Source organism: Arachis ipaensis, chromosome B9 (assembly GCF_059453495.1).
Source record: "Arachis ipaensis isolate K30076 ecotype BB chromosome B9, ASM5945349v1, whole genome shotgun sequence".
In the NCBI taxonomy this organism is placed as follows: Eukaryota; Viridiplantae; Streptophyta; class Magnoliopsida; order Fabales; family Fabaceae; genus Arachis; species Arachis ipaensis.
Window position 1 is genome coordinate 54,264,190 of NC_142444.1, and position 72,089 is coordinate 54,336,278.

The window sequence follows — 72,089 nt, forward strand, 5'->3', positions numbered from 1 at the left end:
TGTTGTGGTCAATGAACCAAGATAGGATACCTTGACTCTTAATCCTTGCCTTGAGTAGCCTTTAGGTTTAATAATTTCTTAGTTGTTAGTTTTTTGGTCTTATTTATCAAACCCAAAACTAAAAAATATACAAACCCATAACCAATAATATGCACACTTCCCTGCAATTCCTTGAGAGACGACCCAAGGTTTAAATACTCTCGGGTTTTTATCGGTTTGCTTAAGTGACAACCTTTTTAAACTTTGATGTGAGGATTAATTGTTGGTTTGGACTATGCTTGCAACGAAATTCCTTTGAGAAATTCTAGACCGTCATTCATCCTTTATCACCCCTCGTGCGTACGCATAAGCATTTTTGCTCATTCTGTCCTGTGCATCGCCACCATTGCATGCGTGGGCTCATATACCAGAAATTCTGGTTTTCTGCATAATCTCAAATTCAGTTTAAAACACCAATTTTTTATCATTCATAACTTCCTCTAAAAAAATTCAATTTTCTATCATTCTTAAACCATTTTAAAGCTCTTTTCATTAGCTTTAATTTAAGATAAATTTTATACAAATACAAGTTTCGAGTACCAAGTTATGGTGCACTGAAGTTGGTCAAAATTCTGTTTTTACCAATTTCATCAAATAGCCAATTTTTTCCCAAAACTCAATTCAATTCATTTTCAACCCATTCCAAAACCACTTTTATGCATCTCAACACTCATTCATCATCTTATATCCATTCAACACCTAATCAAGCAAGCTTTAACATAATCATTCCAATTTTACAAGTTTTCTATCAATAATCAAGTTAACAATCCACTCATATAACCAAATCTTTCCTTTTGAAATAAAAAATCCTTTTTCAATTTATTGCCAACACTCAATCATATTCAATTCCTTCATCGCCCTTTCATGCATTACTTATCAATCCAAATAATTATCCAAATCAAACACCTTTCACATATTAAATACCAAATTAAATATCACCATCACAATCACAAATCACATCAAATTTACTTATTCCATTCCATCAAACTTATCCAAACTTACCATATAGGGGATATCTCACCCTATCTCGGCCTCTGACCCAATTTTCATATCAATTGCCAATATAGGCAATCATACCATCCAAGTCTATTATACACATCAAATTTTTATTCATACCATTATATAGCACTCATCAAACAACTAATTCATATAATCACACTAAATCACAATCCATCATCAACATACATCATTCAACGCTATCTGAGGGCAATTAACCTAGTTTTCAAATAGTATTACATAGTGCCTATCTGAAATTAAGACACGTACTTTCATTGACAACGGTCTCAACCTCAAAAAAATTCTTCTTGGTAATACTAACCTCCACCAAATTGTCACCACATCAATTCTCAACTCAACTCCACACCAAAACAACGCCAAAGCCAATTCCACAAGCCAAGATAATCTACATAATCTAATCACAACAATAATTCAACATTCATACTAGAGCTTGACTTAAAATAATAGATAATGAAGGATTTGAGTTTTCTTACCATATCTCATACAACCTTGGGCGGAAACTCCATCAAAACTCAAGCTTAAACCTTCCCTAAACATTGAAAAACTGAAATTTCTCAATAACTCAACCAAAAAATATGAATTGAAAGGGAACAGAGAACTTGGTAAGAAAATTTGAAATTCCTTAGCACAATACTCAGATAGAATTGTAAAGAGATTTGAGACAAACGTGTAGCCGCAAACGACTCGTCAATCGGAGCTATGGAGCAAAAGTTATGGACAAATGAAGTTGGTGATAAATAGTGTTAGGGTTCCTCTCCTCCTCTTCTCCTTCTATCCACCCCTCTCTGTCTCAAATAGGGAATTTGGTGCTGAATTGGGTTAAGTGTGAGTTTATATATGTGTGGGCTTGGATCCGGTAAAGCCCAGTTCAATTGTTTTAGCCGGTTGACCCAATTTTGGGCCAAAATCTTTAAGATTAGTATTTCAATTTGTATTCTAAATATTTTATTTTTTTTTCAAATTATAAATTTTAAATTCTTAAGCTCATTTGCTCGTAATTAAGTTATTAATTAATTATTTATTATTTTTTTAGATTTTACATGTTAAATGAGATATGATTAGTGTGGGGATGGGGGTTTCGTCTTGCCTACAGTGAGGACGGTGGGTGATCCCAGTCACAATTTAATGATAATGATTGTGATCATGATAGATGTGATTATGAGGAACAATGAATATGACTATGGTCATGGGTAATTGTGATTATGATTTAGATATGATTATTGATTGGCAAGGACGTGGGTTTGTCTCGCTTGCGTCACTAATAAGACACCTACTTCTAGCAAGGATGGTGATTTTGTCCTGCTTGCTTAGTGTTACGGTGGAAATGTGGAGATGGTGGTTTTGTCTCACCCACATTCTCTCTGATCGTAAGGGTGGCCGAGCACTTTCTCGGATAGCACTGCCTCTAGTGAGAAGGTGGAACGGAAGTTTCACGCGACTTTATATTGTATTTTGTAGACTTCTTGAAAGTTCTAATGTTTTTCTCCTGGAGATACACGACAGAAAGAGTATGTCCAGGTTAGCTACCGAATGTGTCAGGTCTGGCAATGTAACCGACATGTAAACTTACAGCCAATATAGGATAGGCATGCAATATAAGCATTTGTTTTATTTGTTTGGGTGTCCATAATTGTTCGGTTTGCATATTTATTTAACTATTTGTTACTTGTGCTACTTGAGCTATTTGTGCCTTATTGTGATTGAAGTTGGATATTTTTCTTGTGTTTGTTTCCCCTAAATGGATGAGATGAGATGATACTTGAAATTGGTGATTTGAATTATGGCAAAATTTGATGGATTTGGTTAATTTTAAGATTTAGCATGGTCAATTAATGAGGAATGCATTATAGAGGTATTGGTTTAATGTTGATATGTAAATTATTTGCTTTGGAGTTGTTAGCTTGTAACCTTAAGTGAGTTATGACACTATGAACTTAGTTAATAAATTGACAAGTAAGAAGGTTAACTAAATTGTGATTAAAAAAAATTATAGTACACAGTAGAGATTTCTTTCAAATGATTTAGTCAAAATTCTAGGCTTTGAAATCCTCTCGAGTCGGAGATAAGGAATGCCTAAAGGATTTATGTTTTCTTAAATAGTCGTTATTTGGATTCGTTACCCTATTGGGAACTTTCGCATTACCACCCGTTGCTCTTTATTTCTCTTTTTTAGATCTTAGTAGACTTCTATGATAACCAAGTCGATTTGGTGAGTTCCTACTATTACGAAGTAACTAGTTTAATCTTGGTGGTCTCCTCTCATTACCTATGAAGTCACCATGTGTATTTGTGGTTTGAGAAACAAGAGATTTTGTGTATTTATGATCTATTTGAAAATTTCTTTAGAGTCTTGTATACGTACTAATATGTATTATATAATTTGTATTAATAAGATTCAAAATTCTTATTTAAAATCTTTTCATTCATCTACTCATGCCAAATCTATTCTACTCTAGTACAATGTATATGTATATAAAAAAATAGCTCACGAGATCCTACTTACATATCGTCAATATTATTGATATATTAAATTAAGAGTTATAGGTTAAAGGTCACCATAATATTCTAGCTACTAGCCGATTATGACTTAGGCATAATGGATTCATTAATTAAGGCATTATATAGGGCATTGTATGAATTTGTGGCATAACATTCGAAATTATTCATTTTAATTCTTTTACTTATTTACTTCTTTATATTTAGTATTTAGTGTAATATATATGTTGTCACTGATTCACTCAAATTATTTAACTTTTGTTCTTTAAAAACATATATAAAAAATTCATGATAGTAATTTACATCTATTATAAAACTCGTGTATAATCTCTAAACTCATGTACAAACCAAACCAATTCATCCCAATCAAGCACTCAAACTATAATTCTAGTTATATTATCATTGTGCTACTATAATTCTAGTGATATTGAGTAGAGAAAACTTATTACTTAAATTACTCTAAAGATATAATTGTGTAGTTAATAGAACTATTCTATTTGGGATACCTTCAATTGAGATTGTAATATTCATTTTACAATTTGTTGTAGAGACTTTTTTTCATGCCGAATAACTTATATATTTTTAGGTTAGATGCTATATTCTTTGTTGATCATTCATGTTTTGTTTTCTTTGTCTAGGATATGCTTACCAATTATGTCGACTTTTATGACATAACGAATGATTTATGAAATTTTCTATTGGTAAAGATGAAAATGAGGTATAAGAAGATGAGTTATTGTTAATGGAGGTTGACCGTGATGATGAATTATATTTGGTTTTCAATTACCACTCTACCTTTACTCTTTTAATCTAATTCTAAAAATTCTAACCCTAATTGACACAAACACATCTTCACATCTCTAACCTAACCGTCACTCACCTTCTCCTAATCCTAACACCTACGACACAAAGAAGAACGAAAGGAAAAAGAGAGAAACAGAGTTGCAAAGAAAAGGAAAATACAAGAGGGAAGAGGAAGAGAAGAAGAGGGGGTAGGAAGGAGAGGACGATGCTGGTTAGGATTCGAGTGAGAGAGAGAGAGAGAGGGAGGCATTGAGAGATGCGATGAACAAAGGGAGGAGCCGTTGCTTTCGTCGCCACCCGTGGAGCTACCAGAAACCTTTGCCAGCTCGCCTTAGTTCTACCCTGTTCACATCGGTTCTGTTCCTATCGGTGAGGATCATCGAAGCTGCTATGATTCCATCCTATTGTTCCTCTTAGATTACAATAAGTATTCTTGTTCCGAAACCCTCACCACTAGTGTTCTATTATAGTTTGTTAAGAATTTTGCAATGTTGATGTCGTAGGGTTGAGTTACTATAATTGCATATTGTGATTGTTGCTGTCGCTGTTACGGGGAGTCATTGAAACTGCTAGTACTGCCACTGTTGTGATTAAAATTGGAAAATTTGTGTTGATTCAATCGCGTAGTTGAGTCACGTCGAGGTAGGGGCTTTTTCTTAAATCCATTTTACTTCAAGAAATTGTTATAAATCAATATCGATGTTAAAAATATATTTTTAGTGATTATGCGAGTCTTATGGATTAAATTGGACTATACTGGATAAATGTGATTGATTAAATGCTCAAATAGATTATGGCTGCTTTGTGAGATTAATTGATGAAGTTGGTTCGTTTGTGGTTATGAACTATGATTGATTTTCTGATTGTTTAAAAATGATTGGTTGTTGGAATTCTTGATTATGTTGATTTTTTTTGTGTTGGCGTTGTTGTGGTAGTGGTTTAATGAAAGTTTGATGAAAATTCTGATTTCTTTTGATTAATGATGTGGGACTAGTTGTTAAATGAAATTGTAATAAATTGAGTATCAAGAATTCTGTGTTTTGAAAAATTATTGATGGAGGAATTAGTGAATTGTTGAAATTTATAGAACCCTTGAAAGGTGAAAAAGTTTGAGTTTTAGGGGAGGTTTTGCCATAAATTTTATAAGAGTTTGAGCAAAATTGAATAATGAGAAATTATTGTTATTTGCGTAAAGGCTCTTGTCATGAAGTTCAATTCAATAAATTCTAACTAGAAATTATGTTTTAGAGTATTTTAGCGAATTTAAAGTAATTGTTTAAGAATAAATGATTATGTTTCAATTAAGATTCTGATTAGGGAAGTAAAATTATTTTTGAGTCTTTTTGGTGAAAAGAATTTGGAGATTTTTAAATGGTGTAGAAAAATCTGCACTATGGTAGATTTTTTCCAACTTTGGAGGGCTATAATTTGGCACCCGAAATTTGAAAATTTATGAAATTTATTATGAAATTGGGGATGTCTAGTTTTATACCGTTGAAGAACGGAGTCAAAATGAATTTTATACTAAAAGTTATAATTTTTTGAGAAATTGTGGTTAAAATTGAATTTTGCAGATTCTGCAGCAAGGGTAGTAGAACCAGATTCTGCGCGTAGGCACCTATCCTGCTTACGCATCATTCACGAACCCTTAAAGAACCGAGTCAGGTTTCGCGAGTACGCACAAAGCCTGCATACACACTAATGTGCAGGTTTTTCCAGAAATGCCGATTTTGAACTGTTAAACTTTTTCGGCGAGCTTGTAGCTCTTTGTAACCGCTATATGGATTGATAACCATTTTAAAGACTTTAAATATGTCTGGAGTGGGTATAATGAGTTTTATTGAATCTTTCCCCGATAAAAACTTGTTAAATAAGATATCAATATTTTGAGGATGGTGGTTTGTCCCGCGCCCACCTTGAGTACGGTAGTTTTATCCTGCGCACGGCTTGAGAATAATTAATCTTGTGATAAATATGATTATATAGAATTGTGATTACGGTTGAAATATGAGTATTGTGTTGGAAAGGATGTAGGGAAGGTGGTAGGGTACTCTCCCTCGATTTTATTTTCCCATATTCTCTTATTGATGTGGGAAAGGTAGTAGGACACACTTCCTCGATTTATTCTCCCACATTTTCTCTTGATTGTGTATGTTGGATGTCAAAAAGGTGGTAGGACACTCTCCCTCGATATTTTTTTCCCACATTCTCTCTCTGGTTGCAAGGTGAAAAGACACTCTCCTTCGTTTTATATGACTCGGCCTCACAAGAAAAGGTGGTAGGGCACTCTTTCTCGATGTGTTCTCCCTGGTGATACTTCTAGGAAAAGGTGGTAGGCACACTCCGTCGATGTATTCCTCTTGGGCATGCGTAATAGAGAGACCATGTTCGGGTTAGCTATCAAATGTGTTGGATTTTGGCAATAACCAATACGTGAGCTCACGGCCAGTAGGACATGCATCAAACTACATTTTTTGTATATTGCTTGAGATTATTTGTTTGTTTGTCTATTTGTTGCTACTTATGTAATAGAAATATGCATCATTGTTGTTTGATTACTGGTGTTTGTGATTATTAGTTCGGGTCTATAGTAAAGTGTTGTAGTTTTAAGAGATTGACTGGATGGTAAATTTTGAAAAAAAGTAGGAAGTGAGTAATGTGCCCTATGATAAAAATTAAGAAAAGTAAGCGACAGTAGAATTAAATTAGTTAATTATAAGAAATGAATAGTTTAGAGAATAAATTCATAAGACAAGCAATGATCACTATCATAAAATAAACTTTCTTTTATATATCTTTCTATGACAATTTTGAAGCCCCTCTACTGAGACCTTCTGGTTAGGATCTCACCCCCAATATTTTTCTAGAAACGGACAAGGAAGCCTATAAAGAGTTTGATGAGCATTTGGACATGCCTTACTTTATTTTTCTGACTAAAATTGTATTTAGTTATTGTTTTCCCTCGCTTTTATTATTGTCATAATTTTTTTGTACAAAGGGATAGGATTTATAATTTTGTAATATATATTTGTATATTACTTGTATAACTTATTCTTGTAAATGTAAAAAGTGTTGTGATGATTTGTATGTATGTATGTATGGACGTATAAGAGACAAAAAATATTATCGGTTTTTCAAAGAAAAGTCAAGAAGGATTTCAAGTAAAGGCTTCTACTTATTACAATTATATATACAAGTCCTCATAATATCCTCGTTATCGGAGTAGTGCAGGCGGAAGCGTGACATTCTAGTGATGAAGGTGTTACAATATGAAACCATAAATTGTTCTTTCTACTTGAAAGTTTCAGCGATTAATCTAAAGGTGGAGGAGAAGTGGAGAAAGGAGCTGAAGGTAGATCAATTAGGATGGAGAGTAGATGATCAAAGAGAAAATTCAATTCCTAACCAACGAAAAAGAGAAGCAGAATTTTAACAAACCAACCAGAAACCTACACCCGTAAGCTTAATAAAGAGTTTCTCTTAACTCTCATTTACTGAAATAACCTGCACTTTAAATTACCATAATAGAAAAGATCTAAATCCACAACACACAAAATCAACCATTCCAAACAAACACACACCCATCCTAACTATAACAACCACATACAACCAACAACATACATCACCATATAAACCTAACATATCTATGACAACATCAACCTAAAACTTTACATGTATCCAACAACATGCAATTATACCCATACCCAACACACACTTTCTTAACACACACCTATTATCATCAAATAACCCAATCCATTATGACCAAAATATTAAACCTTGCAATTAATGGTCCTGAAGTAAGAAGTAAGAAGCAATACGGGAGAGGAAGGAAGGTTGAAATTAGGGGAGCTGAAAAATATTCAGATTGGTGATAAGGAGAGAAAAGTTATAAGGAGTAGTAAAAAACAGAAAATAAAACACTTAACAAGGAAGACGGAGACAAGGGGACCATAAGTGATAGTATTGGAACTAAAAGAAGCATAGGATAGAACGGAGAGGAAGTAGATGTAGAAGGAGAATAATTGTTAATGTAGAGCAATGCTGAACGGCCTTTGGGTGCTATCCCACAAGAGACACTCTAAAACCCATGAAGATGCTCACGTGGAACTGCCAGAGTTTGGAAAAATTCCTGGTAGTTCATAACATCAAAGGGATTAAGAGTTCTCATTTCTCCGAGGTGGTGTTTCTATGCGAGACTAAACACCAAACCTCGTTTGTTGAGAGACAAGCAAGGAGTTGTGGCTATCCGGAAACCTTTTGTGTTAATCCAAATGATAATGCAGGAGGATTAGCACTATTTTGGAAGGAAGGAGTGCAGCTGAAAGTCAAGCATAATGCTGAGTTTTCATGCCTTCACTATTGAGGATCCGGAAAAGAAAATCAATTCGAAAGTGATGGGAGTGCACCTTCACAACATTGATAATACTTGTGTGACACAATATGCTGGCTTATAAGAGGTAATTGGACAGATGAATGATTGATATTTGGTTGTAGGAGATTTTAATGCAATTATGGCAGGATATGAGAAGGAAGGAGGTTGAGAGAAGTTAGTCCAATCGATGCAAAATTTTTATGATTTTGTCAATAGAGGAAGGCTGGTGGATGTGGGATTGGCTTTGGTGCCAAAACCCATGGACTTTCATAAAGAGGCAAATGTGCCATTCTTTTCTCGAACAGAAATGCGTTGTATAGAAAAGATTCACTTCCCCAAAATCCTTGGATGTCAGGGCTGATTTTGTCCGAGAGTTGATGAAAGTTGCCTTCAACACGTGTAGCAACACATATTTTGGAACTTAATTTCATACTTGTTAGTGCTTTATGAATCATGAGTTATGAAGTGGACAGAATGTGAAATTGATTTCATCTTTTTTTGTTTTTTATTGGAGTATGTCTTGTACATTACAGGGAAATATCAATGGAGTCCAAATGGACTTGATTATATATTTGTGTTGCAAGCTCTTCGAATCACACATAGTTTAGACTTTTAATGAAAATAGTGGGATGTATATGGGCTACTAAGTTCCCACCTCTGTAGACATGTGAGATGTGGTAATTTCTAAACTTAAGTAACACAGCTTTGGTATTTGAAAATAGCATTTCAAAACTATCACCGTGAACTTCAAAATTTAGAAAAGCCGGTACAATCTTTATGTTATCTGTTTCTAATACCATATCGAGAAAATACTTTTGCCTTGCAAATTGCGGCCCCAAATATGTTGATCTTTGGACACAACTCCCAGACTTTTTCATGCAAATTGTTCTAGAAACTGGACATCATACCTATCGGGCAATGGAATGAAGCTCTGATATTATGCCAGCCATTTCTTATATAATAACTGATTAACGTTGTCGCAACACAACTACTGACACAAACTTTGGAGAAGTACTTTTTTAGCATTACTACAACCAAGTATCATACTACATAATTCCACATTTGTTCTCGGATCAGACTAAATACAAATAATAAGTATATCATTAGTAACCATAACTTTCCACGACATAGGCACACCCCTTATAATTGTGCATAGTTGAGCCCATATGGGTCTAGTTCTTGCACTTAAGTGAATTCAACTTAAGAAATATACCACATCGATCAGTAAGATCTGCTTACTTTTCAATAAGGTGTTGCACCAAAAATTCCCACTAAGGCATGAATCCTAGAAACGTGATTGGAAGATCCACTCTACGTTTCCTCTTCTGCCCAATGCTGCCAACCTGCTAGTCTCCGGTAAAATACATTCATGTTACTAAATATTCTAATCCCAAATAGAGGCAACGAAAGGTGAAAATATATCAAGAGCATAGACCAACTAAATAACCAACTACATCATATATGCAAGGATCTTACTTGGAAATTTGCCTGGCAACACTCGGGATTAGAGAGTAGTTCCGAAAATGCCTTGCTCGAAGAGGGTTTATTTGGGCAGCAAGACCGATGATGACCAAGTACACCACAAGAACTACATTTTCTCTTCTTTGGTCCTTTGTTGCCAGGACAATCATTATCTCTCCCAGTGCCTTTTGTGCACACAGGGGCCGGATCTTTAGCCCCACAACGAGCCCGATTGATGCCTTCATTATTCGACTCTTGACCGACAAACATGCCATTCTTGACCTCTAGCATAATTGTATCCCATGCCATATTTTTAGTGAAAAGTTTTATTGTAGTCTTCATCCATAAGATATGCCACCTTTGCTAAATGCTTACATTGGTCTACAAAGGTACCAACCATGCTGCGATATTAAGAAGCATCATCGCATGTATCATTCACTTGTTTATCTTTAAAAAGATTTTTCTTTACCCATTTGCACCACCTCCTCAGGACAAGACTCTGCTGTAAGGAAATATCCATACCAACCAAAATCATAATTATATGTATGCATGGGAGCCCATATGACTCCATCCTCTGGTAGCTACATCCGAAAGTCCCTTCGCTTGGCATATGTAACACTTGACAAGTGGCCTCCGGCCTACGATACTTCTATATGACATAGCAACAACTCGTGTCACAATCTTGTCGCTCTACAATTTAAAATTTTATGGCCTGCTTAAGAGACTCCCGAAATCCATAGAAAATGTCACGGGTATATACAGTTGCCGTCGATATCTCAAGCTTTGGGAACTGTGTTTGAAGCACAAAGGTTCCATAACAAGACTAAAAGTCAAGTTCCTCTTCCTTGTGTCTAAGAAAATCAATACATCATTGAAAATTGGTAAGAAATCCAATATTCTGTATATACTCTTAACAAAGCACCCAACTTAGCATGCAATGACTCGCATAGAGAGGTTAACCTTATGCCTGCGAAAAATTTGCCCCATATGTATGCCGTGACTCAAGACAACTTCTTTCAGTAGAGATCCATTACCCATTCCACCTCTCGTACACCACACTCATCAACCATTGCCTTTCACTGCATTTCTAATTGATTGACTTCGACATCAGCCAGCATGAATTGCTTGAGTAGTTGAGTGAACCGCGGCTGAGATATGTGCCATGGCATTCCTAAGTAGATGCCATGCGCAATGTCCGTGATGCGCATTTGGAAACACGTGCATGATAGCGATCTGCATAGAAGGGTCTCCATCTGTTATAACTACCTTAAGACCTTTTCCCTCGTGCATTCAAGGAACCTGTTCAATCTTTGCCATTAAAATTGAATGCTTATCTTTTAATGGTGAAGATTGAAATACAATTTAAAACATCAGAAGATCCAGATCCTTTAGCATCTTCCTAACATATAAAAAGCATAATTTCTTAAAGAAGAGACAATACTATCTTCTCTTTAAGAATTTGGCTTTGATCCACTAATACAAAACATGAGTGTTATCTCTTGTATGTATCATGGAGTATATCACCAAGAATTTTTTTTTCAAACATTAATAAAAAATAAAAAATAAAAGATAAATTAATTTAAATTTTGATACCAGAGCATAATCGCAGATGTAAGAGAGAGATGGACAGATCCCCAGAGATTCTCAAAGGCCTTTATCGAGAATCCACTCCATGCATTCGCGTTTGTGCCGCTCAAGATGTATTTCGCCACCACTGTGAACCACCACGACCCGTTTAGTGCCACCGCCGCCCTGACCATCCCCCACCCCAGCCACGGCAAATAACAGCTTCTCATGTGCTTCATTGTATACCTAAGGCTTTGTACCATCCTCGATTTCAAGCTTCCAATGATCCCCCAAAGTTAGATTTTTTCATAGGAACCTCAAAGTACGGATCCTATATTAGATTTTTATGCAAAAAATGATATGTAAAATATCACAAAACTTAAACCCATGTTTTGATATGGTGAAATAGCATAAGCGGGAGGTAGGAGAACCTGGAAGGAATGACGAACATTACATGATGGATTCACATGTGGTCCAGCTCAACTTTGTTTTGAAGTGGATGGTACGTTTTGTGGAGGTGAAATCTGATGAGACTTAAGAGTAAAGAGGAGAGACGAAATGAATTTGAAATGGTGGAGATATCTTGTCGTAGAATAGCCTCTTCTTCTGTTACAAGTAGCAAATCTCTCTCATAGAAGATGATCTTTGCGATGATGAAGATTCGTGAAGCTTAGTTTTCTTTTCTTTTGTTGCGTTTTAATGTTCAGTCACCTAATAGGGATGACAATACCACCCGAACCCGCGGATACCCACCCCTCCCCTACCCACACCGGGGTGGGTAATTACCTGCCCCGGTTTTTAGCAGGGCGGGTTCTTGGGAGGGGCGGAGCAAGGTCGGGTTTAGGTAATACCAGCCCCTACCCGCCCCGCTATATATATAAAATATATAATTTTAATATATAATATGTATAATATATGTAAAATAATTAGTAAATGATTAATAATATTGTATCATATTTAAATTTTTACTTTAATTTATATTATGTATGTGATGATGGTTATATAAATTTTAAAATTTAATTTTATTTATTGAATTTTAATAATTATAGGGGCGGGTAGGGGCGGGTAAGGGCGGGGCGGGTACCTGCAGGGACGGGTTAGGGTTCAACGTTTTACTACCGACGGGTAGAAGTGGGGCGGATTTTATGCGAGTTGTTGTACGACGAGGCGGGGTCGGGTAGAGCAAAAATCCGCCCCTATCCACCTCGTTGCCACCCCTAGAAAAGAGAGAAAATTTAATTTTAAAAATGGATTTGTGCAGAAAAATTTCTATTTTGGCGCACCGGAAGAAACACTGTTCTTTGACTGCCACGCGGTGGGCTAAATTGGAGAGAACACTCTTCTTTGCCTTGTATACCAAACTGCATAACTCGGTACATATATACTGAGTTTATATTATTTCTGTAGTGAGAATTTTTTTTTTGTGCCGTGGGCAATTGCTGCCATCGGTGACATCATACATAAATAGGGGCTGGCTTATACCGACGGCCCATTTCCAAGCCCAAAGGCCCATCCTCCCCCATGACGGAGCACGTGCGACTCACACCGGATCTATGACCGTGTCTGTCTGAGTCTGAGCCTCTCAGGCTCAAGATCTACGAGAGCTGCCGCTTCCTCTCATCCCTCTCCCTCTTTGTCTCTCTCTGTTGAGCTTCACAGTTTAACGATCACCGTTTCCGACTCCTCACACTTTTGCGGAAGCGAGAGCTTCCGAGATGGCTTTCATGGCGGTCTTGGAATCCGACCTTCGCGCCCTCTCCGCTGAAGCCCGCCGTCGCTATCCGGCTGTTAAAGACGGCGCCGAGCACGCAATTCTCAAGGTCACTCTTCCATGCTCTATATTTTTCAATCTAATGCTCATTTGCATTCTGAATTGCATTTTTTCTGCAACGTGCGAGATTCTGCCGCATTTTTTCCCGCTTTTAAATTTTCTTGTTCAAGTTGGAAGGTTTTGTACCAGTGCTTGTGGTGATTGTAGGAAGTAGAAGTGTTGTGAGTTTCGATTTCCACTTCCTGGCTTGAAGATCGTTGCGATTGTGCTAATGCAGTTTGATTGGGTTGATAATCGAAGTTTGTGCCTTAATTTAGAGTATTTATCAGAAAATTAGGAATGCATGATTTTCTTTTAGAGAAATTTGGAATGATGTTTCAGATTCTTTCGGAACACACTTTGTTTCTTCTGTTAGGTGTTGAAGTGTGATGCCAGGTAGCTGCTATTTGATGCCGGCTAGAATGATGGCAGTTATAAAATGTTTACATTTTCTTGTTATTACTTGCAGCTTCGTTCATTGTCAAGTCCTAGTGAGATTGCGCATAATGAGGACATATTACGGATATTTTTGATGGCGTGTGAAGTCCGAACAGTGAAGCTTAGTGTTATTGGACTTTCTTGTCTGCAGAAACTGATATCTCATGATGCTGTTTTGCCATCAGCTCTGAGAGAGATTTTAGCTACACTGAAAAATGTAAGTTCTCATAACTAGTTTTATCATATAATGGTAGAAGACTTCACTGGGATATTAATTTTTGCTTTGCCATTTGGCCATATTGGTTGTGCCATAATGTTTATTTTGTGGCCTAGCTTTATATTTGATTATAGAGACTTCTGCATCTTATTACTTTGAAATGAATGGAATGAAATAATTTGGGTCTGTGCAAGAGCTGAGCATGATGGTTCTGTTACATTCTAGTGATAAGGCTAAATAAAGCATTGATAACTTGCTAATCTTTCTCTTTATTTCCTTTGTTACCTGGCTCCTGCAGCATGCTGAGATGGCAGATGAGGGCGTTCAGCTCAAGACCCTTCAAACAATATCAATAATATTTCAGTCACGTTTACATCCTGAGAATGAGGTAAGCTTAAGCCACATCAACTATAAGTGTTTACCATTTATTAACTATATTATAGCTGGAAGTTGGCTGGTACGATGACTGTACCCTCAAATTTAATGTACCGATCTAGATTGATAATACTAATGGTACTAATAGATCTAGATAATGACCATGATGCGAAATGGACTGTGTCATACTGTTGACACATTCAGAGAGGAAGGATGATTTCCTTACTATAGGGATTGAACCTTATGCATGTTAGTAAGAAAATGATGTTATGGATCAGTATAAGGTGTTTAGTTGTGTTACATTAGATAATTGAATAGGACAATATTTACTATCTATTACCCTAAAATTAGTATTACATATTTAAATTGTAATGCTAATATAAAACTTTTATCATCAACAACAACAAATTGGTACATTATTAAGTAATTAAGATGTTAAGATATTCAACTATAAGTAGAAATTTTTGGCTTTTAGCAGATATTTTAGTAATACATGTCAGCATATGGCTCCCTTTTTGTGGAGTGTTGTACCATTATAGTAGGATAAGATTAGGTGTTTGGCTCTATTCTATATATTGCACATGATCCTTTTAGAGAAATTTCCCTCTTTGATATGTTGCAAGGTGGGAAAGCTCTACTTCATTGATTTTGTTTATTTATTCCTTGTTATTTTTTTATTTTGTAAAGAAATTCTGTTGATTTCTTATGTTATGTCATACTTCTCTTCATCTAAATAAAGTTCTTTTACAAAATACAAATTTAAACCCATACATAAATATAAAATCAGAAATATATTTGAACAACCACAATGACCAAGCTTTATTGTTATTTCACTTACCTGGGGTTGAGTACATGGATTAATTATGCTATATTGTGCTAGAAAACTGCATATATATATATATATAGCATATGCGATGTGCTAAATTGTTTTTGGCATTGATTACAGAGAAGTGGAGAATTAGACATCCTCCCAACTAAAAGTAAAACTGTTATGTACCAAACTAATTAGAAATTAGGGACCTAACTGAAATTGAGTGAACTATGGGCTAGGGTGGGTTTTGTAACTATCCTGCCACCTGGCACAGTTAGTGAGGGAAGCATGAGGGAGGGTCAGGAAGCGAGTGTAATTGCTAACTGAATTGGGTAAGGGAGTAGAAGAGGGGTATTAGTAGTAACAGTGGGGGGATAGGAGGTAGGAATTAGAGTGAGAGAATAGAACAGGGCCAGGAGGGAGGCTGGCTTCCAAACCTCAGCCATCACTATCGTACTGTTCCTTGTGAGTTTCTGCATTTTCCTATTTAATAATACTACAGTAGGAGTGTAATCATCTTGATTCATTTCCTTTTCCTTCTATACTGTTTCTGTTTGTGGGAATTTCCTTTTCTCCGGTACCAGTTGTTACAGTATGAAAGTAGCATAACCACTAGAAATAAATTTCCATGGGGTAGAGTGAGTAGCACGTGAAGCAAGATTTGCATCCCATCCATTTCTGTTCAAGCCATACTTGCTTTTAATAACCTTATGCCAAAGAGAATGTGGTTCTAAGGGAAAGCACCATAGCCATTTTGTTGCGAAACTAATGTTTTTTGATATCAGATTACCAAGACTCAATCCTCCTTGTTTTTGGCTAGACAACAAGTCTCCCGACTCACCAAATGATCCCGTGTTGAGTCGAAATAACCAGACCAAAGGAAATCCCTCATTATTTTCTCAATGGTTTTACCCACAGCCCACTCCCTTTGGTATGTGAAACAAAGATAGGAAATAAAGAGGGATACTTGATAAGCGAGGCTGAATAAGAGTGATCCTTTCTCCTGGAGAAAAGAATTGCTCCTTTCCAAACTTGAAAACGCTTGGAAATCTTCTTCCCAACAAGATCTCGAAAAAGGTTGAAGTGGGATTTTGTTAGGGACTTGGGTATTATGGGGTGCTCAAAGTCCCACATCGGGTAGTATGGGATGCTTAATGTTGTATATAAGGAAAGTGGTTTTTCCCCCTTATCAGCTAGCTTTTATATGTGGTTTCCCACTTTCCTTAGATAAGTAACAATGGTATCAGAGCCTTGGTTGTCGGCACCATGGAAAGGGCTACCTATTTGCTGGATTAAGGTGAATACTGAATACTGATAGCCGGTAGCAAAGTGGCTGCCGCTGGGTTAGTGTCGATAGAGTGAAGCCGCCGTGGATGTCGTCTCTCCAGGGGCGGTGTATTGTTAGGGATTTGGGTATTATGGGGTGCTTAAAGTCCGACATCGGGTAGTATGGGATGCTTGATGTTGTATATAAGGAGAGTGGTTCTTCCCCCTTATTTAGCTAGCTTTTAAGGTGTGGTTTCCCACTTTCCTTACATACTTAACAGATTCCCACCTAAAGGAACACCTAGATAAACCGGGGCCATTCCATATTATGACATTCAGCTAGAGATACTATGTCTAAGAGATCAGTTGGGTCAATATTAATCTCTGCTAAACCTTTTTAGAGAGAATAAAATAGAAATTACCTTTATTTAAATGATTGAAAACATATTTTTAAAGCCTTCGATTATTGGTATTGTTATTGTTTGGGAACAAATTTGTAAACTAAGCTATTAAATATATTATACTTAAATTATTTTCAGGATACCATGTCCCAAGCTCTTGGTATCTGTCTCAGGCTTCTTGAAAACACTCGATCTTCAGATAGTGTGCGAAAGTAAGTACAAACTACTTTTCTTATCATTTTTGTCATGAATCGTTTCTCTCAAAAGCTTAAATTGTTGGAGAGAGCACATAAGTGCTTTGGTATCTAATAATGCTGAAAATTCAGGAAGTTTTTCTCCCTGACTACTTTTTGTCCATATTAATATATTTTTTTATCAGTCCCTCATGAGTGCTTATGTTATATTTTCGCAGTACTGCGGCAGCTACCTTTAGGCAAGCGGTGGCCTTGATTTTTGATCGAGTAGTTTTGGCAGAGTCGCTTCCTGCTGGCAAATTTGGTTTTGGAGGTCAGCTATCTAGGACAAGTTCAGTTACCGGTGATGTTAACCGTGGCATCAATCTATCCGAGTATGTTGCACCCTGTGCTAATATAATTCCAGACCATTGTTTTAATTTTCCCAGATGAATATGGGTGTGCAAGTGCAACTTTGATTTGAGACTTGGTTGTTGGTTTGTCTCAAGTTGATTACTTTACTCTCAAGATTTGAACTTATACTGTTATACCATGTTCACTACACTGTGCAGCTCATTAGACTGTGAATCAATATCTGGAGGGCCGCCATCAATGAGGGGGACTTTAACTGAAACTGGAAGACTTGGTCTGCGCTTGCTAGAAGACCTGACGTCTCTTGCCGCAGGTGGATCTGTATGTGCTTATAGAACCTCTGTTTTCTCTGTAATAATAGATCCACCTTCTAGAAATTTTATTTTATGACAATCTAGGAATCCTTTTAGATTATAGTTTTTATATATGTAATGCATTTTTATCCTAATTTTAATTGATGACATTTTTTTACTAAATGAAATCAATCTCTCTTCTGTTTATCAGGCAGCGTGGTTACGCGTTAACATTCTTCCAAGGACATTTGCACTTGATATTATAGAGTACGAAGTCTTTTGCAACTTCTGTTTTATGTGGTTTAACTTCTTCTTTGCAATGAGATATTGATTGAGATACCTGGATTTGGCTATCTTTTCATTCACTCTCTTAAATTTAAGTGAACATTGATCAATTTTTAAAATTTTTTTACATAAGGAAAATGTTGGAAGATAACTGATTACTAATTTGGCGCATCTTTATTTATTCTATTTTATCTTTCTTGTATATTGTGATACAATTGAAGTGCTCGTGTTTTCAAGTCAGTAAAGCAAAAGCTGGAAACAAGATAATAACTTGTAACATGAAAATAATTAGTTGTAGCACATAAGTTCATCCTGTAATTTATAAATATTTTATTTTCCTCATTGATCTAATCATTCTTTTTAATTAATTCTGATTTTATTCATATGTTGTGCTTGTATGGAGTATAGGTTGGTTGATAATGCACCAACTTTGGAAATTTAGGATGAATGAATAAATTGAGAATAAACAGATGGCAATGGTTAAATAATTCTTTTTTGGTAGCAAAAGAAACCTCATTACAACATAATTTACAAAAGAAAATAATTCATACATAAGATATAGCTACAGTATAAAAAGCTTAGCTAGGTAACGTTGCATGCCAATCCCTTTGAACAGCTAAAGGAATCCTTTAAGTAGACCATGTTCTGAGCACCAAGGGAAGCCAGAAATTACTGCTATATTAAATGAATTCAATAGTCGAAAAGGAATCATTAAAGATCCTGGCATTCCTTTTGAACCATATCCGGCAGACCTACAAAAACCATGGAGTGGCATAGAATCTTTGCATTTTTATATGAGCCAAAACCTCTGAATTTAGTGAGAAGAAACTGATTTAGGTCCATAGGGCAAACCCATGATTCTATCAAGATACCAAAATCCTAATCCACAGAGATCCTGTGTACTATGAGAAAAAAAGCCCCTAATTTGGAATCCAAACCACCCATTGTTAGGGGACAGAACATGGGGTCTAATCCAATTAAGAATTGCAATCCAAACAAAACCTTAATGAATGGAGGGAAATTTAGCTTCCAAATAAGTTTGTCCAACGTAAAATTTTCAATGATAGGCAAGGTTAAGAATTGAAAAAGAAGATTTACTATTAAAATACTAAAGGAGTCATGAGTCTGAATCTTAGTGTTTAGGTCATTGCATAGTTGAAGATGATTAAGTAAAGTAAGAACTCTAGCTCATTAGCCACTTTATCATTCAAATTTTGAACAAATTGAAAGTGAAAAACTTCAAATGTCATCCAGAGATAATAAGTGACACAGAGTTGTATGTAAGATAGGTGAGTGAGGCATTACCAACCCAAATATTTTCTGAAAATTTATTGTGAGAACCATCACTCATAGGGAAGGGGAGAGAAGAGGAGGTAACAGGTGAGTTGAATTTTACAGAAAAGCACGTTTATTAAAATAGAAGAAAAGAGCACAAAAGAAGTGTGAGGCATTTTTAGTCAGAAATACGAAATTTAACAACTAAATCTTTATGTGGATAAATCATGCAATAAAGCATCACAATCCATATGAGAGTTAGATAAAGAAACACCATTGATCAGATCATGAGCAAGCAAAGGCATGACGAATAAGTAATTTTTCCCTAAATAAGGTCAACAATTGAAAAACAGAAAAAAAAATCACTGCATATTATAGCATTTCTTGCAAAATAAAGATACCAGAACATGGCATGAAATGATAAAAGGTAAAAGCCAGTAAGCTACCTTTGCCTCCTTACAAGAGCTTAAAACCCTCAATTTAGTGGTTTCTTTTTCCCGCGTTTGGGGGGGGGGGGGGGGATGTAAATTTATAGCATGTGTAATTTGTTTTATAAATTGACAAATCTCGAGATTAGGTGAGTGAAATGCTTTTATTGGCACAAATTGAGTGCACACTTGCGAATCTCATTATAGGCAGAAAGTTGATTAGCTTCACTTTTTTCTCTTTCTGAATCAAAATTACCCTAAGTATCAAATATTATATATTATACAAACAATTCACAATGAAAAGCACTACTTTTAAAATTTTTTCCTTCGTAAAATCGAAACAAAGCACTACTTTTAAGTTAAACTACTTTAAGTTAATACGCTAATGTATCGGTTGAATATTTATTGTTTTTCCATTTTTATATATGCCTCATGACTCTTCATTTCTCATGGAATTTCTTTGCTTATAACGCTAACGTCTATGATGAAATTGGTGCTGCTTGAATTCATTACTCATTAGTTTCTGACTTTTCAAAATCTGATAATGTCTTTTTTAGTTAGATATACATCCGCTTGTTTCCACATACATTATTTATTGAGCTATTGAGAATTTGACTTACATATTCTATAAACTAGGTTATCCCTGTTCTTTAGAACTGTCTTGCTTGGATTGTTGAATTCCGTTTATTCAATACAAAAATGCCGAGTCTGCATTGTGAATAAATATTCATTATGACACTTATGTCATGTTTTCCAGGTTCATATTGTCCAATTATGTTGCTGTTTTCAGAATCTTACTACCCTATGAGCAGGTGTCCATGTTTAATTGCAATTCTTAACGTTCTTTCAGGTCTTTAATGTAATCATATTAAACAAATTTTTCATTCTTTTATGTCTATATTTCTTCTGAAATTTTCTCAGGCTTTAAGAAGGCAGATATGTTCACTCCTGATGACTTCCCTTCGTACCAATGCAGAGGTAATTTATGCTTTTAAACAAGATGACTATGTTTCACTATTAACATTCTTTATTACATAGAGTTTATACTTTACATACAATATAGGGTTTGCTTTGTCATAATTCCTTAATTTGTTGACAGCTGGAAGGAGAAGCCGGTGAACCTATTTTTCGCCGTTTGGTCTTGCGTTCAGTTGCTCATATTATTAGGCTTTATAGTTCTTCCCTCATCACTGAATGTGAGGTAAGTTTTCTTTTCCTTTTTCCATGTAACCATTCTTTAATGTCAAGTAAACTTCTGGAACAGTCACTACAGCCTTCTACGATGTTAAGATGATAAACTGAACTTAGGATAACATTAATTACTTAGAGGTGAAGGAGAACTAAAAAAAATTGTAACTTGACAATCTTGTTTTTAATGGGTTCCGTTTACGATGTTAAGATTTTAAACTGAATTTAGGATAACATTTGTTACTTAGAGGTGAAGGAGAAGTAAAAAAACATTTTTGTAACTTGACAATCTTGTTTTTAATGGGTTCCTTATCGTCCTTACTTTTTGTAATTTCTTCTCTTTACCTCAATAAAATTCTTTCTTGTTTCTTACTTGAAATTTTTTAAGGTGAAGAAGGGAAAAGAGAAGAGGGGGTGCAGGGTTCATAAAATGGGTTTAAATGAGGATGAGAACTAAGTGTGGAAGGGGAAACAAAATTTTGGTTGGGACTGGGGGGATAAAGGGCCAAAGAATAGCTCTTACCTTGAGACATTGTAGTCTATTTGCAACTCTCCATTAAAGAGAGCTCTTCATGAACGTTTTAGGCTGAATCCACTAATCGGTCAGGACAGCAACCTATTGCATAAGCGGCCACTTTAAATTTTTATTTTATCTTTTTCATTTATCCTCACACACTAAAGAGGCAATACATATGATAGCCCTGGAATAATTTCATTTCCAGAAAGCCTTTCCTTCTCACTGTCCTAACTCTATTTTTAAAGATAGTCTACTGCATGTGGTCTATAAAAGTTCTGATCTGCATTTTCTGGGGCTTGAGACCTCCAGGCCTTGGCATTATAATATGGGACTGTATGTTATTGTTTCACCGATGTCAGGCCCTGAAAGTAGAACAAGCTTCTGGTTGTAAGTGGCAAAAATTTGGTTTTGAGTACTCTTTGACATTGCATCCTATCTAGAGCACTTGTCTATGGGCTGAAATTACATCCTCACTTGAGTTTAATGCCTCACAATGAGTAATTTATGTGATCTTAGTTTGAACCTCCTAATATATCGATAGCATCCCATTCTCTACAGAATCTGATGGTGCTATATTATTCATTTATTTATTTATTTTTTATTTGCAGGTATTTCTCAGTATGTTATTGAAGGTTACCTTTCTTGACTTGCCACTATGGCATCGAATTCTTGTTCTTGAGATTTTGAGGGTAATCCATATGTTCATTGTTATTCTTTTCATTTTCCTTTCATATGGGTTATTGATTCGATTTGTCAATCTTTAATCTAAAACTAGAAATGATGGACTGTAGGGATTTTGTGTCGAGGCACGGACCTTGCGAATTCTTTTCCAAAATTTTGATATGTAAGTTAATACTTTTGTTTGTTTTATGATATTGTCCATAATGGTTGGTAGTACTGATTCATCAGTACGCCTTATAACTACTCTATCCCATTGTAGTGTTCTGTGTGCACCTTGGCAATATAGGTCATTGCTTGTCAGTACTACTCAGTACTAATGGATATTTTAACAATTTAGATTTACATAGAATGGGGAAGTCTTTCGAAGATTTGACTCAATACGGCATGTTTATATATTTAAGAAACTGATGGAGGTTTGTAAAAGGGAGTAAACCATAGTTGGTGATTTGTACTATGTAAAGCCTATGTGGCATTGCACATTTATTCAATTCTTTGGTTATCAAATGCTTGTATCTTTAGGGATGAGTACTTACCCTTGTTGTCCATGTTATTGTCAAACAACAAAAATACTACAAAGCTTTATCTCACTAGATGAGGTCGGTTACATGGATCAAATGATGCCATTGTGCCCTATTGCTGTGTTTGGTTAGTGTCCTTTAGACACAAGAACACATACACAAATAGACATAGGCATACACATACACAAATTTTTTTAACATGTTTGGTGATGATGTACAAGACACAATTGTCTAATTCAAATATTGTCTAATTCAAATGTCTATTTTACACCAGCTATAACCACCACCACCATCACCACCATTGATTTTCAGCACCATTTTCAACCTCACTCCAAATCAATATCAACAACAATTTAATCATCAGTTCAACAATTCAAATAAAAAGAAAAAAAAAACTAAAACATACTAAAAGGTTCAACAATTAACTTTCGGTTTTTTAAAAAAAACTGATACAAAAAAGACAGAGGCAGGGAAGGAGTTGGCACAAGGGAGATGATGTCGATGAAGTGGGATGGAGATGTGACAGAGGTGACTCGATGAAGTTGAAGAAAGATGGAGGTGAGGCAGAAAATGATGGCGGCTTGGAGGGAGGGTTGCGAAGGAGGAGTAGAAATAGATGAAAAAGAGAGCAGAGGGAGGAAGGGTGGAATGAAGAGGAGGACGAAGAGAGGAGGGCATTGTGGCATCGGTGGCGGTGGTGGTGTAATGATCGGTGATGGAGGGAGAGGACAGTGGTAGAGGAATGCAAAGGGAGGGAGGAGCAGAGAGAGTGGGAAAAGAGGGGTTAGGTTGAGGATAAAATTGGCAATTTGAAAAATAATTAAGGATGAAAGTGTCAAAATTCGTGTATTATAGAATGTGTCTCAATGTCTCTGCTTTAAAGAGGCGTCCTGAAGACATGTATATTATGTGCATTTGTGTGCCACTGTGTTCATAAAAAACGTGTCTTAACAAACGGTGGAAATGTGCCACTGTGTCCATGTTTTTGATGGACATGGGCACTAACCAAACACTGCCTATCATATATTATATTATGTTTACAATGAGACTATTTACATATTGATTTCTTTTCATTACCTCGTTTATGGTTTGTTTAGGTCTTCGTCTACCTTTTGCCACTTGTATATTTCCATCTGATTCACCCTTCTAACTAGATGCTTTGCGGACCTTCTCCTCCACTTGTCTATGTTATTGTCAAAAATATAAAATCAGCAGAGCTAGAAAGCTAGAATAATGTAACAAGAATCTCTTAAAGAAATCATGATAGTAGTTGGATGCAATGTGGTGGGGTGTACTTATTTATCCAAATATCAGTTATTATGTTACATTATTCTGCATCTAATGTCTGGGAAAAGGTTCTCGCTATCAATATGTCGTCATTTCATCTAGAGTTATGCTTTCTTATCATTCAGATGGTGATTTAAGGTTCCCTTTCTGGGGTACATTTGTTTTAGGCTTTTAGCCATTTTTGACAACAAAATCACCGTTTTGACTAAAGAAAATTACATTTCACATAATTTGGATAGTTTATTTAAAATAAATAGATTCTCAAAAGAATCCATTTCAGTCTTCGGTAGAAACTGAAAAGAATAGCTTCTCAGAACAACCTATTTTCAACAATATAAAATAATCAAATTATAAAATCACCCTTTTCAAAAGGTGAAACAAATGCACCTTTTAGAAGGCAACCTAAATCAAATCTATCCACTTAGTTCTTTAGTGCACACACACGCATACGCACAAACAAGTTGATTATTTTGTATTCAATGCTGCTATCTATTGTTGTCATAGGCACCCAAAAAATACAAATGTTGTGGAGGGAATGGTCAAAGCTCTTGCTAGAGTTGTTTCAAGTGTACAGGTATGATTTTGACAATGTTTTCATCCAATTTTTCAGTCATGCATTTAATGGCAGGGTACCAAGGAATGACTCACTTTGTTTTGCTTTCAATGGTGCCCAGAAAAAGGGGGAATTTACTCTCATTGTTGCTAATGCATACTTTCGTGCAGCCTTTTTATATATCATACATATGCTATTCTGAAGACTGTTAGCTAGGGTTGTTTTCTGTCCTTTTTCTGCATTGATTATAAATTGTATGTATTGAAGAAACTTTAGATGCATTCTCTAGGTTCAAGAATCAAGTGAGGAGAGCCTGGCAGCTGTTGCAGGGATGTTTAGTAGCAAAGCCAAAGGTATTGATATTCGTATTTAGGTTGTGCAATTACTTTGATATCTATCTCTTTCGTACAAAGTTAAATAATTGCTTTTAGTCCCTTTTTTTATCCACCGGCCACGGCTTCATATTGAGATCAGATTTTTTCATAATTTTAAACAATCTATTATCTATTATAAATTTATAATATATCAAAAAAGAGATCAAAGGAGTGTGTAGTGAGTGAGTGACACGTAAACTTTTGCTCTATAAGTTTGTCATGTCAACCATAAACTTAGTTTGCAACAACATAGAAAAGGACATTTATCTATATAACTACATTTATACTATCACAGAGAATAGCATCTATATAATCAACCTAGTATTAATCTTATAATTTCCCACTTTGAATTATCTACTCCTAAAAAAAATTATATTATAAAGAATGTTAGTTCACATCAATGGTCGAAGTTCTAACATTACATGTCTGTTTTGGAGAGCAAATTTCATTTTAAGAAAATCTATTTATCTATTTGTAATATATAAAAAAACCAAGTAATGGCAATGACATGATAAACTCTTGACATCTTGGATAGCTTCTAACATATCACATAAGCATTTTAGTGAAATTGTTATATATATATATATATATATATATATATATATATATATATCACTTTCTATGATTCCTATGTGGCGTTTAACTTCACCTTTTAGCTCCTCTTGTTCTTTACTTCTATGTAGGCTACTCTATGCTTTTAATATTATTGTTATTTCTTTTTAATATGTATAAATTGATTAATAAAACCTAATTCATTCTCCCCGTTTAATGCTCACTTCAACTCATATTTACTGTATAAATCAACATCTACTTCACACCATTTCTTTGTCTCCTCCTACATAATTTCATGTCTCGCACTCTTTCTCTTCCGTTCTTATTTAGAAAAACAATTGGCTCATTATGTATTAGGTGATGAACTTCCTATAGCATTAGAACGTATGATGTTCTTACAGTTTTTTCTTAGAGTTTTTTTTTTATCTAGTTTTGATCATTAGTTATATATTGACTTTGTTAGCTATATATCACTTATTTTTCCTTTCAACAATTTACATTTTTTTAATATAATTTAGTTATAATAATGTTGAAAAATAAAATTAGAAAATTGGATGTTATTTTCAGTTATTGAAATATTTTATACACATTTGCATTGCATCTAATTGTGTCATTCCTGCACTATAGGATTTAAATATATGCTAAAAAAGACAAAAGATAATAAACAAAAGTGACTACATAAAAAGAAGGAAGGTAAAAATGATTATATGAAAAATGAATAAATTTCAACAGTGAAAAGTCTCCTATACAAATCATGAGCTTTACGCCAAATAGATGCTAGGCATTTAATCCTATCCCATAAAACTTGCTTACCAAAAGATTTACCATTGAAGGTAAATGCGTTATGCTCCAACCAAAGAGTACAACAACAACAACAACAACAAAGCCTTGTCCCACTAAGTGGGGTCGGCTACATGAATCAAACGACGCCATTGTGCTCTGTCATGTATCATGTCTACAGAGAGACCGTTTACATGTAGGTCTCGTTTGACCACCTCATGGATGGTCTTCTTAGGTTTTTCTCTGCCTTTCGCCCTTTGTCCATCTTCCATCTCATCCACCCTCCTGACTGGATGTTCTATAGGTCTTCTTCTCACATGTCCAAACCACCTGAGACGCGATTCAACCATCTTTTCCACAATGGGTGCTACTCCAACTCTCTTCTTTATATCTTCATTCCTTATTTTATCCAATCGCGTATGACCATTCATCCATCTCAACATCTTCATCTCTGCCACACTCAGCTTATGTTCGTGCTCCCTTTTAGCCGCCCAACACTCCGTACCATACAGCATAGCCGGTCTTATAGCGGTGCGATAAAATTTACCTTTAAGTTTTAAAGGCACTTTTTTGTCGCTAATGCCACAAAACTTTTGCCTCTTTCCTACTACCAAACCGAACAAAGGTAGTCAACAGAAATTGGTCCAGGGTTGCAGGTACACCCAACATTTGGCAAAGTTGCTAAACAATTTGTTCCATAAAAAAAAGCCATGAGGCAATGCTAAAACAAATGTAAATTTGACTATGAATTTGCTCCACGCATAACACACTCAATGGGGGAGATACCCTTATGTGACCTTCGAACCTGCAACAAGTCATGGGTCTTAATTTTGTTAAGCATAACTTTCGATATAAAAAATTTGACTTTAGAGGGAGCTTTGGACTTGCAAATGGGTTTGTCTAGTAAGTTGTGTTGGAGGAATGAGTAAGAAGAAGGATTTACAACAAACTACCAGAGGAGTGAAGAGAGCATATCCTTTTCTCAAGGTTAGAGGTGTCACAAAGAAATGGCATCAAGGAGACCTAAGCAAATCAAGAAGTTCAGAGGATTCCCTATCATTAAGGTTAGGAAAGAAATGGAAGTCCAAAGAGAAAGAGGATCCAGGATTTAACAGGAGAATTATGGAAGGTGGATAGATGTAGACAACGAAAGGCTAGGTTTACGGAGGTACCTCCTATTTAGTGGTCCTTCCAAAAGTTGAAATGAGATCCATCACCTAGGGTTTGAAATTAGTGTTTTAGCACGAGTAGCAGAATTAGCATCCCACCCATTCCTGTCCATACCATATTTACTTCTGATAACTTGATTTCAAAGAGATTGGGATTCTAATGGAAAACATCATAGCCATTTTGCCACCAAAGTAATGTACTTAGACACAATATTGCCAAGACCCAAGCCTCCTTTCTTTTTAGGACCACATAAAAGGAAGTGCCTCACAATTTTTTCAATGGTGTTTGCCACTCCAACTGGAATATGGAACAACAAGAAATAAACAGGAATACTTGAGATGCAAGACTGGATGAGATTGATGCAACCACCTAAAGAGAAATAGGTCCCTTTATAAATTGCTAACTGCTTAGAAACCTTCTCAATGGGATCCCAAAAGGAGATTTTGCTAACTTGTTATAACCGTGGTAAAATCAGAGACTAATATTCTTTTTGATTGACTAGATTGTTACATCATGAGAATTTCAGGGATTAAGCTGTAGTTTTCCCGTAAATATAAGCAGTTAGTTTAATTGAGAGGTAGTGCTGCGCTTATTCTTCTTTCATGTTTAGGAATTCAATACTATTCTTCTGTGCTTGCGTAATACCTATGCTACATGGTTCTTTGATGCCAAAAAAATTCTTTGAGCTCTTTTTTTCTTTTTACTTTTTCTTTATTAAAAAGAAATTGATCAAGGAAGAATTTTTATTTTAATAAGCGGAGAAGCGTATAAAGTGATAGGGAAAAAAAATAAAAGAATATATCATGGTGGTCTCCATTTACTATTGGGACTTCCCCTAATTTAGCAATCTAAATGATAGAGACGCTCTAGATTTAGTAATCCTTTTGGATCTCCTTGATTCTGTCAATTTGACGGCTTGTACAATTAAAAGATCTTGGCCTCTTTATTCCTCTATATCTTTTCTTGCAAATCTTACTTTCATTTCCGAATTCATTCTTTGAACATTTTTGCTTTGATAAACCCATTTGGTAGCCCAATGCTCTCTTGGTGCAAAGAACATCTTGTGGGATAGGATTAGGTGTTGCCCGTGCAAACCATATCATTTATGTAGAGAGGGTTTTCCCCTCAAATATGCTGAGAGGTTGGAAAGCTTTGCTTCTTTTGCTGATTCTTGTTTTCAGTATTGAGGATGTCTTGTCCAGCATTCTTGTACAATTATTCAGTCCTCATTAATAAAAGTTCATCTGTTATCTGGGGAAGATAACGATTTTTCTGTTTGCCACTGTCTGAAATTGGTTTTATACCTGTAACAATCTTGAAAATTATATGGCTTTAAATTTTAGATTTTATTTGGATTTTTATTAAAATTTGAATTGATGTGAATAATGTTATATTCTACCAACTGGCTACTGTTTCATATCGGGAATTTGAATTTGCCAGGGAAACACTGTAGAATAAATAACATGTATGGGATGATTTGTTTGACGATATTGGTTGTTTGTTATATTCTACTATTATGTCCTATGACTTGGACCTGTTTAAGATCATTAAAGCTGCAGTAATGTGTTACAATACATAGTTGTTCTTTTATGCTTAACATTCTAGATGTTCTTTCTGTAGGGATTGAATGGAGTCTCGATAATGATGCTTCCAATGCTGCAGTCTTAGTTGCCAGTGAAGCACATGCCATAACTTTAGCAGTAGAAGGCCTACTAGGGGTCGTCTTCACTGTTGCAACGTTAACTGATGAAGCCATGGATGTTGGGGAGGTAATATCTCTCTGCTGATTTTTCTTTTCCATTTTCTACTTCATTTATGTTATGTTGATTAACAACTTGCTTTCTCTATGTGTAAACAGCTTGAGTCCCCTAGATGTGACAGTGACCCACCAGCAAAGTGGACTGGTAAAACTGCAGTTCTCTGCATTTCAATGGTTGACTCACTGTGGTTGACAATACTTGATGCATTATCCCTTATTCTATCAAGGTTTGTTTTCAAACATGCATTTTGTATAGATAACAATTGAAGCTGTATATCCTACATCATTAAATAATAGAACCTATTACAGAATGAAACTTTGTTGGATTCCAACCTGTTAGTAGTCAAAATTATTGTATTGATCTTGCAAGCTAAATTGTAGGGGAAAAAATGTTACGTTAGTGCTAAGACACCAATCACCAAGATAGACTTCATTGTGAGGACAACCTTATGTCATATTTCTGCATCTTAATAATATTTTTCTTGGATAAAGAAAAGATACTATTGGTTAAATCTAGCCTTTTGAGATATCCCATATCATATCACTTGTGGTTATTATGAAGGTCACAAGGAGAGGCTATTGTATTGGAAATATTAAAGGGATATCAGGCATTTACTCAGGTAACTCAGCTTTGGCCATTATCTTAGTTCTGGTAATTTATTTGAGTGATATGTGAAGTCAAGTCAATATATATATATATATATACTTAGTAAAAAAGAGATGATGGTTGACATGATTCTACAGGCTTGTGGGATTCTCCGAGCTGTAGAGCCCTTAAACTCATTTCTTGCATCCCTTTGCAAATTTACTATCAATTTTCCAGCAGAAACAGAAAGAAAGAGGTCTGGTGTTCAAACTGTTGATATATTTCTTTCTTCTTGATTATTATGATTCCGGCTAAAGTTTGATATTTAGCAGTGCTTTGCCGTCTCCGGCATCAAAACGGTCCGAACTATCAGTTGAACAGAGGGAAAGCATAGTGCTTACTCCCAAGAATGTACAGGTGGTCATCCTAGTTCTTTGTTTGGCAATTTGTACATTTTAAAGTTTAAACGTACCTATGGCTCTCAATTTCACTGGGATTGATCTTGTGAACTAGGCTTTGAGAACTCTCTTCAACATTGCTCACCGACTGCATAATGTTTTGGGCCCATCATGGGTTTTGGTAGGTTCTTATACTATCTCTTGTCATCTGTTAGTAGGTTGGAATTTCTTTCTCTGATGAGTTGTCATTATGAATAATTACAGGTGTTGGAAACTCTAGCGGCTTTAGATCGAGCGATTAATTCCCCACATGCCACTGCCCAGGTAATTTTATTTACTGATCAATATCATGTGCAATAAATCATTGAATGACAATACCATCATTTTGGCATCTCAATACCACTTGATCATAATGTTTTGTCTACACACATGAACTGCATGGCTTTATTGGTTTTTGTTGGTTGATTGGCTATTCTGTTTCTTATTTTTGCGTCTGCAAATGAACTTTTCTTATCCTTGCATATTGTACACTTTAGAGGCTATGTTTTTTTTTTCAGTTTGCAATATGCAAAATTGCAAACTATGCAGAAGAACTCTTGGATTTTCAAAGAGGTGTCTTTATCATACTTCACTTAAGTGGGATGTGATGTGAATTTGGTGCAAAGCTTGTGGCTTTTTCTATGGGGTTTCTCTGACTCCAACAAGTATTGTTGAGGGACTGGAAAGCTTTTTACCATTTATTTTCTCTCTTTTTCATGTTTGTTTTATGCTTTAACTTATTCACTATTTGTAACTCTTTCTTTTCGATGCAATATAGAGGATAATATAGAGGATAATAAAATAAAAGGAAGAAAAAAGGTTTTCCTAAGTTGTTGGTTCCTTTTTGTTTTTTTACTTGTTTTTCTTTCTTTTGTTTTTTTCCCGGGTGTGTGTGTCCAGGGGTGTGTGTTCAAAACTCTCTAGAAATTCATGACTGTTAAATCTGCAGGAGGTTTCTACTCCTGTCCAAAAGTTTACAAGAGAGCTGTCTGCCCAATACAGTGACTTCAATATACTCTCTTCCTTGAATTCTCAGGTGAGCGAACCAGCTTTAATTTTTGTTGGTTGGTGATAGAGTTTGATGAAGGAAAGAGAATGAGAAGAGAAGAGAGGTTGAGAGAGAATGAGAGTGAGTGTTGTATTATTATGCGTATATTAATGCTCAAACTTATAGCTTTATATATAGAGCTAGGACAAGGAGGGTTATGCTTGCACTTTACACTTAAGTTAATTATGCACACTTACAGCTCTAACAGATTCTGATCTTTCTAGACTTCTCTAGACTCTTTTAGAACCTCTTCTCAGCTTACTCTATAAGTTGTTGGGCATGGAAAAGAAATTGCGACCCACTAAACCTTACAGGGTCTAGTCAGACGAGAGTGAGAAAAACTGAAACTAGAGGGAGAAGGCTAGGGAAATGATTTTGTATCATTAGTAACAAGTAGGCTGCGGCTTGTATAGTTGGCAAGTAAAAAACACTCGCTTAGCGGGCAACCAAGTATAGATTATTATGGAACAGTAAACTATCTATACAGTCTAACTAAGCTCAACTTAGGATGACTGTGAACGACCCTGAAGTTGTTTAATAATATTCTTCCTCTTCTTGGAGTGCTTGTAGGGTTGTCATCTTAAAAGTCCTGCAAAAATGTTTTCCTTGTCATAACCATGTCCTTTTTCATAGAAATGCTTTTTAACTTTCAACTTTGAGAATGAAAACTTGATTGTCTTGCTAACAGAATTAACTTTGTTTCTTCCTCCATTTTTTCGTTTTTGAATACTTGGGTCTTTTTGTCTTACTCAATATCTTCATATTTTGACTTCTTTTCTGAAGCTTTTTGAGAGTTCTGCTTTGATGCATATTTCTGCTGTGAAGTCCCTCCTCTCTGCTTTATGTCAACTTTCACATCAATGCATGTCTGCTTCAAGTGTTTTGGGACCAACTGCAAGTCAAAAAATTGGAAGCATAAGCTTTTCAGTGGAGAGAATAATATCCATCATTGTGAATAATGCTCACAGTATGTAACTTCAGTAACCATTTATTCTAAATTATCTTTTATATAATGTCATTAAGTGTTGATTCCATGCCCTTTATTCTTCAAGCAAAGATACTTGTGATATATAGACCTTTGTTCACTTTATTGGATTGTTTGCTGTTCTCACTGCAGGAGTGGAACCGTTTTGGGATCAAGTTATTAGTCACTTTCTTGAGGTTATTTATCTCCTCAACCCCCCCCCCCCCCTCCTCTCTCTCTTTTGTGTTTGGATTTAGTTTGTATGTTAATATTAATTCATTCTTACCTCTGTAGATTTTTTTTCTTTTTTTTTTTTTTTGTGTGTTTTTCCAGCTTGCTGATAATCCTAATCCACATTTGAAAAATATGGCACTTGATGCACTTGATCAATCAATATCTGCTGTGTTAGGTTCTGACCAATTCCATGACTACAAACAATCCAAATCTCTTGAAAATCCTGAGAAAGTGAGGCTTTCTAAAAGTTTTATATCTGGCTACCTGAGATTTTATTTAAGTCAGGATCTCATGATAAGTTTGAAGTCTCTCTTGATTTCAGATGGAAGTCACTCTTGATAAGTTGAGGTCTCTGGAAATTTCAGTCATATCTCCTCTAAAGGTTCTTTATTTTTCTACTCAAAGCGTAGATGTTCGTGTTGGGTCTTTGAAAATTCTTTTGCATGTCTTAGAGGTAATGCTTTAGATTTTCAAAGTTAAATTGTCTCATTTATTCCATTATTCTTAGTGTCTTTACATGATATCCATAAAATTCTTACAGAGACATGGAGAAAAACTTCATTACAGCTGGTCTAATATACTAGAAATGTTGAGGTTTGCCATCTTTCCATTTGCTCTATGAATCTATCTTTGGGTAATCCTATAGTTAATATCTGTTGTTTTTTGTTGTTATTAAGGTATGTAGCTGATGCTTCAGAGAAAGACCTTGTTACTCTTGGTTTCCAGGTCAGTAAAGACAAGAATGATTTATATGGTGGACATATCTAATTTTTGTAGATATGTTCTGTTTACTCACTTTTTTGAAAACCAATAAACCATACATAAATTACACTTAAAAAGTGTTCATTGAGTATCCATGGGGGCAGGTAGATGCCCCATTTAGTTTTTGTTATTATCTCTGCAACATTATTATTAAAAAATTATTAATTTTCTTCTCTTTTTTTCTTTTCCTTTTTTCTTTTGGGTGTAGAATCTACGGGTGATAATGAATGATGGACTCTCCACCTTACCTGCAGAATGCCTTCAAGTGTGAGTTTCTAGAATAAACCACGATTTTGGCCCCAAAACGATACAATTTCCGACAAAATGACCACCGAAAGAAATAAATGACACTGGCTCCCTAATGATTAACTCTATTTGACAAAGTGCACCATTTCTTTTTTATTTTTATTTTTTTCATAAGTTGCAAACAATTGTGCATTTGATCCAATTTTTTGTAGGAAAGTTGGATAATTATTTAAAAAGTGTATTGGAAAAGAAGAGGCAAAATTTGATCTCTAGATCCTTTTCCATTTTCTTTTAATTTTCGGCCATCCACATAGGAAAAAGAAAATCGTCATAAAATAACACATTTGTAGTAAATTCAGCAAATTTGAAGGATGGAAATACTTCATTTTTCTAAGTATGCTTGCAAGAATTGCGTCAGAATCCGATCTCTAATGTCTTTTTTAGAGTATGTTTCCTTATATTTGGTGCATTTAAGTTTGAGGAGATCATGAAGTTCTTTTTTTCTTTTGGGGGTAATTTTTGTCAAAATCTGAATATTTTGGGAGGCCAAATAGTGGCTTATTTGAGATTCTACTTTCCATGTTGCTCACCTGCATGCTACATTCATGCAAGTAAATTTGTATATCATTTTTTAATTGTTTTCTCTTCCCTGATTGCCTTATGTGCATTATTTCATGGCTAACAGGTGTATTGATGTGACTGGAGCATACAGTGCTCAGAAGACAGAATTGAATATAAGCTTGACTGCCGTTGGCCTTCTGTGGACTATGACTGATTTCATTGCAAAGGGCCTTGTCAATGGACCTTTAGAAGAAAATGAAACAGGTCCATATCTGTTGTCTAGATGAAACTTCTGTTATTCTGAAATTATGGTAGTTTCTCATAATATTTGTAACCTTTCAGGTGTTGGTTCCATAGTTAAGCAGGTAGACAGTGAAAAGATGGAGGGTGAAACTCATAGTATTTCTTATAATGTGAGAGAACACGCTTCATATATAGATGATATTGATTGTGAGAGGCTTCTTTTCTCTGTTTTCTCGTTACTTCAAAACCTTGGGGCTGATGAGAGACCAGAGGTATTTTAATATTTTATTTAATTACTCCATTCTCGCTTTTTTTGTCTTTTTTCTGAACGGAAAAATTCTTGTAACATCCATTATATGTGAAGAGGATTATCCTGTTATAATGTTCTGATCTTAGTTTACAAGAGGAAAGACAAGGACTTGACTGGCTGATTTTCACTGCTTAATTCCTAATTGCTGCTGGGTGGCTGTTTGTTGTTATTTTTAAGCTAGTTTAGCAAGTTTTAGAGCAGTAGTGCTAGTCCTAGCTACTGCCTATAAATACTAGTGGTTAGTTAGTTTTTAAGTTCGTAAAAAAATCTGTTAAGTCTGTTAGTTCAGGAGAGGAAAACACTCTCCACAGTTGGTAGTTCCACCAGTGTATACCAATTAGGGATTGTGATTTGCAATCCATAGTTCATCAATAAAATCCCCTAATTCTACTAGATCCCTGATCCTATCAACTGGTATCAGAAGTCCATGGATCCTGGAAGCTTGTGGTGAATGGTACAACCACCATCGCGGAAAATGGAAGGGAGATTGGATGTGATGGAATTGCGATTTCATCGCTTTGAGGATCTGTGCCACGTGTTGCAGGAGATTTTGCAGCGGATCGATGCGCGAGTTGATTCCATGGAGCAGAGCGCTCTGGTCTGTCATGAGCAGAGTTCTCCGGTGTTGCACCAGGTCGCTGGTGGCTTGTAGGGGAGTAGAAGCATGCTGGAGCAGTGGAGGAAACTTGAACTCCCGATTTTTCGCGGTGAGGACGCGATGATTTGGATCGAGCGTATGGAGCAGTTTTTTTACTAAGAGCGGTGCCGGAGGAGGAGCGGCTCACGGTGGTGACGTTTGCCATGGAAGGCCGCACGTTCACGTGGTTCTGGTGATGGGAAGCAACCGCACCGATGCTGCAGTGGCAGCCCTTCCGCATGGTGCTACTGCGTCACTTCCAACCTGAGTGGTTGCAGAGTCCCTATCAATCGCTGTTGAGGCTGTGACAAACAGGCATCATGCAGGACTATGTTGATCAGTTTGTGATGCACGTGCATCCTCTGCGAGGTCTGGCTCCAGAATTATTGATTGACTTGTTCTTGAATGGATTGAAGCCTGACGGGAGTGAGGAATGCAGGCTGTTCTCGTTCCAGACCGTGGATGAATTGATGGAGTTGGCGCAGAAAGTGGAGAACCGTAACATGGAACTGTGGGCAAGCCTATGACTCAGAGCTTCATAACTAACAAGCCGGCACTCGCAGAAGCAGCAACAGGTCCAGCAAGTAAGGGTGCAGAGTCACTGGTGGAGCCAGCGAAATGGAGGGGAGTGTGGCACCTTAGCAATGAAGAGTACAAAGCTAAATGTGTGCGGGTTGAATGTTTTTTCTGTGATGAACCGTACTCAGCAGAGAATGTGTGCAAGAACAAGGAATTCAAGCTGCTGATTGTGGAACCTGAGGCTAAGGAAGGGAATTGGTTGGAGCACAAAGCTGTTCCAGAAGCAATGGAGCAGTTGGAGCTCAAACTTTCGTGCTCCGATAGCCACCATAGGTCGTTCAAGGCGTGGGCCGAGGTGAAGGGAATGTTGTTGAGAATGCTGGTCGATTGTGGCGCTTCGGATAACTTTGTAGCACCAGAAATGGCAGCGGAGTTGGGGCTGCTCGTGGACACTAAGCCTAAGTTCCAAGTGAGGGTGGCTGACCGGCGAAATTGGGGGGGACAGGGCAGATGCAAGGGGGTCACATTGAGCTTCCATAACAGAGGATTTCTACCTTTTTCCCATCGATGTGGCTGAGTTTGTCTTGGGGCTGGCATTGTTAGATAAGCTCGGGGTCATTCGGGCAAGTTTTAAGGACTCTTGGATCGAGATACTCGAGGATGGGGAGGCTTTAACCTTGAAAGGCGACCTGGTGTTGTGCGATGGTGGGTTAAGTTTACACTCGGATATGCTCACAAGTGTGCACACGGTGTTGGACGCTTGTGAGGTAGTCTTTCAACCACTACCAGGTTTACTGCCGTATTGATCGCATGATCATGCTATTCCCGTAAAGGAGGATAAGGAGTTGACTGGCTATATTTTCACTGCTTAATCCCTAATTGCTGCTGGATGGCTGTTGTTCTTTTTAAGCTAGTTTAGCAAGTTTTAGAGCAGTAGTGCTGGTCCTAGTTGCTGCCTATAAATACTAGTGGTTAGTTAGTTTTTCAGTTAGTCAACAAATTTGTTATGTCTGTTAGTTCAGGAGAGGAATACTCTCTCTACAGTTGGTAGTTCCAACAGTGTCTAACTACTCTCTTCAACTACTACAATAAAGTGTTATCACACTAGGTGGGACGATTACATAGATCAAATGACGTTATTGTGTCCTATCATGTATCATGTTTACATAGATTTCTTTTGACCACCTTGTGTATGATCTTGGGTTTGAGCCAGATGCTCTGTCGATCTTCTCTCCACATGTCCAAACCACCTGAGTCGAGATTTTACCATCTTTTCAATTATGGCTCTATCCAACTTTCTCTCTTATATCCTCCTTCCTTATTTTGTCTATGCGTGTTTGGCTGCCATCCATCTAAGCATCCTCATCTCTATCACACAAAACTTATGTTCATTCTCAACTTTTGTTGCCTAACTCTCCATTCCTTATAATGTGCGATAAGTTTTTCCTTAAGTTTTAAAAGTACGTTTTTGTCATATATAAAACCAGACATACTCTGCTACCGTAACCAGCCTGTTTGAATCCTATGTTTTACATCCTCCTCAATTTTTCCATTATTTTGTATAATACACCCAAGATACTTAATCTCTTTACTTGTGGTAGGATGCGTTTTCCAATTTTACCTGTGTTAATGTTTTTACCTCAGTGTGTATATTTCATCTTATTACGGCTTATGCGCAAACCATACACCTCTAAAGCTTCTCTCCACAAATCTACCTTCTGATTTAAATATTCCATTGATTCTCCATAAAGATAATGTTATCAGCAAAAACATGTACCATAATACATGTTCTTTGATATGCTTGCTAAGTACTTCCCAAAGGAATGTGAAAAGATATGGTGTTAAAGATGACCTTTGGTATAGTCCTACGCTAATGACTAAAAGATTCCTCTATTACACCACTTTGAGTCTTCAGACTACTTGAAACCTCATTCTTTATGGCATGAATATATGCATCCCTTCTCCGTTCTTTTCCAAATCCTTCCATAACTCTTATTTTGGTACCCTATTGTATACTATTTCCAAGCCAATAAACACCATGTGTAAGTCCTTCTTGTCACTCCACTACCTTTCCATCTTTCCCCTTAACAAGTATATAGCCTTGGTGGTAGATCTACTTGGTAGAAAACCAAACTGGTTCTCCGAGACGTGTCTCAACCTCATTTCTATTACCCTCTCTTAGAACTTCATGGTATGACTCACGAGCTTGATTCCTCTGTAATTTCCACAATTTTGTATATTCCTTTTATTTTTCTTGATAGGAATCAAGATGTTCTTTCTACTCGCATGACATCTTAGATTTTAAAATCTCAATCAAAAGTTTGGTTAACCAACCAACACTTTACACTCCTTACCATTTCCAGACTTCAATCTAAATATTGGTTGGGCCTATTGCTGTACCATTCTTCATCTTTTACTTCAAAATCTTGAATTCTTTTTAATAGTAATTGAAGTTTTAGTCTTCTTCCCTCGTGTGACCAACCAGAGCACAAAAGAGTCTCTCATCCCTCATTAAATAACTTGTGAAAATAGCTGTTCCACCTTTCGTTAATTCTCTCATAATAGGGCCAACACCTCACCATTCTTGTCCTTAATGCACTTAACTTATCCAAATCTCTCATCCTTCTTGATTATTTTCTATCTTATATATACCTCTTTCCCTTCCTTTGTACCCAAAGACCCTTCCATATATTTCTTGTAATTGTGCCTACATTCCATGTCCGAAATTGCAACCTTTTTATTGCCTTTTTCTTTACCTTTACCTCTTCTTTTACCTTTGTGAACTAGCTTATTTACCCTTGTTCGTTTGCTAAAATGTGGGAATCCTTGCTCATCTTGCACTACACCTGAGCACCAATGCATTGACTGTTACTCATTTGACAATTTACCCGAGCAATACAGCGTGTTGCTTCTAGGCAATGACCTAACCTTAGCGCAATATCGCGTTTGGTCCATGTCATGAAAGATTCGATAAAATTACATTGGCTGTCGACGGCCGAACACAACCCTCCTCCTTTATCTGGACTTGGAACTGGCTATGTAACATAGGCAGAGTTGTCTAACTATTCTCTAAAACGCCTAAATTACTAGGTGTAGGTTAGATCCTTTTAGAGACATCAACATGCCTTATGTCATGGTTGAATCTCTTAGGATAAGTAAACTAGAATATCTAGATAAATTTATCTTTAAATTTAGGCATTCAAGATGCTAGTGTATCCTAGATCAACAATTATTATTTGTTGGGACTTGAAAGAAGCATCCGTGTCTGAATAAGTAGCATTCCTGTTTAAGCGATTAAAATGCTGCAATCTACCTTTTATAATTATAGTGCAAGAAATAAGATCCTCGTATTATACCATGGTATTATCATTTTGTGGCCTTCTTTTGGGTATATGTTGTAGCTGTACTCAGTTACTTTTCATCAATATTTTTGTTCTACTTGCTTAAGGATATGATTTAAATAGCCTTGTAAACTGGCAGGAAATTTCATCATCATCTTATTATTATTGTTGTTGTTGTTGTTGTTGTTATTTGTTTTGAGGGGGAAAAAAAAAGGGGGGGGGGGGTGAAGTTAGATCCAAAATCTTAACATAGTATTTAACAATCCACAAATTATCTGTCGTGCACATTGCAACTTCACATTCCTAATATCATGGTTATTAAACTCGACCTGGCCATAAACTCGGCCAGGCACTTAATCAGCTAGATTAGCTGGTGGGTTACTTGTGGAGCTGGATCTAATCAAATACATGAAAATACAATTAAATTCAATAAACATATAATGGATTTTGCTAACATCCTCCCATTTTTTATGTTGGAGGAAGTTTGTAAGTCCCATACAGAATGCCTCTAAAAGTAAATCATTTAACAAATAAAGAAGGGGTATTTTGTTTATTCATAGGACAGTGGAGATGCTAACTCACTCCTTTGTTTAGTGTGGAATCTACCAAAATTCATAATATAATTAGTTGTATAAACACAGTGGCCCAAGTGGTAGTGGAGCAGCTATTATGCATAGTGTTAAATAGTGAACTTAAAAAATTTCAGAACACCCATGTGGACATGGTTCAAGAGGCAACATGCAATGTGTGCGGTTCAGATGTTGCTGCACTCTATGTGCAGTTCATGAGACCCATTCAATATCTGTTTTGACTTGCGGCGACTAGTTTTTCCCGAGTTTGCCAAGATATGACGGGTTCAAATGCTTTCGGTTTCAAGTTAGGCAATAATATTGACAACCTGTTTCAACACTTAGCCTATTGCATTTATAATACACTTATATTTTGCTAATTGGATGAGATTTTGTGAGTGAGTTAGCTCTATTGTGACCTCTGGATGTCAAAACTTTTATGTATTTCTTTTTGTAGGTGAGGAACTCTGCTGTCAGGACACTTTTCCAAACATTAGGAACTCATGGCCAAAAGCTCTCCGAAAGCATGTGGGAAGAATGCCTTTGGAATTATGTATTTCCTACATTAGATCGTGCTTCTCACATGGTAAGCTGAACCTTTTGTTTGTTGATTTAAGAGATTAATTCAGCATGAGCTGATATCCTTAAAAGTTTTTCTTATCTGGAAGTAGGCTGCAACTTCGTCTAAAGATGAATCACGAGGGAAAGAACTTGGAACTCGAGGAGGAAAAGCAGTTCACATGCTCATACATCATAGGTATACTAAATCAACAATTCATATTACCTTGTCCTGATTTTTGTGGCCTCAGCTAACTTTGAATAGTACTTCATCTCTAAAGCATTCAACTTTGTATTTATGTGATCATGAGTATGTATGGTTGTAGTTATTTTGTTTAAAAAGTGCATTTTTAGATAAAAATTACTTCTTAAATTTTTGTAGATTGTTTCGAGAAGATTTAGAAGTGAGAAAAATATTGGCTTATTTTTAGAAGCAAGTAAAAGTTGCTTTTCTGATAAAGACCAATTCTAGGAAAATTTACCTGGTGTGGTATTGTCTTGAAATCACTTTTTTTTTTTTTTTTTTCCAAATTGCATCCAATTGTACTTTGTAATTGTCGAAATATGATGCGAGATATTAATGTTAGATAATGTCAGTTGTTTAGAAAGTGCATTTATTTGTAGTAGTTGCCTAGGTACTCTACATTTATTACTCTCCTCTTTATATATGTTAGTCTTCTCTTATATAACAAAAAATCAGCATACAATCTACACACATCACATATGAGTCATATATTCTTCCTCTCATTTGCTTACTATTTACTCTATTACTTTCATATAAAATCATGTATTTGAACACCATGATATCCTCCTTGAGCTCTCTGAAATTCTTTTGCTGTAGCACTCTGTTGAGAGGTGTTCTTGGTTGAAACCGGTATCACTTCAGTTTCCCATTTTTTTCAAACCTAGAAACAATTATTTGAGTTGTTTCTGCCATCATCATCAGCACAATCTGCTCCTTTTTAATTTAAAGGATGTTCTTTATTGTAAAATTCTAGCCAACCGTGTCTCTTTCTGGTTGCTAGAACATCCTCTGCTGTGTTCTTTTTCCAGCAGCCCAAAAACACCTTCCTTCAGAGCTGTTTCGTCACTGCCACTGCCGTCCACTGTTGTCCAATCCGAACAATGACCACACTATTAGACTCATTTTCTCCAGTGCTGCTCAGCCAAGCCAACATTGTTGCCGTCCAAGGCTTCGCGCGCATCCATGTGCTGTTTTCTCCCCCCAAACTTCCAGTTGCCTCCGCTGCTTTCACTCGCACATGGCATGTCGGTCATCATTTTTGGAACCACTGATCACACTGCAGTGTTTGCCTCGCTGACCTCTTTTTGGAACCATCGTGTTTTTTTTTTTCTCATCGGACCATTTTTCCTTTTTGCATTTTTGCATTTCACTTTTTGCCCCTGGCACTGCTGCACTGTTCATCTGCAGCTGTTTCTACTGCCCATCCGCCTCCTCCGGCTGCTACTACCTCAGTGCTCACCTCTTCTTGCTCTTTTGGGTTGTGTGTATATATCTCCTTGATCGAACCACTAGTCTACTACAGCATCATCAAACTTTGATTTTATCCCTGATGGGTTCCATGACTATTGATTCTCCTGTTTCTGATAGTTCTTGCGTATTTGACGTCTCTTTTGTCTGTGTAACATTCTCTAGCAACTCCCTATTCTTACTTTTGGCCTCTTGTTCTCCTCTTGGCATAGAGTGATTGGGTTGTGTTTTCCTTCAAACCTCCCATTGTGAATCATACCAATGGTGATATTTGTCCTTCACTTAGTCTTGCTAGTTATATCATCTTTATAGGCTCTTTGAAAGACCATGACTACTGAGCCAAGTCACCTTCCCAGGTTCGCTACTAACCTCGGCAAGTTCCTGGTAGTCCCAGCTAGGCTCGGCAAGTCCCCAACAGTCCTAGATGCCCCCGGTGCATCTCCTGATGTCCCTGCTGGTCCTAGCAAGTCTCTGGAAGTTCAGCTGGCCCTTCTTTTGTCAGCAGTTTAATCTTTATCAGTTTATTTTCAAGGGTATTATTATAACAAGCTTAAGGCTTGGTTAGATGTAGCATGAGGAGGAGTCTTAGAGAGATTATCCTTTCATATCTCACCATATCAAATAATATCTCTTATAGGTTATTTTTGTTCCAAGCTTGATGCATATTATTTATATGCTCAAGCTTGACTGGGAGTGTTGAAATATGATGAGAGAGATTAATGTTAAATACTGGTTAGTAGTTTAGATACTGCATTTATGAAAAGTAGTTGAGTAGGTGTTCTACGGTGTTCTACTTTTATTACTCTCCTCTCTATATATGTTAGTCCTCTCTCATGTAAAACTAAATCAGCATACAATCTACACACATCATATAAGAGTGATATATTCTCTCTCTCATTTGACGAATTACTATTTACTCTATTATTTCCATAGAAAATCATGGATTTTAACAGTGATGAACGAAACACTGGCATCTGTAGGCTTCAGTTTTGATATACTACCTACTTTCCTCCAACACCTCTCCCAGTTTCCCTATATTTATCAGCACTCTTCCTTAAGCTGAAGCCTCCATAAGCTTAATGAGATCAATTTACTATCTTAACTCCTCATGTTGCTTCCGAAAGGGACAATTTGGGCGAGTTGCAATAACAGCTAGCAACGAATTGAACTAAACAAAGCACAATCTAAGAAACTCAACAAAGAACTTGGATAGAGATCAATGATTGACATCTAAGGCAGCTCAATACTCAATAGACAATAATTTGCAATGCTTTCAATGGATAATACTATAATACCTTATCTTGTTGCACATGAAAGACAGGTTATAATGCTCTAAGAACATATTTCAAGTAGTGAAGCATGTAGAGAACAGTTAGACTAACTCTCGAGAACTGTACGTCACACGGACTCCAACACCCTTGTTTGTGCCTTTTTTACAGATACTATCTATGATAATGGCACCCAAAACGTTTTTTGTAGGTGGCTAGGTTCATACTTAATCTTATTCTATCGTCCAAAAATTACTTGACATTTGACATATCTCTATGTTATGGTGAACTTTGCAGTCGTAACACAGCTCAAAAGCAGTGGGATGAAACTCTCGTGCTGGTTCTTGGTGGAATAGCACGTATATTACGGTTATTCTTTCCCTTTTTCAAAACCTTAAGTAACTTCTGGTCTGGTGGGTTTGTTACCTTTGATGTATCTGGTAGTTTCTGTTTGATTCAATATACTAGTAGTTTGATTTAATTTGGTTGTGTAGGCTGGGAATCATTGCTTCAATTTGTTGAGAATAGTATTGTTAATGGAAGTAAAGAGGTAGCCCTTGCAGCAATAAATTGTTTGCAGACAACTGTTACCTCCCATTCATTGAAGGTAGGCATAGTGGTATGATTTAAGGTCTGAATTCTATTTGTAGATGAAGACTAAACAACTGAACCAAGTCTCGCTTAAGTGCCTTTTATCTTTGACACAATTTCTATTGACTTTTAATCAGTCTTCAATGTGCAACATGTACAAGAAAACAGCACTAGTTGGATATACTTATTGAAGTACTGACTAAAGTTCAAAATTCAGGGACATATGCCAATGCCTTACCTTATTTCAGTGATTGATGTTTATGAGCTTGTTCTGAAAAAGCCATCCAATTATGGTGGCTCTGCCCCTGATAAGGTGAAGCAGGAGATTTTGCATGGTCTTGGTAATGCATTGATTTTCATTTTTGTTAAGATTCCACACACCCTTTAGGTTTCTGTCCATGTCATAGCAATGATAACTTATAAGGATATTCGAGTGGAACTCATCTTACTTCAACTTTGAACTTTTACCAGGTGAGCTGTATGTTCAAGCTCAAGGATTGTTTAATAATGTCATGTACACCCAGTTGATAGCTATCGTAGATTTGTCTGTGAAGCAAGCCATGTTGACCAATGATAACTTCGAAACAGAATTTGTGAGTTCATTGTATTTTATTTGTTTTTTCTTATTATCTTAAGAAGCTGTTATTGTCACGACCAATAAGAAAAAAGAAGCTATTATTTTTGTTTAATTAATTAGCATGCTTTGGATGATTTATTTGTCTTCTTAGGAGTTATTTTGTATGCTATTTTGCACCCTTTTTATTGCTCTAATGATATGTCTTCTTTTGCCCCTGAAAGAAAGAAATCAACAATAGTTGGAAATGTGAAGCAAGGAATTATTGTATACATAACAGAAATGTAAAAACTATCTCATGCTGGTTGCTTTACATTATTCATGGTGATAATTACAGTGGATTGCCTTATAATTGGGGTGCACTGCCTATGACTTAATGCTATAGTCAGTAGGGTTTCATACTCACTTGTCAGCAGAGGCAATATTTTAAAAACAGAAGTTGATATCATGAACCATTTCTCTCAAAAGTTTCGGTTGTTTTGTAGAGGGAAATGGATATTTGTCTATCATAATATGGTCCCTACAGAAGATCTATTTGGTCTTGAAGCATAGACAATTAATAAGTGTGTTTACCTTGTGTTGAAAATCAACTTAGTTCATTTTTTGAAGAGGTTTAATTTCTATGGATATGCTTATAATGTCACTAAATTTTGAATCAGATTTCTTTAGTTTTGTAATTAAGGCCCTATACTATATGAAAACTTTCAATTACATGATTTAGTTTAAAAAGATTATGATCAGAGAAATCAGGTATTTATCATCCATATTAGACGCATGGTTACAGAATTTTTTAAACAAAATAGATCTGATTGAAAAATATTCATGCAACACATGGATTTGATCAGTAGAATTTAAATATTAACGGGGACTTGATTAGAAACATCTTAATTTTTATAGGGAGCAACCTGCTGGTATAAAGTATGTTTTGTTTGACAAGCTACAAGAAGGCTACATCTAAAATATGTAATATAGATGCAAGCTTAGTGATTGATTTCATGGTTTATACTTTATACCTGTGACCTTGAGATCACACGAAGATAACTCAGCAGTTGTTCTATGACGCCCATTCATTTAATTTTTATAGCAAATGAGTGAAAATTTTTGTATGATATGGGGGCTTGGACTTGATTACAATTTCTTAACTACCTTTAGCGTAATTATACCTTTTGAACAATGCGAATGATGAGGATTGAACTCTTGACCACATGGTTATATGGGCTTTGATATAGGATAGAAGCAAATAAATGATTTTATATGTTAACCGCTGTGTGGTAAGTTTAGAGGATCCGAAGGCATGCTGTACCTTTATATTTTGTTGCACATGGATGCAGGGGAAATTTGTAGTCTAAATACATCTGAACTAGCACTCCAATACTGAAGTGTGGTTTGCTATGTGTTCATTGTTGCATTATTGTAAGAATTTGTACTGAAGCAAATCTTGCTGTTTTGTAAGAAATAACCCTGCAAAATAACTCAATTAACTATTTACTAATTCAATCAGTCTTGTTTTGCTAGAATCTTCTAATGAATGTGGCATTCATGTGTTGTAGGGAAATGTGCCACCTGTTCTACGGACAATACTGGAGATCTTACCACTATTACGTCCAACAGAGCATATTTCTTCTATGTGGCTTGTTCTTCTTCGAGAGTTTCTGCAGTATCTTCCAAGACCAGATTCTCATATGCAGAATGAGGATGGTAAAATAGATCAATCTAGAGGTCCAACCTTTTTTCAATTTTAGAAGTATCCGGTTGTACCTAATTCTGTTTATACTTTAATAAGTGTAAAACCAATGATCATGTTTGCAGATTCTCAGACAAACCATGAAGCACCTAATGGCACTACAATAACACCTAATAAAGTAGCGGTATCTCCAGGTTCTGGATCTACTGCAGCAACAAATTCACGCATTCCTAGTTATATATTTGCAGAAAAGCTAGTTCCCGTGCTGGTAGATCTTTTTCTGCAGGCACCTGCTCTTGAGAAGTATATTATTTACCCTGAAATTATTCAAAGCCTTGGAAGGTAGTAACTGCTCTTAATTCTGCTTCAATGTTTAGGAGTTTCATAGAATCACAAAATTACTTGCTAAAAGGCCAGGAGAGATATTTACATTGTAAATGATAAACGAGGCTAAGATTTGTGTATGTAGTCAGGAAAAAGACAGATCTTTTTTGTGAGGTGAAGATTAGGTCAGGTTACTATAGATAAAATGTTTCAAGGTTCTGATAATATTCTAATCAGAATCCAGGGCCACCTTCAAAGACAGATTTTCTGACAAGCATTTTTCATGGGATAGAATTAGAGGCTAGCATCTAGTTGGTGTAAAGCTCATGATTTTATAGGAAATTTTCCCTGTGTGTCATGTTGAGAGATTGGAATACTATTCTTTATAGATAAATCCTTGTGCTTTTTGCTTTTGCTTTTATATAGGGGAACCCTTATCCTCCAAGTTAAATTATCCATCTCCTCATCTTAATGAAATTCTTTTTTTATATTAAAAAAAAAAAAAAAAAGAAACAGAATCCTAGGCAAAGAAAAATGTTTTGCGATGTCAATGTTGGGTTGGGAGACTTCTGTTTTAGTTTCTTTGTGGGGCATTGTAGATAGTTACTATATCCCTTAATATTTCAGAAGCTTGATTTAATTGTTTAAATTATCAGGTAAAGCCTCATAAATGCCAACCTAAATTTGAACGGCCTCTGCTGTTTTTGGCTGCTGTGTTGGGCGCATCTTAAATTAATGAAATGTTCAATCAAGCAACATGAAAGTAGCACAACAGAAAAGTTATGGAGACTTAACAACCCAACTCATCTGAAATAATACAGCCTTTTACATATAGATCACAAATATCAATCTTATGTGCAATTAGGGAAATGTTTAATAATGTATACATAATTTGCATGTCTGCAGAGAGTAGGAACTCCTTTAAGTGTTAGAGACTAGAAATAGCTTTTTTCCAACTCACCAACAACCTCTAAAATAGCTCTTCATAAAGATAAAGTGATTAAAGAAATTTAAGGAGTTTCTACTCTTGAAATTAATGGCTCTGAACTTATTACTTCGTAGAAATATCTCCTTTAATGTCTGACTTGAAGATATTCATCTTGTTGACATGTATGTCATATTCTTGATTTTTGTGCATAGATTTTTTTTTTAATACTATGAAATAACACTGTCATGGATACTTTCAGATGTATGACAACAAGAAGAGACAATCCTGATAGTGCACTTTGGAGGTTAGGTGTTCAAGCATTCAACCGTATTGTTGTTGACTATGTCAGCAAATTAACCAATGGTGATCCAGAAACAACTATGAACAAACCTGCCAAGACACGTATATGGAAAGAAATGGCAGATGTTTATGAAATATTCCTTGTTGGATATTGTGGACGAGCTCTTCCCTCGAATTCCCTCTCATCAGTGGTGTTAGAGGCTGATGAGTCCCTTGAGATGTCCATCTTAGATATTCTTGGTGACAAGGTCCTTAAGTCACCAATTGATGCCCCTACAGAAGTAAGTATATAAAAAGATTAATAATTTTAACACTACATGAAGTTGTTAAGAACATGTGCATCCATTCTATTAATAGCAATACCAAACTCACCTGTTTCCCTACCTTAAAGCTTATATAGTTGGAAGAGGCTTCTGTTAGCAGAAATTTCAGTACGATTCAATTTTCCTAATACTCCCTTGTTCTCAGGTTTTGCAGCGACTAGTCTCTACTCTAGACCGTTGTGCATCACGCACGTGCTCATTACCTGTGGAGACAGTAGAGCTCATGCCTCCACACTGCAGTAGATTTTCCTTGACTTGTTTACAAAAGTTATTTTCCTTGAGCAGGTGCCATCATTTTGAATGCTTATCAAATTCTTATTAATAAATTGAATTTCTAATCTTAGCGTTAAGTATCTTCTACTTGATGGTAATTAACCAATGGGAAATAATTGAGTTGAACTCTCGGCTTTGTTATGCCGTAGATGTCGTGAATGCTTTTTGTACCAAATCTTTAATGTGCATTTCTTTTTATTTGTCTGCTCTGTGGAATTTTTTCTCGTTGATTTGTTTCATACGCATTATGTTTCAGTGTTCTAAATCCAGTTTCTGCTACTTTTCAGGCACATTCTCTTGGTATAATTTAGATGTTTGATTAGTAGCTCTTGTATAACACCAATAGAAACCTGAATGCAGGCATAAATTTTTCGCAGATGAGATCCAATCTGTTGTCCATATCTAACATATGATAATGCAATTAGAAAACTCATCATTGATCTTGACCGACTTTAATCTCAAGTCCTAGTTTTTTTTCTTATGTCTTCATGTGTTGATATATATATATTTTCAAAATGGTCATATTAACCAGTTGTTTATAATGTTCTTAGTTATTCTCATGAAGTTGACTGGAATACTACCAGATCTGAAGTAAGCAAAACCTCTATTACAGTGCTTGTGACCAGATGTGATTACATCTTGAGCCGGTTTCTGGCTGATGAAATTGGCCTTGGTGAGCATCTTCGATGAAAAGATAATTTTTTCCAGTAATCTTCATTTCATCTCCCAACATTTGACAAATTATCTAATGATTGCTTGATTTTTCATGCAGGAGAGTATCCTTTACCCAAAGCAAGACTTGAAGAATCTATTTTCGTCCTTCAAGAACTGGCACGTCTTCTTGTTCATCCAGAAGCAGCATCTGTTCTCTCCTTAAAGCCACGTTTGGGAAGTGCCATAGAAGAGAACAAGGAGAACGATGAGAACCGCTCCCATCTCTTTGTGCTATTACCTTCCTTTTGTGAGCTTGTTACATCAAGGTAAATATATCAAAGGGAAAAAGTGAAACGAATGGCCTCATAATTTAAGATTTTCATGAAGGTAAAACTAGAAACAGTTCAACTTGGCAAAAAATCTTCTTGCTGTTATTTCTTTCGCAAAATTAGAAAAACAGAAAATGAAAATAAATAAAATAAAAATACCCCAATTTTTTTCATTCCTGTTTCTGTTTTTATCTTTTTCTGCCTTTTGATGAACAGGGAATTAAGAATACGGGAGCTAGTACGAATATTGCTTCGATTAATAGCCAGGGAATTGGCTCTGGAAAAGCTCAGTTTAGCTGAAAACAATAGTTCCATACGACGGCACCCTTAAGTTTGTTTACTTCAAAAGTTTTAAGCTTCCATGGATTTTATTACATTTTGTGTGTTTATCGCGCCTCCCTTTATCCTCTTGTCTATTGTAAATTTTTCTGTAGACTAGGCTAGAACTATCTATAGGGATCAGGAAATAGAAGTTTGCATTTTTTCTATATCCTTGTCATGAAGTGTGGTTAACCCTACTGTCCCAGCTTCATTATCTACATCCCCACCGAACAAGTCAACAAGGGACGCTGAGTGTCATGTGGTATATACAACCGGATTTCTAAAGAGGCAGAAACAGTATAAGGGTAGGAAGCATAATCTGTTTGACGGATCCTACGAGCAGGATCTACATTCCCCTTGCCAATTTTGTTGTACTACATCTGGAATAGCGAGACTAACAATGAGCGAAAGCTTTTTATTTTTCTTTTTTAAATTTTTTCCCCTCTTAGAGCTTTTTTTTTTTTTTTTTTTGTCTATTATTATTATTATTATTATTATTATTATTATTTTGGAAAGGGAGAGGAGGGAAAAAGGGGGAAGTAGTGCTTTCGGCTGTTATTTTCAAGCTGTCGAAAATATGTATATCAGATAAATTTTCATACTAGTGGATACATTTACTTTATATAAATTGGCGGTTCAACCGGCACTGTCAACTGTTTTTCTAATGCATTTAAAAAAATATTTTTATGTTTTTATTTTTAAAATTATAAATTTAATATCAATAATTAAAAAATAAATTATTAAAAATAAAATATTTTAAATTATTTAACACGTAGAATGTATAAAATAAATAAATTTAAATTAAAAAAAGATGAAATTTTTTATTATTTATAAATATTATCAATTTTTTTTTTCAATCTAATTTAATTTGAAGTAAATTTAAAAATTTATATTCAAAACATTTTTTATCTCTGTATAATTTTAACAGTTACGTTATACATACAAAATTTTTGACAATCAAGTTTAATTAAATTATTTCAAATGCAACAAACCACTTCAGATTAGAGTGTGAACATGCATTTCTGCAACTATTTAATAGCGCGAATGTTAATATGAAAAACGCTTCTTCTCCCTCATTAAAATTGAAACGATCAAATTTCAAACTGATGTTTAATCTTTCGAAATCTTTGCAAAAACTCATGGAAATAAAGTTATGTTCCAAATTTTTACCAAAAAACATAGAAATAGAAGACGGAAGATTATTGAAGGTACTGTTCATTAATTGTCCAGTTTTTTCACTTTTCTCTTTTGCATTTTCGATTGTAAAACATTAGATAGTCATATTTCTGTTTATTTAATAGATTCATTTTGTGTTTTTACGTTAAAGTATATATTACTATTTTCGTTGTACTGTTTATTTGGTGATAAAATTGTTAGGTCGGTGTAAAAATGTTACGTAGTGTTTTTGTATAGTTTAACTTATATCTGCATGTGTTTGAGGAATTTGAATGTGTTTTTGTGCATGTTTGAGTGTTTGCATGCTTTGAACTAAGTTCGTGTTTAGTAATCAGTAATAACTTTGGTGTGTTTTGTCTGAATTGAGGCACACTTGGTGTTGTTGTCCTCTTTTTGTTGTAACTAAGCAATAGAATGTTGTAGTCAAGGTTCTGAAAATTGGACCGGACCGGCCGGTTCGACCGGTTTAACCGCGAACCAACGATGCAAGCGGCCCGATCTTCCTCTAATAATCGCTAGAGAGAAAACCACAAGGAAACCGGTGAATCCGCTTAAAACCGGCCGGTTGGGCCGGACCGGTGACCGGTCGGTTCCTCTAAAATAGTAAAACGGCGCCGTTTTTAATTGTTTTAAAAAAAAGGTGGAACCCGACCCGGTTACCACTCGTGAACCCCCCCTTCTTCCCCCATTCCCAAATCTCAGTCTCACACTCTCACTAACCCTAGCCTTCTGAAGCATTCCCAAATCCCAGCCCAGTAGCCACTGCTGTCGCCGGGGTTCTCAGGTCGTCAGCGCCATCGCCGTCGCCTGGTCTCTTCCCCCATTCATTAATCTCAGTCTCACTCCACACGTGAACGGTGAACCCTAGCCCTCTAAAGCATTCCCAGCCCAGTAGCCCTCCATCGTCCCCGCGGTCCTCAAGTCGTCAGTGCCACCGCCGTCGCCTGGTCCTCAGCACTGCTGCTTCGTCTTCGCTGGCCTCTCGCTTCGTCTACGCTGGTCTTCGCTTCGTCAGCACCTAGGTGAGTGACTCCTCTGTTTCATCTTCTCTATTTCATACTTTCATCTTCTATGCTAGAATGTATGGTTCTGATTCCAGAGCGCCTAATGTTGATGTTGTCTTGTTTTGGTGTTTTGCTACTTTGATGTTTTGGTGTTTTGCTGCTTTAGAACGCCTAATGTGTCTTGCTGTTTTGGTGTTTTCCAGCCAATTGATGTTTTTGTGTTGTGTTGAATGGCTGAATGTGTTGAATGGCTGAATGTTGTAGGCACTAGGTTGAATTGTGTTGTATTGAATGGCTGAATGCTGTAGGCACCAGGTTAAATTGTGTTGTGTTGAATGGCTGAATGCTGTAGGCAGATATGGTCTTGTGTTGTGGTTAAGAACATGCTGTTAATTTTCATTATGTTTGGCTCTTGCTTTAGGTTAAGAACGTGGTTTAATTTTCATGCTGTTAATTTTCATTGTGTTGTGGCTGTTTTAAATTTCATTGTGTTGTGGCTGTTATTAATTTCAGTTATAGAAAATAGTATTAATCAAGAAGCAACTGCTGATAACAATGCTTCTGTGAATAATGACATGCTTGTCGATCCTCCTATTTCGGATGATGATGCTGCTAATCCTAATTCCCGTAGTGCTAACAATAGTCAGTCACAAGGTTCTTCTAACCTACGGGGGAAAACAGATTTAGCTTGAAAATATGTTGCTCCACAAACGGTGAATGGAAAACCATAATATCAATGTTTATTTTGTCTAGAAGTTTTCAATGGAGGTAGAATAAAGGTGAAGATCATCCCAGCGAAGCAGATTTGCAACAAGTTCTTGTGGATTTTGATGATTGATAAACCATGATGTTGGGATTTAATATTTAGATATGCTTTTATTACTATTTAACTTTTGAGTTTGGATTTTGATAAGATCATATGTATTTGGTTGATGATATTTTATGTAGTGTTTTAAATTTTGAAGATATTTTAAGATTTATATTAGACTATAATTATATTTTAGGATGTGTATTTATAATTTATTTATTATTCTATTCTAAAACGGTTTTTTCGGTTGAACCACCGGTTAGACCGGTTAGACCAGTAAACCAGTGAACCAGTGACTATAGGTTTGATGATCGGTCCGGTTTTCTGAACCTTGGTTGTAGTGCTTCAGATGTTATTTTGTGCATGTTTGAGTATTTGCATGTGTTTTTGTCCATTTTTAGGGATTTTGTTCATAGATTTGTTGTAACTAGCCCAGAGAAATTTGTTGTAGTGCACTAGTGCTTCTGGTGTTATTTTGCGCATGTTTGGTCGAGTTGCATGTCTTTTTGAACTGATATTGTGTGATGCAATCAAGAAATAATAGCAGTGCATTTGATTTGTATTTTGGTGTATTTCATATGAATTAAGGTGCACTTAGTGTTCTCTTCTTTATGTTGTAACTCGGCAACAAAATGTTATTGTAATGCTTTTGATGTTATTTTATGCATGTTTGAGTGATTTGCATGTCCTTTTGAACTGACATTGTACGATGCAATCAAGAAATAATAGTGGTGTATTCAGTTTTTGTATTTCAGTGTATTTCATGTGAATTGAGGTGCACTTGGTGTTGTTGTTACCTATTAACCTAATTTTTTATTTCGTATAGAAAAAAAAAACAATCAAGAAATTTGCTGAGAGGAACACCATAAAAAAGGAAGAGGACCAAAATATAATGTAACATATATATGTTACAACAACTCAATTTTTTTTGTATAAATATAGTTACGTAATATAATTCTCATTTATTTACAGAAAACTCATGATTGGAGATGTTCCACAAGATCCATTTATGATATATTCCACATGAGCAATGACAAGAAAGCTATTGTCGAAGAATTGGGATTTGCAACTATGACGCATATCCCAGCCTTGTATGTGCCGCATAAGCTCCTGAAAGAATTAACATATTTATTTGTTTTGTACAATAGAAAAATGCACACGTAGTACGGTGTAATCGAGATCACCCCTGAAAAAATAGGATATGCACTTGGCTTGAATGCATCTGGTAAAAATCTATTTTATAATCTATTCTGTAAATCAAATTTCGGTATTTTTTTTACATTATTTCTGTTATTGAAATATTTTTGTTGCTGTTGTAGGGGAACGCTATCCAAGCAAAATTAAAAATAAAGAAATTAATGAGGAGTAGAAGGAAGTTATTGAAAACTTTAAAGGTTGTACTTTGTCACAATTGACAAAGTCTTTGATTGACATGAGTGTTGATGGGCCAAAAAATTAGCTGAAATTCAAGAGGACATTCATCGTCTAATATAAAAAGTGCTTCTTGTTGCTAATGACAATAAATAAAATTTCTCCAGTTCACATGCTGCCCATTCTTCATGTGGACACAATACAAGAATGAAATTGGGTTGTTCATGTGCTCAACTTCCTCATCAAAGGCATTAGAGGGCAGAAATTGAAAAAACAAATTTGTTCATGGCTACCTTTTTGTACTAATGATCGTATATTCTCACGAATACACAAACAATAATAGGCCGGTGGATGGAATTCTTGGACCACCGTGGGTACAACATTTGATATTAGGGAGAAAGTGGTTAAAAGGATAGAAAGTGAGGCGACGGATGAAATGGTAACTCAATAGAATTCTTTTCTTTAATTTTGGTGTATTTGTTTTAAGCATATTATGCTAACTAATATTTTTTTTTGTTTAGGGCCTTGTGAGAATGATGCACGGAAACTTGTCTCTCAACAAATTTCCCTCGGCAAGTATACCGAATTGTCGTCAAGTAATAACTCACAAAAGAGTGAGGTCGAATCTCACAGAGATTAATGGATTAAGCAATCAATAGTTGATTAATTATCCTAGTTAGACGAATCATATTGGAGTGATAAGTAGCAAGGAAATGTAAATGGTATAAAAGTAAAGAAAGCAATAAAGTGCAGAAAAGTAAAATGGCAAGAAAAGTAAATGTAAGAACTAAAAATAAAATGAACATTGGGATCAAGAGATATTGCAATCCTCCAGATCAAGTTCATTCTCATCTCTTCCTCAATCAATGCATTCATTGATCTCCTTGGCAATCTTAAGTGATTGGATCCCAATTCCTTGGCAATCCAATCTCTCTAAGCTTGAACAATTTCCCAATTCCTTGATTTAATTGCTCATGGGAAGAGATGAAGTTTGGTCACTGATTATACTACACACATTCATAGATCAAAGTATTGGTAGGATTAAATGTCACAATATCCATCCAACCCCCAACCTAATCCAATGTGAGAGAGCATTTCTAGCATGATTTTCTCATTCCTCTTCCAAGGTTAAGAGGAAATCCAAGTATGAGCAATTTCTCTTCCGAGACAATTACCCAATTGGATGAAGATCGAAAGCTCTCTAGTAAAATCAAGAGAAAAGAAAGAAGAAGAAGAATAAGAACTACAATTGATCCATTGAATCACAATAGAGCTCTCTAACCCAATGAAAAGAGTTAGTTGATCATTGCTCTACCAAAATAGAAAAGAAAGAAAGTGCAGAAAAGTAAAGATGAAGATTAAAACTGAAATTGAAACTTCAAAATTCATAAATGAAAATTACAACTAAAACGAAACTACTCTTAAGGAAGAAAATAAGAGAAAAGGAAGAAGAGTGTAGGAGGGGAGGGGTCCGAAGACCCACTCCCCTTGGAGTGTGCCAATTCACAGAAGTTCGAATTGGTCTTCACTCTCTCCCCCTTCCTTCAATTTCCCCCTTCCAGTATGAATTCAATGTAGAAACTAAGGCCTTTTTATAGGCTCTCCTAAATTACAAAATGAAATAAAATTAAAAGCAAATTACAATGAAATGAAAATTAACTATTCTAGATGCTTCTTGTGGCCTTGATTGGTTGACAATTGTGGGCTTCCTTGCTCGAGCTTTGAAGTGGACTTGAGAGAAGTGAATCAAGTTGAGGTCCAGGTGCTAATCGTTAGTGCTACCGTTAGCCACACTAACGCTACAAGTGTGGCGTTAGTGCTGAAGTTAGTGTGGCTAACGTCACACTTGCTACCCAGTTGGTGTTTTTGGGGCTTAAAAAATGCCTCTGGTTTGTGCTCCAATTTCGTGCCCACTATAAAGTATTATATATCGTTGGAAATATCTGAATGTCAGCTTTCTAACGCAACTAGAATCACCTCAATTGGACCTCTGTAACTCAAGTTATGCTCCTTTGAAGTTGACAAGGTCGCTGGCATAGTCGCTGACGTTATTGGAAAAAGTGAATGCCAATAACGTCCGCGTTCAGGGGATTAATATTTCCAGGTTCTGGAGCTCAAACTTAATGTCCACCCCATACTATTATATATTTTTGGAAAGCCCTGGATGTCTACTTTCCAACGCCTTTAGAAGTGCATCATTTGGAGCTCTACAGCTCGAGTTACACTTTTTGGAAGGTGAAGAGGTCAGCTGGCCTTACTACAGGTTGATACCATGTTCATCTTTGCACTTTAGGGGAAGGTTTTTTCCCTCAAATTTAGTGTCCACCATGTTGTGCCATATATTCTTGGAAAGATCTGGATTCCTACTTTCCAATGCCACTGAAATCACCTCATTTGAAATTTTGTGGCTCAAGTTATTCTTGTTTGAAGAAGGCATGGTCAGGCTGCCGGGTGAGATTTTGCCCACGTTAGTGGCGTTCACTTTTTCCACTAACTTTCACAGCTGCCTCCTTTCTTCCACGTTAATGCCCACGTTAGTGTAACTAACGTGGCCATTAACGTGGGTCTTCCTTTGCTGCGCTAGCGTTATTGGCACTCACTTTTGCCAATAACGCTGCTCCTTCTTCAAAGTTAATGCCATTAACGTTCCCACTAATGTTCCAAACTTTCCTTCCTTCCACGTTAGTGCCCACGTTAGTAGCACTAACGTAACCACTAACGTGGCTCTTCTCTGCTTCTTTTGGCCTGAAATCAAACAAACAAAGTGCATCAAGGTAACATACAAGATGATCTTTATATACTAAGTGTGCTAATAATACTCAAAATCAAAACTTCACTTAGTGTGATCTATTTTATCATATTTACCCTGTATATTAACTAAAATTCACCTATGCTTGAGATTTTGTTTCATGAAGAGATTTTTCATGCTATTACTCATTTATTGGCAAAATTTGTATGAAAACTAACTAAAACCTACTGAAATAACTATAAAAAAACAGGCAATGATGCACCCGCATCAGAGAATAGTACAACTGAGACATGAATCAAAAGACAAAAAGAAGGAAAAAGGGAAGGAAAAAAGAAGCAACAAAAGAAGAAGATTGTTATATTACACTTATCTTCGGAAAGTAAAAGTGATTCTGATTATGAGTCTGATTCTGAACATGACTCAGAGAAGACATCGAAGAGAAGAAAACAACCTAAGAGAATGGAAAAGAAGTAAGTATTACTTTTCAATGTCTTTTGTAAATATTTATTCTCTTTATTTACCACGTGCGTTTATACTTTTCAAGGATGGAATCCAATAATAGAAAGTACGCTATTGTGGATTTATCTTCCCAAATAGAGGTTGAATCTGATGATGAGTAAGATTTAGAAAATATCATTGTAATCCTTTGTTTTGTTTTTCATCAAAAATTTTTTATAAACAGAATTTTTTGCATGTATTGTCAGAGGTGAAGAAATGTAGAAAATAAGAAAAAGAAAATTGAAGAAAAAAATGATAAGCCTACCCAAAAGTATGTGTTAATTTTCGGTGTTTTTTTATCAATTTTATTATGTTTTATTTGCCTGATGATTGTTTGCTTTTCTAGGATGGAATCTAACAAGAGAAAGCGTGTTATTGTGGATCCATCTTTCCAAACAGAAACTAAATCTGATGAAGAGTAAGATTCAGAAACTATCATTGTAATGCTATGTTTTGTTCATTTTATCGAAATTATTTTTATAAACAGAATTTTTTGCATGTATTTTTAGAAGCGAAGAAATGCAAGAAATAACAAAAGCAAGATTGAAGAAAAAAATGAGAAGCCTACACAAAAGTATGTTTTTATTTTTGGTGCTTTTTTTGCCAATTTTATTTTGTTTATTTGCCTCATGATTGTTTGCTTTTTCAAGATGCAGGCAAAAACCACAGATAATCCAAAAAAAGGACTCCACTGGTGATGCACGGAAACTTGTCTCTCAACAAATTTTCCTTCGGTAAGTATACCGAATTGTCGTCAAGTAAAAACTCACAATAGAGTGAGGTCGAATCCCACATGGATTGATTGGTCAAGCAACTTTCATTAGAGGAATGTTCTAGTTGAGCTAAACAGAAATTGAGTTGAGGAATTGTAGAAAATTAAATGGCGAAAAAGTAAATAACAGAAAATGTAAATGCTGGAAATAAATGGCAGAATGTAAATTGCATAAAGTAAATTACAGAATCTTAAATGGGGATTTGGGGAGATGAGAAGAAAAATAAATGGCAGAAATTAAAGAGAATGGGTAAGATCAGAAATGGGGGATTCATTGGGCTTAGGAGATGTTGCATTCTCTGGATCAAGTTCATTCTCATCACTTCCTCAATCAATGCATTCATTGATCTCCTTAGGAATCTTAAGTGATTGGATTCCAATTCCTTGGCAACCCAATCTCTCTAAGCTTGAACAATTGCCCAATTCCTTGATTTAATTGCTCATGGAAAGAGATAAAGTTTGGTCACTGATTATACCATATGCATTCCCAAATCAAAGTGTTGGTAGGATTATATGTCACTATATCCATCCAAACCCCAATTTGGTCCAGCATGAGAAAGCATTTCTAGCATGATCTCCTCATTCTTCTTCCAAGGTTCTGAGGAGATCCAATTATGGAGAGCTTCTCTTCCAAGATAGCTAACCAATTGGATGAAGAACGAAAGCTTTCTAGTAAAATCAAGAGAAAAGAAAGAAGAAGAATAGTGAAAACTATTATTGATCCATCAAATTACAACAGAGCTCCCTAACCCAATGAAAAGGGGTTTAGTTGTTCATAGCTCTGGAAATGGAAGATGATAAAGAAGAATGCATTCCGAAAATAAACTAGAAGTTGCAGAGAAAGTAAAATATACAAAGTGTAGTTCTCAAGTTCCAGATCCCTTTTTAATTCAAAACTATCTCTATATATGCTACTCTTCTGATCTTCTAGTTAGCTCTTCAAGTCTTGGATATGGACCCTTGATCTTTAGTTGAAGCAATTACAGTCTTTAGTGGGCTCAGCTTTGTTTGCAAAGAAAGTGTGAGTTAGGCATGATGGGAAGTTAGTTAGGACGTTAGTGGCGTTAACGTTAAGTGTAAACTTGGGTTCGAGAGCGTTAGTGACGATAACTTTGTCACTAACGTTCCAAACTAGTTGATCCACGTTAACTTCAATGTTAGTGGTACTAACGTAGCCTCTTAGCCCTTCGCAAATGTTATTGGCACTCACCTTTACCAATAACGTTGCTCTTTGTCCCTTTCTTCCACGTTAATAGTCCACGTTAGTTAGCCTTTAACGTGGGCATGCCAAGGCTCGAGAGCATTAGTGACACTTACCTTTGTCACTAACGCTTCAAAACGCCCCTTCCTTCCACGTTAGTGCTTCACGTTAATGGAATTAACGTGACCACTAACGTGGGTGTATATGCCATCTCCAACGTTAGTGACAAAGGTGAGTGTCACTAACGTTGGCCTATCATTCATTGCTCCACGTTACCCTTCACGTTAGTGGTCTTAACGTGACCACTAACGTAGGCAATTTAGGCTTGGTCTAGCGTTAGTGACAACGGTGATTGTTACTAACGCTTGCGACATCCTCTTCACTCCACGTTAGAGTCCACGTTAATTGGATTAACGTGGCTCTTAACGTGGCTTAGTGTGGCATTTTGGAACATTAGTGGGGTTTACTTTCACCACTAACGTTGGAGCTCCCCCTTTCTTTCACGTTAGTTCTCACGTTAGTGTAACTAACGTGGCAACTAACGTGAGTTATGATGGCATTCGAAGGCGTTATTGGTAGTAACTTTACCACTTACATTGCAAGCTCGCTCCCATTCCACGTTAGTGGTCACGTTAGTGAAGCTAACGTAGCTGCTAGCGTGGTTCTTCTTTGCTTCCTTTGTCTTGAAATCAAACAAACAAGGTGCATCAAAGCTTTGTTTCAAGTCATGAGATCATGCATCATCCATATTATCATTCAATTCATGCATAATTCTCATGAAATCATGTAAAGTTCACAATGTTTGCTTGAATCAAGATGTAAGTGTATATTCACCCAAAACTTGCTTATTTACTAAGAAAATGCATGAAACTATCCTAAAATAGTAAAGAAAAAGGTCAGTGAAACTGGCCAAAATGCCCTGGCATCACAACACCAAACTTAAAGCTTGCTTGTCCCTAAGCAAGTACGGAAACATAAGAATGATGAATGAAAGAACAAGAGAAACAAATTCTTATTATAGAAGTAAAGTTCTTGGTTTATGGGGTTTCATGCATAGCAACTTAGGTTCATTCTTTTACTGGTTTCCAGGTCATGCTCTTGAATACTTGCTTGATTGCATCCTATGAGATCTTTATTCCTTGATCTCCCCCTTCTTTTCAGGGTTTATTGCATTCTTAGGCTAAGTGCTCTGTGAGGGGGCGACTCTTTAAAATAAGCTTTCAGCTAACACTCCCGAACCAGTTGGTTCAAGGTGCTAGGTGTTGAAACACCCCTGAGGACTTACTCCCTCAAGTCTCTCTCCCCCATACATGCACACCACAGGCATATGGTTTGTTATTTTCTTTCCTTGAGGCCTTGGTGTCCAGCGCCTCTTTGGGTTACTAAGTGTTCTGTAGCAAGGTTGCTCTTGATAGTGGATTTTCAGTTGATAATCCTGGGTTAGTTAACCGAAGTTACCAAGTGATGAAGCACTCCTGAGAACTTATTCATTCAAGCAGATCCTTGGCACAGGAACACCACAGACACATCCCTCAAGATTTAAATCCTTGGTTCCTAGCCTTATTTCTTATTCTTTTTCTTTCTTTTTCCAACTCTCACTGTTCCTTTTTATTTTTCTTATTAGGACCTTGTTATTTAACTGGTCTCATAGAATGTGCTTCAAGCATAGGATTCAGAACATGTAGTTGCTTGTATACCTTATTGGTGGACCAACTTAGCTAACCAATTACTACACCACAAACATTAAGAACTTACTCTACAAGATGAACCCCACTCTGGTTTTTCATAACATTTTCTTTTATTCAGCTTAAAGGACAAGCATACATTTAAGCACGGCAAAAATGACAACAGGAAACTTAGACTAGCACACATAGACTTAAGCAGTGAAATCTTAAAGACAAAATTGAAAATTCCTAAGCTACTATGGATGCATGTTCTGTTTCATACATGATTTTCCTTATTTTAAGCTTGAAGGAAAGAAAAGGAAAAGGAACTCCGCCACCTTTTACTCATGGGGATGCCCATGCTCTTTCTCTTGTTTGTCCTCTTTGTGTCCTTCTTGAGTGCTCGAACCCCCATTTCCTTTGCTTTTTCTGACCAACTTTTTCCAGAAGCCACCATCCTCCATCTTCTTCTTCAATGTTTTCTTCTGTTGCTTCACCTTTCCCTCCTCTTGTTCTGTCAGGTCTTTGTGAACTGTATCATACCTTGGGATCGCAGAGTGCAAATTATGCATATGCCCAGCCACATAAGTCAACTTGGCCTGAGTGTTTATGTTGAATTCTTTCCTGTGTAGTTGCTGTCCTTTATTAAGCACGCTGAACTCGTTGAATGCTTTCATCTGAGCTAGTTGACATTGGTTGAGTTCTTGAAGGCGTTTATCTTGACGCTCTTGCCTTTCAATTACTTGATTGATGGCTTGGGTGAGCTGGGAGTAGTGTTCCTGTTGCTGCTCCATTTATTGTTTATGCCATTCCCCTTGTTGATTCATCCAATTAGAAAGTAGTTCTTCCTGACAATCCATCCCTTGGGATTGAAAGTGTAATTGCTGTTCTTGTCCTTCCATGTATCTCCTTGCTAGATCCTCAATGGCTCCTTGAATGTGAACCAGGCTTATGTTGGTTGGATCGTATTGCTCTTCTTGCTGGTATTCTGTTTGTTGAGGTTCTTCTTGATGAGGTTCTTCTTGTGATGTCCTTTTTCTTCTCTGGGGACTTCTTTGTTGTTGAGCAGGTGCCACATATGTTATACGCTGGAGCGTAACTAGCCTTCCATGGTTTACCCAATTTGGATTGCTATCTTCGAAAACTACCTTGGCTTTCATACATAGTCTCAGGATGGTACTGGGGTAGCAAAGCCGAGCACTCGGATCAATATTTTCGGCTGCTTCTTGGATCTCCTCAGCTATAATTTCATGTACATTGATGTCTCCACCCCTCATTATGCAATGTACCATAGTAGCTCGAGCAATGTTGACCTTAGAATTGTTTGAGACTGGGAGGATAGATCTCCTCACGAGCTCAAACCATCCCTTGGCTTCCGGGATGAGGTCTCCTCTTCTAATGAACTGTGGCCTCTTATCCAAATACCTTTCCCAATCTGATCCCATAACACACATGTCGTTCACAATTTCTTCAAGTTCATCATTGTCGGGACCGTTACTTATTCTTGCTTGATAGCTAGGCTTATCAGAAGGGTGTGATCTCAGATGAAGAGTCCTCATTATGGCATTGGGACTGAAGTCCACCTCTGTTCCTCTCACGTAGCTTTTGAAGGTAGGAGCCTTGGTAGTGTCTTCTCTGGCTACATTGGCATAGAACTCCTTAATGAGATTTTCATTTATCTTTGTGTCTGGATTTGTGAGTTCTTGCCAACCCCTTTGTTCAATCTTCTCTCTAATCTGTGGGCACTCATCATCGTTGAACTGGAATGTTAATTCTGGCAATATTTTCTTGTGTTTTATCCGTTCAAACTGGAGCTCATGGAAGGCGGTCTTGAACCTCCCTTCATCAAAAGGAATGCTTTCCACCGGTTCCTTTCCCTTTCGCCTCTTGGAGCTTGATGATGCCATGAGTGCTCTCTAAATTGTAGAAGTATGAATGGTTTGAAAGGGTGTAGTTAAGGGCATGGGTGAGAGTAAGAAGTATAGAGGAAGGAGAATTGGAATGTGAGGAGGTACGGAATGAGAGCCACTTATATAGAAAAGTGGTGATTGATGATTGGATTCTCGACGGTTTAGAATTTCACAAATGAAATCTCGTTGCAAGTATAGTTTCTAAACCAAGCAATAATCCTTTCATACAAAAAGTTGTTTGTCACTAGTACAAACCCCTAAAATTTATAAACCGAAGTATTGGACCTCGGGTCGTTCTCCCTAGGAATTGTAATGAAGTGTCTTGTCATCGGTTGTGAGTTATATTTGGGGTTTTGATATGAAGCATGAAAGATAAATGGTAAGAAAGTAAACTAATGGCTAAAAAGGTCTTGGCAAGGGTTGGTGGTCAAGGATCTCTATCCTAATCACTAACCACAATATGAGAATTGGCAAGGATTAATCTCATTAAATCATCCTCTAACTAGTAGTAAACAAAAGTCAAATGAGCTATATCAATCCTAGTCCATAAGTCTTAACTCTCCACTAATTCAATTAGTGAGAACTAGAGTCAATGGATCCCAATCATCAATTACTTGGACATTAGTAACTCAAGAGTTCCTAAGTTACCTTCCCAAGCCAAGAACATAAAACTCTACTCTAAAATCCAACCAAGCATTTCATCAAACACTTGGAAGGCACAAAAGGAAAACATAGTAAATCAATAACAAGAATTAATTCTAACTACAATCAAATGTAAAGAATTAACAACAACAATTAAAGGAAACAAGATCTACATGAATTACCTCTTATTGAATTGAAAGAAAATGGAATGAACAATAGTAGATCTACAACAAAACATAAGAACAACATAAAGGAAATTACAACAAAAGAATGGAAGAAGAATGAATGTAACAACAAGGAATTGAGAGATAGAAGGAGATGAAAGCATGAATTAAAATCTAGATCTAGGATTATTGAACTAAACCTAATCCTAATTCTAGAGAGAAGTGAGAGCTTCTCTCTCTAGAAACTAACTCTCACTACTAAACTAAGCTAAAACTAAACTAATGGTAACTAACTTCTCAAGTATGAAAAGTATGTAAAGTATGAAAAAGTATGAAAGTCTCTCCATTCCCCCTTCAATCCTTGGCTTAAATAGCATCAGAAATGAGTTCTCCATTTTTACATGCTTTTCCTTCATTCCCTTGATCCAATCTTTGCCTCCTAAATCTGAAATCACTTGGCAAACACATCAAGGCATCTAATGGAATCAAAGGTAAATCAAGATTAAACAATTAAGGACCTAAAAAGCATGTTTTCACTCTTAAGCACAATTAAAGGAGAAGTTATAAAACCATACTATTTCAATGGATAAATGTGGGTAAAAGGGTATAAAATCTCCTAAATCAAGCACAAGATAAACCCTACAAATGGGGTTTATCAGTGAGTAAATGAAAGGTGTGGATTGATGGTATAGGCTAATCATGGACAGTTGGGGTTTGGCATGAAATGAGCACAAGGATCACCACTTTTATGATGGGTTGGTTCGGTCTCCAAGGGTATTCTCCTTCCAATGTTGCATGGCAACATTTCCCAATGCATTCCCTTTTGAAGACATGTGTATGGATCCTTTTTTTGAAGTGGCCGAACTCCCTTCTTCATTTGTCCCATCAATTCCATCCAATCTTCCCTTCATTTCTCCTACAAGGTAAAAGGAACAAAATTAATGAGTTTGGATAGTGGCGGCAAAATTAGAGAGTGAAATAACTACTTTTTAAAATTTTTGTTTTTACATAACTAAGTGCTATTCATGAATACAACCCAACTGACTGATTAATTGTTCATATATGCAACATTGGTGACACCAAACTTAGTTTGTGACCATGTGGTGTAAAAAGAGTTGATTAAGGCTCTAAGAGTAACACAATGTGAATTGTGTTCTTGTCCTCTTAGTTTACCTGGAACACCAAACTTGTTGTTCACTATATGTTGCATATAAGGATTCATCTACGTGTTTGTCAAAGTTGATTTGGAATTCATGAACCTTGCTTTATTAACTACTTCAGACATCCTAAAAAAAAAATTAAAATATGGGTTGCCTCCCATGAAGCGCTTCTTTAGCGTCATTAGCTTGACGTTCTGCCCTTGTCAGGGTGGTTGGCAGTGCTTCAAGTCTTCCCTTCTCACAGTGAATCTATCTCCGTTGGCTTCATTAAAAACCTCCACATGTTCCAAGGAGAGAATTCTGCTGATGGTGAAAACTTTAGGCAGCTGAGATGGAATGGTGGGGAGATGAGGTGGAATAGCTGGAAAATGAGCAGAGATTACTTTATCCCCTGGAGAGAAATCCTCTGTAGGGATCTTCTTGTTCCTCCATCCCTTGGCGCCTTCTTCCTTGTTTCTTTTAATGCTATCCTGCTCCTTGTGGCCTCTTTCTCCAGGGAAATTTTGTTGCTAGTCTCATATGACTCCGGTGGATTTAGCTCTTCTTGGGTTTCCTTTAACTGTTGCACCTTCTGACTGTATTGTTTGTCAACTAAAGGGATTTCCAGGTGTATTATTTGTGCTTCAGTGCTTGTTTCTTCCACCAGTGCCTTATTGTAATCCTCCCTTGATTCCTTGTTTTCTTGATCTGCTTCTTGTGAGGGTCTGAAGACATTGAAGGTGAGTTGTTCATCATGTATCCTCAGTATTAGCTCTCTTCGCTCCACATCTATGAGTGCTCTGGCTGTGGCCAGGAATGGCCTTCTCAATATGATTGGATGGAGGTGACTCTCTTCCATCTCCAAGATGACAAAGTCTGTGGGAAGGAAGTAGTTCCCAACCTTCACCAACACGTTTTCAACCACTCCTATTGCTTGTTTTTGAGTTTTGTCAGCCAACTTGATGATCACATCCGAGGGCGTTATCTCATTGATCTGAAGCTTCTTCATGAGGGATAAAGGCATTAAGTTGATACTTGCCCCCAGGTCACAGAGTCCCTTATCAATAACTGTTTCTCCTATAGCACAAGAGATGTAAAAACTTCCTGGATCCTTCCTTTTTGTAGGCAACTCTATTTGAATGAGAGCACTGCACTCCTTATTCATCAATATTGTTTGTCCTCCCTTTAGTGAATTTTTCTTGGTCAGCAGCTCCTTCATACATTTAATGTATGAGGGCATTTTTTGAAGAGCCTTGATGAATGGTATGTTTACATGGAGATATGTAAACATGTCGAGGAATTTTGAGTACACTCTCCCTTCTACACCACCCTTGAGTCTTTGGGGAAAAGGTGCATATGGGTTCAGAATCTCCTTCTCCCTTAACCCCTTCTTCTGTGTGGAGTTGGTTCTTTGATCACCCTCTTCCTGCTTCTCTGCTGGAATATCTCGAGAGTGTTCTAAGGGTTTGTTTAGTTCTTCCACACTCCCCTCATCACTTATAGTGACCATCTTGCATTCTTCCCATCTTAATTTCTTTGCTTCACCTCTCGGGTTTTTCTCCGTGTCACTTGAAAAACTATCAGTAGGTTTATGAATCTTCTCAGAGAGGTATCCCACTTGAAATTCCAGCCTCTTGATGGTGTCTCTCTGGTTTTTGATATTAGCTCGCACCTCATCCTTGAACACTCTGTTTTCTTGGATTTTCTTGCATATACCTTCAAGTAGAGTCTCAATTCTGGAGAGTCTATCTTCGGATGGTGATGGTGAGTTGAGGTTGGAGGGGTGAGAATGGCCATTTTAGTTTTGATATGGATGTTGAGAGGTATTGTTGGGTGGGTGTTGATATGATCTCTGTGTGGGATGTTGGTGAGTTGCATTGTTGTTGGGGTTGTGACGTCTCTGATCTTGGCCTTGATCTTGTTGATTTCCCCACCCAAAATTTGGGTGGTTCTTCCAACCAGGAATATAAGTTTTGGAGTATGAATCATGGGTCTGCCTAGGTGAGTTCCCAATATAGTTGGCTTGTTCCTGGTCACCCTCTTCCTCTGCATTCACTCCTTCTTGAGCTGCTGATGAGGTGGTGACTGCTGCAACTTGGTTTCTTTCCATCTTCTTGGTAAGGTCATCCAGCTGCTTGGTGATCATCTTGTTTTGAGCCAGCAGCACGTCCATATTGTTTAGCTCCATTACTCCTCGAGTGTTGCCCCTTTCAGAAGCATAGAAGTAGTCATTCTCAGCTACAGTCTCGATGACATCTATGGCTTCTTCAATGGTCTTCTTCTTGTTCAGAGATCCTCTGGATGAGTGGTCTACTGCCTTCTTTGATTCATAAGAAAGACCTCATAGAAAATGTGTAACTGCACCCATTCATTGAACATATCTGGCAGGCACCTTCTTGTTAAGTCCATAAACCTCTCCCATGCTTCATAGAGAGTTTCACCATCTTGTTGCCTGAAGGTTTATACCTCAACTCTCAACCTGTTGATTCTTTGAGGAGGGTAGAATCTTGCCAAGAATTTGTTCATCACGTCTTCCCAGGTTGTTAAACTCTCCTTCGGAAAGGACTCCATCCATTTAGATGCCTTATCCTTGAGTGAAAAAGGGAACAAAAGGCAGTCTATAAGTGTCAGGATGAACACCATTAGACTTCACAGTATCACATATCCTTAGGAAGGTGGTTAGATGTTGATTGGGGTCTTCTTGGCACTTCCTCCGAATGCACAGTTGTTCTGAACGAGGGTGATGAGCTGGGGTTTTAGTTCAAAGTTATTGGCATGTATGGTTGGCTTTTGGATGCTACTTCCATAATTTTCTGGGTTTGGATTGATGTAAGAGCCTAGAACTCTTCTCTCTTGCCCAGCATGATTTGCTGGGCCTTCTCTGGCATGGTTGTGAGCTTCTTCTTCATGATAGTTCTCCATATTCTCCTCTATGTCTGGTTCAAAATACTCTGACTCTTCCTCAGCACCAACGACTCTCTTTCCTCTTGCTTCCCTCCTTAATCTAAGGAAGGTCCTCTCAGGTTCATAATCCAAGGAAGTTAAAACCCCGCTTCTCCTACCTGTCATATAACCAACAAAGCAAAAAGCAAGAAGAAAATGAATGAAGAAAATACTCTTGTTAGAATGGCTATTAGTGTGAGTGGTGCAATGTATCAAACAGTTAGTGGGTTAGTGAACTAAATTGTAAACAATGAAGAAAACACAACAAATGGGTAAGGGAAAAAGGGAAGAAAACAGCTAAAACTGAAAGTAAATCACTCAGATGGAACAAAACAAAAGAAAATTACTCAATCTAGTTATCCTCCAAGTTAATCATTGTCGATACAAAATCAATCTCCGGCAACGGTGCCATAAACTTGATGCACGGAAACTTGTCTCTCAACAAATTTCCCTTCGGCAAGTATACCGAATTGTCGTCAAGTAAAAATTCACAATAGAGTGAGGTCGAATGCCACAGGGATTGATTGGTCAAGCAACTTTAATTAGAGGAATGTTCTAGTTTAGCTAAGCAGAAATTGAGTTGAGGAATTGTAGAAAATTAAATGGCGGGAAAGTAAATAACAGAAAATGTAAATGCTGGAAATAAATGGCAGAATGTAAATGGCATAAAGTAAATTGTAGAATCTTAAATGGGGATTTGGGGAGATGAGCAGAAAAATAAATGGCAGAAATTAAAGAGAATGGGTAAGATCAGAAATGGGGGATTCATTAGGCTTAGGAGATGTTGCATTCTTCGGATCAAGTTCATTCTCATCTCTTCCTCAACCAATGCATTCATTGATCTCCTTGGCAATCTTAAGTGATTGGATTCCAATTCCTTGGCAACCCAATCTCTCTAAGCTTGAACAATTGCCCAATTCCTTGATTTAATTGCTCATGGGAAGAGATAAAGTTTGGTCACTGATTATACTGATAAACCACTATTTTATGGTTTATCTTGTGCTCAATCGAGTGATTTTTATCAACTCTTTACCCACTTATTCATACTATTTGCATGGTTTTACATTTGCCTTCCAAATTATGTGCTTTGATTGAAAACATGCTTCTTTGGCCTTTATATTGCTAATATTAATCCTCTCTTATCACTATTAGATGCCTTGATATGTGTGTTAAGTGATTTTAGAGATTACAGGGCAGGAATGGCTCAGAGGATGGAAAGGAAGCATGCAAAAGTGGAAGGAATACAAGAAGTTGGAGAAACTGCTAAGCTGTCCAGCCTGACCTCTTCGCACTCAAACGGCTATAACTTTAGCTATAGAGGTTCAAACGACATGGTTCCAGTTGCATTGGAAAGCTAATGTCCGGGACTTCCATTTGATATATAATTTGTTATAGTTGCTCCAAAGTTAGGCAATGCGAACGCGTGAATGACGCGCCCGCGTCGCATTTGCGAACTTCAATCCGCGCGGACGTGTGGACGACGCCTCCGCGTCACTTGCCTGCGACCTGAACGTAACAGAAATTGCAGGGAGTGATTTCTGGGCTGCTTTTGACCCAGTTTTTAGCCCAGAACACACAGATTAGAGGCTATAAAGTGGGGGAATGCATCCATTCATAATCATGCTTTTCATAATTCACTATTCATGAATTAGATGTAATTTTGAGGGAGAGGTTCTCTCCTCTCTCTTTTAGGATTTAGAATTAGGATTTCTTTTGCTTTTAGGATTATCTCTTTTTTATTAGGTTCAATATTCCTTTTATTTATTTTTATCTTTCCAATTTAAATTATGAATTCCCATGTTAGAACTTATTTCTTTGAATTAATATATTTTGAGGTATTTCAGATTTATGATTGCTCTCTTTAATTTATGTTACTGTTGCTTCCCATCTAAAGGCATTTTTATTCCGGTAGATTTACTTTTTTCCTTTTTGGTCTTGGTTAAGAAATCAGTAACTCAGGAGTTATCAAACTCAAACATGATTGATAATTGTTATCTTTGCTAATTGAATTGAACTTCAATAATCCCAATCTTTCCTTAGGGATTAACTAGGATTTGAGGATCTAACTAATTAGTCACTTGACTTTCCCTTGCTCTAGAAAAGGTTAACTAAGTGGAATTAAGGTTTAATTTTCATCATCATTGATACGGATAACTAGGATAGGACTTCTAATTTCTCATAACTTGCCAAAAAGTTTATTTTACAGTTATTTATTTACTTTACAGTCTTTTACTTATTTCAATTGCAATTTAAACTACTTGTTCCTCATCTTAAAAACCCCAATTTACAATCTTCATAACCAATAATAAGAACATACTTCCCTGCAGTTCCTTGAGAAGACGACCCGAGGTTTAAATACTCGGTTATCAATTTATTTAGGGGTTTGTTACTTGTGACAACCAAAACGTTTGTAAGAAAGGTTGATTGCTTGGTTTAGTAACTATACTTGCAACGAGAGCCATGCGGCCGCCTCACTTCTCGCTAGTCATCTCCTTAATTTCTTGTGTTCCTTCCATTTTTGCAAGCTTCCTTTCCAATCTCCAACTCATTCATGCCCTATAAAGCCTGAAACACTTAACACACAGATCACGACATCGAATGGAATAAAGGAGAATTAAAATACATAATTAAAAGTCTCTAGGAAGCAAGTTTTCAATCATGTAATAATTTTAGGAAGGAAATATAAATGCATGCTAATCATATGAATAAGTGGGTAAAGATCATGATAAAACCACACAAATAAACACATTATAAACCATAAAATAGTGGTTTATCAACCTCCCCACACTTAAACATTAGCATGTCCTCATGCTTAGTTGAAGGAGATAAAATAAATGAGTAGGAACATGTAAAACTCATGCAATGCAATGCAACCAATATATATATGAATGCAACTATATGATTTTTGTCCACTTGATCAATAATAAAGAAGCTCTTCAAAACAATTACAAATTAAATTCCACTAATTCAATTCTCCTGCAGTAAGAACAGATAAAGATGCAAGAAGGCAGCTCATGAAAGCAGGGAATATAGAATTTTAAGCATTGAACCCTCACTGATGATGTATATACGCTCTAATCTCTCTACCGTATAAGGCAATCACTCTATCCTTCTCTAATCATGCTTTCTAATTTTTGTTCTTCTCCTAATCAATCAACAACATTTGATATACCAATGCAAACATCATGAGGTCTTTTCAAGGTTGTAATAGGGCCAAGGTAATGGTAAGGATACATATATGACTAAGTAAGCTTATAAACTGAATCTTTAATTAACCCAAGCTTTAACATAACCTATATATATTCTATATAACTTTAGAATTCATACCTAGCTACCCAGAATTTCTCTTTCACATTCCATACTCATGTATCAACTTTTATTTTAATTTTATCATACATGCATTGACCTTTGAATTCTTAACTTAACATTGGGGTAATTTTGTCCCCTTATTTATTTATTGAATATTTTTGATATTATTATTATTTTTTTTAATATAAGCATAAAAATAAACATAGCTTATCAATGCACATAGATTTTTAATTCTTATAGTTTCACATGAGTAGGTATCCAAATTCCCATTCTATTATCATGACACATTCCCTTATTATCTTTTGTTCCCATAATTTTCCATACTTAATTAGCACACACAATTCTATCTTAAGCTAACCAAAGATTCAGTTTGGGATATATAATTGTTTTTCCGCTTAAGGCTAGTAATGTGGTAAAATATAGAACAAATGGGATTTAAAGGCTCAAAGTGGCTAACAAAGGTAATTGAAAGGGTAGGCTTAATTTGGATAAGTGAGTTAAACAATTAATGGCCTCAATCATATGCAAACATATAAATATAATAAATATTGGACATATAGGATGAAACAAAATATAAATTACAATCATAGAGAAGTAAACACACAAGAATAAAATAATTATGGTTAAATAATGTAACCATGCATGAAGGCTCAAATCTCACAGGTTGTGTGTTCTTTAGCTCAAAAATCATGTTCCAAATACAACTTCAAGCAAATTTAACATAAAAATTTAATTAAAATTAGTGAAATTTTGTTCCAAAAATAGAGTCTTAGAAGAACTTATTGTCTTTTCAATCAAGTAGAACATGCATGCAACTAATCTATTACTATGCAATTTATCCTATTCTATAAAAGAAAAACTAACTAAATATCCTAATTTATTGGTGTTTAGGGAAGATAAATTACCTCCGGAAGTCAGGTACTGACCGACCTCCCCACACTTAAGGCTTTGCACCATCCTCGATGCCTTCTGTCAGGATTAGGGGTGGGCTGGTAGCAGTATCTCCGTAGTTGGGACCATCATGGCTCCCTGTGCTGGTAAAGGAAGTGGAGTCCGGGGTGTCTGAGTCCTTGAATTTTCCCATGATCAGCTCCTTGAGGTATGTGAATCAGCGCTTGTTACGACACTCTCTCATCTTAGATTTGTGTTCCTGACGATCCAACCTTTCGAGTATCTGATGGAGCAGTTGGTCTGTGGTAGGTGCTTGTGGTACGAAAGGAGGAATGTCCTGAGCCGGTTCAGTGGGCTGGCTTGTAGTGGCTGTTGAGGGTCTGATATATTTCCCATTAGGGACATATTGGTCATCCTGTGGAAGTATGGCTTGGGTGTCCCCAGCTCTGAAGGAGACTCTGGCTGCTGAGACGAGATCTGAGACCAAGGCGGGA

General features: G+C 36.4%; 1 protein-coding gene and 1 non-coding gene across 5 annotated transcripts; both read left to right on the forward strand.

Annotated features, from left to right (window-relative positions):
- Window positions 1-13,266: 13,266 nt before the first annotated feature.
- Window positions 13,267-50,000, forward strand: LOC107615452 (ARM repeat superfamily protein). Of its 4 annotated transcripts, none has more exons than XM_088500435.1 (44): window positions 13,267-13,575; window positions 14,035-14,220; window positions 14,519-14,608; window positions 17,212-17,285; window positions 17,486-17,641; window positions 17,819-17,939; window positions 18,123-18,178; window positions 20,657-20,711; window positions 20,821-20,877; window positions 20,999-21,100; window positions 22,213-22,293; window positions 22,396-22,448; window positions 24,595-24,664; window positions 24,933-24,996; window positions 29,140-29,288; window positions 29,378-29,505; window positions 29,841-29,898; window positions 30,023-30,120; window positions 30,197-30,281; window positions 30,378-30,443; window positions 30,527-30,586; window positions 31,251-31,337; window positions 32,133-32,316; window positions 32,467-32,510; window positions 32,647-32,778; window positions 32,870-33,001; window positions 33,089-33,141; window positions 33,225-33,273; window positions 33,518-33,576; window positions 34,241-34,380; window positions 34,459-34,631; window positions 40,193-40,321; window positions 40,407-40,492; window positions 43,351-43,466; window positions 43,548-43,660; window positions 43,862-43,985; window positions 44,116-44,237; window positions 45,769-45,916; window positions 46,028-46,244; window positions 47,414-47,735; window positions 47,923-48,062; window positions 48,602-48,723; window positions 48,823-49,030; window positions 49,250-50,000. In XM_088500435.1, exons 1-44 carry the CDS (start codon window positions 13,471-13,473, stop codon window positions 49,362-49,364), a joined length of 4,929 nt encoding a protein of 1,642 aa, XP_088356561.1. In that variant the 5' UTR covers window positions 13,267-13,470; the 3' UTR covers window positions 49,365-50,000. The 4 variants fall into 4 exon arrangements, with proteins under 4 accessions (XP_088356561.1, XP_088356560.1, XP_088356562.1 ...); XM_088500434.1 differs by having other exon boundaries at window positions 13,308-13,575; window positions 45,769-45,937; XM_088500436.1 differs by having other exon boundaries at window positions 13,308-13,575; window positions 32,175-32,316; window positions 45,769-45,937.
- Window positions 50,001-66,826: 16,826 nt separating this feature from the next.
- Window positions 66,827-66,933, forward strand: LOC148544694 (small nucleolar RNA R71). Its single transcript, XR_015901484.1, has one exon. It is a non-coding gene; the product is annotated as a small nucleolar RNA R71 (small nucleolar RNA).
- The last annotated feature ends 5,156 nt before the right edge of the window (window positions 66,934-72,089 follow it).

Bases quoted from the DNA above. Each gene is read 5' to 3' on its own strand.
- LOC107615452 (XM_088500434.1), top strand. From the start codon at position 13,471: ATGGCTTTCATGGCGGTCTTGGAATCCGACCTTCGCGCCCTCTCCGCT. The intron at 17,940-18,122 runs GTATGTGCTTAT...TCTGTTTATCAG, and splicing joins CTCTTGCCGCAGGTGGATCT to GCAGCGTGGTTACGCGTTAA. The intron at 32,511-32,646 runs GTTATTTATCTC...GTGTTTTTCCAG, and splicing joins TTATTAGTCACTTTCTTGAG to CTTGCTGATAATCCTAATCC.